Source organism: Ruditapes philippinarum, unplaced genomic scaffold (genome assembly GCF_026571515.1).
Source record: "Ruditapes philippinarum isolate M1 unplaced genomic scaffold, ASM2657151v2 ctg3386_1_1_1_1, whole genome shotgun sequence".
In the NCBI taxonomy this organism is placed as follows: domain Eukaryota; kingdom Metazoa; phylum Mollusca; class Bivalvia; order Venerida; family Veneridae; genus Ruditapes; species Ruditapes philippinarum.
This window is the reverse complement of record NW_026854809.1, coordinates 17,135-89,223: the sequence shown is the minus strand read 5'-3', so window position 1 is coordinate 89,223 and position 72,089 is coordinate 17,135. Positions and strand designations below refer to the sequence as shown.

The window sequence follows — 72,089 nt, the reverse complement described above, 5'->3', positions numbered from 1 at the left end:
CTAACATTTAGTTAGAAAGAAACGCGGATTAAATCTATTTCCGAAATTACTTTTGTTGAAAATACTTATTTAACCGTTTATTCAGAAAGAAATAAGGATTTCGCTGAATGTATACTTCGATAAATACAAAAAGTAATTAGAAAACATTCTATATATGGGTTAAGGGCATTTATTCCAGTTTTTAAATGAACAATGTCTTGCATGAATAAGGCATGAAAACGAAATGTCATGATATTCTCTGAAAAGGAAAATTGGTTAAATGCAAGTACGTTGAGTAAAACATTCTAAAAGCGTTTTGTCTAAAGTATAGACAAAAGTTGAAGATAATTTTGTCGTCAATAATTTTAAACACAACTCTCCTACCAATTCAAAAGACTTTTCAAAACTCTTTTTAAAAGATCAAAATAATAGTCGAAACCAAATTATCTTTACAAATATATTGTTGTTGTTTTTACCCAGTAACGCCGTTTAAACGTATTTACTTTTAGTATAAATGTTAAAGAATTACATTACATAGTTCACATGCTACTTAACTACATTCGAAATAACTCTTCCCGCGTACTTCTTGCCGAAAATGTTCTTTTTATGCTGGTATTCCGTTTTCTAATAAGTCTTTCAAATTCAAAACGGAACCGTTTTCCAGACAAAACATAAATGAAAAAGTTTAATGCATAATTTAATAGCGATATTGCAGCACAAACGTCAATATATGGAGTTAGTGCAAGGTACACGTATCTTTTTGTTTCCATATTTCCAAATTTTATTGTTAAATCCATGACAAGACTGAGTGTAAACAATGGCAGAAGTGTCAAGATATAGGTGAAGGTCAATATATGAATTAAAAAGTCTGCGACAATTAAGGTATCGCTGATACATATGGAATTCTATAAAGTAAATGAATTTGTTTATCTTCGTGACAATCATCCAGTACAAATTTAAAAAGAGAATGCAATGTTTGCTCCTGCTGCTGTCTTTTTAGTATTTTCTTATATTCATAATTATATACATACTTCCTAACCTACACCTATAACATTTCGACAGAATCAATGAATTTAAATCCAAGTTATTGTCATTTACTTGAAATTTACGTTCTCTGTTCAAAGAATAATACATCAATAATCATTACCCTGTATAACATGAGAATCCAAAAGTTTCATCATATATACAATAAACAAGAACTTACCAGAAAGGAATGGCTTAAATAGAGTACATAATGTTTGAGACTTGTAATATATGTATGCGTTTTATAATCAAATTAATGTGTACAATGTTGGCCGGATAAAAATGGTTATGATCAGTATCATTTTCTTATACGTGTGGGTACATATGTATTCATTGTTTCAATAATATGAATTATTATATTTATATAACCCATTCAGGACGGTTAAGACATAAAATAAAACAAAAAAAAAACCAAGCAAATAAGCAAATAGTTATTTACTTTTTAAGTAATGTTATCAAGATATTGACAATATATTACATGTACTCCTTCGTTTATAATTTGAAAGTCTTTATATCACGGACGTTATCAAACATAATTACAAGAAAAATTAATATTATTTAATTTTCACCTATTAATATCTTTCAACATAATGAATTCAAATAAATATTAATGTGCAAGTTTGAATTATATTTATGACTATGCCTGGGGTTAAATGGTAATGGGTAAAATTATTTTCATTCATTTTTTGTAAAACTCTGTATATAAATCATATTGTAAAAGAGTTATTTTTATTTCACATTACCTGTTCTTTTTAAGTTTTACTTACACAATAAAAGGGACAACTCCAAATCTATATCAATGATTCATTACGTTTGATTTTTTTTCTTTTTCTTTTTTTTAACACAAAATGGTTTGGTTATGTTTTCAATAATGGCGGAAATAGGCGGGACGACTTATTATTGGTTATGGTGCGTACAAAGTAAGAAGAATTCAACAAAGATGTTTGTTCTGAAATATTTTCATCACTTATGCCAGTTCAAACATGCATAGCAAACGTATACGCATGAATAATGGAAATGACGTTTTTGAAATTTCTTCCATAATGCAACTGTCATTTTAGTAACATTTTTGCTGCACTGCAATCATAATAACTTTCCTTCCTTACATTAAAATGTGTTTGACGTCGAATAATTCCGATTCACTTTTTATCCTAAGTTTAGTAGGATAGTTGATTATTTTTTCAACTATTGCTATTTCTAAACACATTTTGATGCACATGAAAGATATGTTACATCTAGATAACTGAAGCGAGTGAGAAAAGACATGTTACATCTAAGGTACTGAAGCGAGTGAGAAATGTAGTCTAAGTGAATTAAAGAATTCGAAGTTTTGTTGAGTGTTAGACTAATAAGTTAACAATAATTTAATACTTAATTTATTGATTAACTAAATATATTTTAACAATTTTAACATAATAACATATCGGTTTTTCTAAAAGACGGAAATCTAATTTCGAAAAATATCTTTGTAATCTATATAATTTTTATTAAGATATATGTTTTATGTACAGATCTAAGGTCATTCGGATCGAGCAAACATCAGATAATCCATTTGATCATTGCTGAAATAATATTACAGTAGCAATCAACTTCATAAAGTAAAGTAGTGTTTTCATTTATCAGGTAAATTGATCTCATTATAATTCATATCAAATTTAATGTTGATCTACTATTTTTCAAGTAAATGACCTGAATGGCAATAAATCTATGATCGAAAGACAATTACATTGTTTTGTTACCTTGAAAATAAAATGAAAACAAAAATATGTCCTATTGACATATTCTTTGCAAAAATTATATTTTTTATAACCACAAAATGCTACAAACGAATTTGATAATATATAGTTCTGTGTCCGGGATATATAATGTGGTATCGACTGCATTTGAATTGTGTTACTTCTAGCAAATATCCTTTGATTTCATGAAATTCAATGTGCTTTAGAAATGACAACATTATTTCAAAATGTAATCTGTACAAGGGCAAGGTATTTTAATTATCATAAATAATCATTAATTGTATAATTTACTGCTAAGAACGGAAAAAATACTGATATATTCTTAAAGGTCATTTGAGGTACAACGTCAATAAATAAATTTCAGTCGATGTTTTGTTTTCAAATGAACGGTTAGCACACCAGAATGATCGAAATAAGATGGTGTTTGCAGGGTAATGTAAGATATTTATATTTAATTTAGATAAAGTAAGTTTTAAACTGCAAACCAGACATAATTTTGTTATTTAACGGTAATACTACATTTTATATTAACATCAATAGTCACGGATTGATAAATGCATGCATTCCAATGGTAAAACATTTGTTTTGCTTGAATGTATTTAATAGTTTCAGGAACATTAATGATTTCTTGGCAATAATATATTGCATATTATCTGAAATCTCCTCTTATAACAGAAAGTAAAGGATTTGTTTCTATGTCTCCTGATTTCTTAATGTATAAATATAGCATGCGGTTAGAAAATACCAACGTTCTACAAACATCTCTTCTTAATTAATTAACCTTTTATCAATCTTCGATATGTTTAAGTTTATTAAGTTTAGTTTTACATCAAAGAGATTTCTTTGAGTCTAGTCTATCAGGGGTAAATTCGTAGTTGTGTTTAATGTGAAAGCCGACATATATCTATTTAGAGATTTCAAAGAAAATAACGTATTTAAATCTGCACATACAAAGGAAATTGGCTTGAATTATTGAAGGACTATCGCCATCCTTTTAGCGTGTTTGCATGAGTCTGTGTTTTACAGAGGTATAAAAGTGTAATAAAATCATGGATTTGTGCTTCTGCAGATGTCAATGCACGAAAGATATATTTACAAACCACTTTTAATATGACATTATAAATATTACGTTGTAAACCTTGTAATTTATATACTTTTATCCGTGAAATTAATGTCTTTTTATTGATAAATTGATAGCAACACACATTTTGTAACCAACATTAATCACCCTTAAACGGAAGAATTAGAAAAGATTATCATAATTAAATATTTGAGTAGTGTAATAACATATCTCCTGTTAACAATAATTAAGCACACATAGGGCTTACATTATATATCAAACGTGCATACTGTACTAAACAACAATATCTAAGCTATTAATTTGTCAAATATCTTGCGATTTATCTAAATTACAAACAATATGTACATTGAAGTCACTTTGTAGAGAAAATATTGAATTCAGAATAAGCTGGTACATGGAACCAGATGATGAGAGGGTTGAAAATAGCTTCCATGAATTATTTATGTCTATAAACAGACTCAATGAAACTGGCAAGAGTTTAAATCATGTACGCGAAGGACAACCTTACCAGTTTATGATTTGAATAAACAATTCTAAAATAAATGTAATATAGAATGGAAAATAAAAAATAATAAAATCCCTAAAAAGGTCCAACACGGCGAAATTGAAATTGTTACAAACTCGGTTTGATTGAGCTACTTCATGAATGGATGTGTCATCTTCATTTTCAATACAGACAGTACCATTGCCAAACTGGCAGTCTGTACATATATTTTTTGATTCTATATTGTTTTGTTTTTTTATTTAGATATTGCATTCCATACTCGAACTCGTAATCAACAATGATAATGCAATTTTAGATATAATTTACACGAAGTTTAAAGATCAAATTAAGCCAACAAGCGACAACAATTTACCCTATATACATTTACACAACTGAATTATAAAGTAAGTGTTAAAAGTTAACACTTATACTACTTACCATTCTATGTTCTTTTTTCTGAGAAAAGATGTTTTTCTTTCAATTTTGTAAACGTTTTTTTGGAACGAAACATCATAAAGTACATTTATTTATTATATTTCTATTACATTTATAAAGTAAAACAATCTTTGCAAATTTATAGAGAAAAGGATTACTATAATTGATATTTTCCAAAAACAAATTGGCTAGTACAACTGAAATATAATGTAGAATTTACGTACATTTGAATAAATATTCTGTCGGATATTGCTTGAATATATGGATGGGTTCCAGATAAAAGACGTTTATACCCTGTACCATTACAAATAATTTTAAATAGAAAATGCACCTATTGCGTAATATACCAAATGACTTCCACAATTTAATAGGTTACTAATTTAATATGCTTTCCTGCGAGAAAACTGTTTTTTTATGACAATAATTGTCATAATTATAGATTTAAATCATTGAGTTTATTCTTAAACGAATGTCTATTTTGTCATTTTAAACAACAAAGACAATAACCGGTGTAAATAAACCAATGAAGACCGTTTTCATACGACGGACTACATGCAAATGTTTATATTTTGTTATACATAATTATGCACTTTTTCTATTTTTTTAACATATCTAAACTGAATCAAAATCTATAAAGCACATTTATATTCCATCTCTATTTTCCTTTTATATATTGCGCCAAAATACATGTCATACACACGAACCCGTTTTGAATTAAACTTTACATCTTTCGGCCAATATTATGTATTATATCATGCGTTTACCTTTTGTAGATCTCGAGAGCCTTTATTTAGGAGGATGATAACACAAATTATTTTTTTCTAACACCTTTACCTTTTTTCTGAAAAGGAATCCTTCTAACACCCATGTTTTTATTCAGAATAGTATGCGGATATTAAAGTTTAAAACTGTACAGTAAACATTTTGAATACAACTGCCGTTTAAGGAATGCTAGTCCTCTATAGTTTTCAATTGTCCAGTTCTTTAAAAGTACCAGGTGTTTCTTTTGTTATTATGGGTATTATACCATAAATGTCGTACCTGTGTTTTCCTAACATTTCAAAAGGATAGTCATCAGCCTATACGCAGTTGTTCTACCTCTTCTCAAAGCTTACACATGTAACAATGTTTCTAAATATACTCTTAATTTTACTTCAAAACATTACACCATCCTATTGGATTTACATGACGTTTTTGGAGGTTGAGTTTCATTTAAAGTCTGAAATCAGTCTTAAAGTTTACTTTTCAAAACAAATGTCCCAACTTATCACATAAGAGATGTCCGTGAAGTACGCGGGCTAACGGGCTAGCAGTCTAGCGGGCTAACAGTATGAACGGAGCGGGCTAGCAGTCTAGCGGGCTAACAGTGTGAACTGGGCGGGCTAGCAGCCTAGCGGGTTAACAGTGTGAACTGGGCGGGCTAGCAGTCTAGCGGGCTAGCAGTGTGAACTGGGCGGGCTGGCGGGCCAGCGGGCTATAATCTAAAACTTTATTGATTGAACATAAAAACGTTATGATACAATACCTGGCAGTGTGTGAAGTGGGCGGCTAGCAGTGTAGCGGGCTAAGCAGTGTGAACTGGGCGGGCTGGCGGGCCAGCGGGGTAAAATCTAAAACTTCATTAATGAACATAAAAAATGTTATGATACATTACCTGGCAGTGTGAAGTGGGCGGGCTAACAGTGTAGCGGGCTAGCAGTGTGAACTGGGTGGGCTGGCGGGGCCAGCGGGTTAAAATCTAAAAACTTTATTGATTGAACATAAAAAACGTTATAATACATTACCTGGCAGTGTGAAGTGGGCGGGCTAGCAGTGTAGCGGGCTAGCAGTGTGAACTGGGCGGGCTGGCGGGCCAGCGGGCTAAAATCTAAAACTTTATTGATTCAACATTAAAACCTTATGACACATTTCCTTGCAGTGTGAAGTGGGCGGGCTAGCAGTGTAGCGGGCTAGCAGTGTGAACTGGGCGGGCTGGCGGGCCAGCGGGCTAAAATCTAAAACTTTATTTGATTGAACATAAAAATGTTATGATACATTACCTGGCAGTGTGAAGTGGGCGGGCTAACAGTGTAGCGGGCTAGCAGTGTGAACTGGGCGGGCTGGCGGGCCAGCGGGCTAAAATCTAAAACTTTATTGATTCAACATTAAAACCTTATGATACATTTCCTAGCAGTGTGAATTGTACGGGCTGACAGTGTAGCGGGCTAGCAGTGTGAACTGGGCGGGCTGGCGGGCCAGCGGGCTAAAATCTAAAACTTTATTGATTGAACATAAAAATGTTATGATACATTACCTGGCAGTGTGAAGTGGGCGGGCTTACAGTGTAGCGGGCTAGCAGTGTGAACTGGGCGGGCTGGCGGGCCAGCGGGCTAAATCTTACACTTTATTGATTGAACATAAAAATGTTATGATATATTACCTAGCAGTGTGAAGTGGGCGGGCTAGCAGTGTAGCGGGCTAGCAGTGTGAACTGGGCGGGCTGGCGGGCCAGCTGCTAAAATCTAAAACTTTATTGATTGAACATATAAAACGTTATAATACATTACCTGGCAGTGTGAAGTTGGCGGGCTAGCAGTGTAGCGGGCTAGCAGTGTGAACTGGGCGGGCTGGCGGGCCAGCGGGCTAAAATCTAAAAACTTTATTGATTGAACATAAAAATGTTATGATACATTACCTGGCAGTGTGAAGTGGGCGGGCTAACAGTGTAGCGGGCTAGCAGTGTGAACTGGGCGGGCTGGCGGGCCAGCCGGCTAAAATCTAAAACTTTATTGATTCAACATTAAAACCTTATGATACATTTCTAGCAGTGTGAATTAGACGGGCTGACAGTGTAGCGGGCTAGCAGTGTGAACTGGGCGGGCTGGCGGGCTAACGGGCTAAAATCTAAAACTTTATTGATTCAACATAAAAACGTTATAATGATACATTACCTGGCAGTGTGAAGTGGGCGGGCTAGCAGTGTAGCGGACTAGCAGTGTGAACTGGGCGGGCTGGCGGGCCAGCGGGCTAAACTTTAATATTTCTTAGAAGTGTGACAATATGAAAACCTCATGATACATTTCTAAGAAGTGTGAAGTGGGAGGGCTGGCGTGTTCATGATTCATTAACTGAAGCCGGCGCGTTTTTTCATCATGGCAAAGAAACAGGCACAGTTATGGACATACAAAAGGATTAAAACCAAAACCTTTGTACTCGAGCCAACTTGTGGCGAACTGGTTAATATACCGGACTCTCAGTCCAGGGGCAGAGATTTTTCTGGGGTCACTCCTGTCAAAATATTTCGTATTCAATTTAAACATGGTCTCAACCAACCAGGGATGATTATGGAACTGGCATCTTTTGTTTTAATAGCAAAATCTAGACATTTTTAAAACTCCTTATCCCGGCAGGCTGAAACAAACTACGGACATTAACAACTTAATTTAAGTGCTTTGACCGAGTATACTCAGCCTTTGCGAACATCGAAGATCCACATCAGTCGGTGCGCATTCGCGCCGTCTGCCAAGAATCTACACTGTTTACTGCCCAACCACTGAGTATGATTCTAGTGTCCAGGCACCGAAATTGTGGAACCTGATCAACCGGCTATTGTTGGCGCCTATTGATATAACTCAAAAACGAGAACGGTGACCCCAAATTCTTTTTTGCTTAAAATGTTTCTGTTATCATATTTTAACAACATGCCAAGTTTAAAAAAATTCTATTGAACAGTTTTAATTTTGCCTATATGCTTATATGAAAACTCCCGAAAACGTCATTAAGGGTTAAAAATAAAATATCAACTATAAGAGTTTTTGTCGTCTTTTTATTAATAAAAACTTTCTGCGCCGATGGCAACAGTTGCTTCTCTGTGATCAAAATTCTGATTTCATTTTTTCAATACGGGCGTTGACAAGAAAATACAAGAAAATGCGATTATATTTTCAATTTGATAGAACTTATGCTGCGCTTCGCGTGGCTTGCAATAAGTTCCATAAAATTAAAAAAATAAATCGCATTTTCTTCTATTTTCTTGTCAACGCCCGTATTGAAAAAATGAAATCAGAATTTTGATCACAGAGAAGCAACTGTTGCCATCGGCGCAGAAAGTTTTTATTAATAAAAAGACGACAAAAACTCTTACAGTTGATATTTTATTTTTAACCCTTAATGACGTTTTCGGGAGTTTTCATATAAGCATATAGGCAAAATTAAAACTGTTCAATAGAATTTTTTTAAACTTGGCATGTTGTTAAAATATGATAACAGAAACATTTTAAGCAAAAAAGAATTTGGGGTCACCGTTCTCGTTTTTGAGTTATATCAATAGGCGCCAACAATAGCCGGTTGATCAGGTTCCACAATGTTCGGTGCCTGGACACTAGAATCATACTCAGTGGTTGGGCAGTAAACAGTGTAGATTCTTGGCAGACGGCGCGAATGCGCACCGACTGATGTGGATCTTCGATGTTCGCAAAGGCTGAGTATACTCGGTCAAAGCACTTAAATTAAGTGTTAATGTCCGTAGTTTGTTTCAGCCTGCCGGGATAAGGAGTTTTAAAAATGTCTAGATTTTGCTATTAAAACAAAAGATGCCAGTTCCATAACCATCCCTGGTTGGTTGAGACCATGGTTTAAATTGAATACGAAATATTTGACAGGAGTGACCCCAGAAAAATCTCTGCCCCTGGACTGAGAGTCCGGTATATTAACCAGTTCGCCACAAGTTGGCTCGAGTACAAAGGTTTTGGTTTTAATCCTTTTGTATGTCCATAACTGTGCCTGTTTCTTTGCCATGATGAAAAAACGCCGACTTCAGTTAATGAATCATGAACACGCCAGCCCTCCCACTTCACACTTCTTAGAAATGTATCATGAGGTTTTCATATTGTCACACTTCTAAGAAATATTAAAGTTTAGCCCGCTGGCCCGCCAGCCCGCCCAGTTCACACTGCTAGTCCGCTACACTGCTAGCCCGCCCACTTCACACTGCATGTAATGTATCATTATAACGTTTTTATGTTGAATCAATAAAGTTTTAGATTTTAACCCGTTGGCCCGCAGCCCGCCCAGTTCACACTGCTAGCCCGCTACACTGTCAGCCCGTCTAATTCACACTGCTAGGAAATGTATCATAAGGTTTTAATGTTGAATCAATAAAGTTTTAGATTTTAGCCCGCTGGCCCGCAAGCCCGCCCAGTTCACACTGCTAGCCCGCTACACTGTTAGCCCGCCCACTTCACACTGCCAGGTAATGTATCATAACATTTTTATGTTCAATCAATAAAGTTTTAGATTTTAGCCCGCTGGCCCGCCAGCCCGCCCAGTTCACACTGCTAGCCCGCTACACTGCTAGCCCGCCAACTTCACACTGCCAGGTAATGTATCATAACGTTTTTATGTTCAATCAATAAAGTTTTAGATTTTAGCTCGCTGGCCCGCCAGCCCGCCCAGTTCACACTGCTAGCCCGCTACACTGCTAGCCCGCCCACTTCACACTGCTAGGTAATATATCATAACATTTTTATGTTCAATCAATAAAGTTTTAGATTTTAGCCCGCTGGCCCGCCAGCCCGCCCAGTTCACACTGCTAGCCCGCTACACTGTTAGCCCGCCCACTTCACACTGCCAGGTAATGTATCATAACATTTTTATGTTCAATCAATAAAGTTTTAGATTTTAGCCCGCTGGCCCGCTGGACCGCCAGCCCGCCCAGTTCACACTGCTAGCCCGCTACACTGTCAGCCCGTACAATTCACACTGCCAGGTAATGTATCATAACATTTTTATGTTCAATCAATAAAGTTTTAGATTTTAGCCCGCTGGCCCGCCAGCCCGCCCAGTTCACACTGCTAGCCCGCTACACTGCTAGCCCGCCAACTTCACACTGCCAGGTAATGTATCATAACGTTTTTATGTTCAATCAATAAAGTTTTAGATTTTAGCCCGCTGGCCCGCCAGCCCGCCCAGTTCACACTGCTAGCCCGCTACACTGCTAGCCCGCCCACTTCACACTGCTAGGTAATATATCATAACATTTTTATGTTCAATCAATAAAGTTTTAGATTTTAGCCCGCTGGCCCGCCAGCCCGCCCAGTTCACACTGCTAGCCCGCTACACTGTTAGCCCGCCCACTTCACACTGCCAGGTAATGTATCATAACATTTTTATGTTCAATCAATAAAGTTTTAGATTTTAGCCCGCTGGCCCGCCAGCCCGCCCAGTTCACACTGCTAGCCCGCTACACTGTCAGCCCGTCCAATTCACACTGCTAGGAAATGTATCATAAGGTTTTAATGTTGAATCAATAAAGTTTTAGATTTTAGCCCGCTGGCCCGCCAGCCCGCCAAGTTCACACTGCTAGCCCGCTACACTGCTAGCCCGCCAACTTCACACTGCCAGGTAATGTATCATAACGTTTTTATGTTCAATCAATAAAGTTTTAGATTTTAGCCCGCTGGCCCGTTAGCCCGCCAAGTTCACACTGCTAGCCCGCTACACTGCTAGCCCGCCCACTTCACACTGCCAGGTAATGTATCATAACGTTTTTATGTTCAATCAATAAAGTTTTAGATTTTAGCCCGCTGGCCCGCCAGCCCGCCCAGTTCACACTGCTAGCCCGCTACACTGCTAGCCCGCCAACTTCACACTGCCAGGTAATGTATCATAACGTTTTTATGTTCAATCAATAAAGTTTTAGATTTTAGCCCGCTGGCCCGCCAGCCCGCCCAGTTCACACTGCTAGCCCGCTACACTGCTAGCCCGCCCACTTCACACTGCCAGGTAATGTATCATAAAATTTTTATGTTCATTAATAAAGTTTTAGATTTTAGCCCGCTGGCCCGCCAGCCCGCCCAGTTCACACTGCTAGCCCGCTACACTGCTAGCCCGCCCACTTCACACTGCCAGGTATTGTATCATAACGTTTTTATGTTCAATCAATAAAGTTTTAGATTTTAGCCCGCTGGCCCGCCAGCCCGCCCAGTTCACACTGCTAGCCCGCTGGACTTCTAGCCCGCCCAGTTCACACTGTTAACCCGCTAGGCTGCTAGCCCGCCCAGTTCACACTGTTAGCCCGCTAGACTGCTAGCCCGCTCAGTTCATACTGTTAGCCCGCTAGACTGCTAGCCCGTTAGCCCGCGTACTTCACGGACATCTTATGTTAAGACTCCTTTAATGATTAAGTAGCATATGAAATGAGCATTATCATAATATCATTGCAGTTTAAAGCATGCGTATTAGATATGATAGTATTTTATCAGAAAATTGAATTTGATTAATTTCTGACTAAAGATAAAGTGTTAAAATAAAGGGGCTTAACTTAGTTCTAAAGTTGGTCTTACGTCCTAGGACTTAGGATTAACTTACTAAGTTACTAAAAAGGCTAGGATATGAACGGTTTTTGATGAATTTAAATATAGGATTCCATCTTCAAGTATGACAAGAGTTTTTTAATAAACAAATGATGTTAAGTATTTAACCTAGCGCCCTCATTCAAGGACATAAAAATATGTAAAAATAATTTGCTAAAATTTTGAAGAATCAATACAAACTACGCATCTGCTATCTGCAATGCCCGTGAAGGAAGTCTTTTAAATAATAGAAATAAATATTGTCATTATTATTATTATCATTATCATTATTATGATTATTATACTATTATTATCATTATTATTATGATTATTATTATTATTTACAGAGTTATCAATCTGAAGTCGGAATCACCTTTACTTTTAGTTTCCGCTCAATAACTTGAGTAAGCTTTGGCATATTTACACCGCACATGATGTGTTAGTAGCTTATATCAAGAGGCAGCTGCTTTTGATTGCTACCCAGGTGTCTGTGATCAAGGTCAAGGTCAATGTTGCAGAAAACAAATTCAGCTTCTGCTCAATAACTTAAGGACCGCTTCCGTGGTCGAGGGGTTAGAGTCGTTGACTTCTAATCCAGTTACCTCTCTGGCATGGATTCGATCTCCGGGTCCGGGAGATGCTTTGGTAGTTTAGCACGGAATAAGGTAGTCTAGTACTGGTGTTACTCTCCAGGAATGATGGTTAGGAAACTACCCGCCTTTACACCTGAAATACTGTTGGGAAAAGGCGTAAAATGAAACAAACAAACAAACAATAACTTAGGTTTGATTTGGGCTATTGACACCAAAGATTGTGTATGGGTAGTTTATATCAAGATGCAGCTTGGAATTGCTACCAAGATATAAGTTAAAATGCTACCGTGCTCTTTTTCAGATCAGGGTCTTTCAAATTGTCTAAGAATAAATATATTCTAATTGAAACACCCTGTCGAGATGTACAGATATGTTATGGGGATTTAAATATCAAACAATAATAAAATTAAACTACCATCAGATGGTATACTTAATATACCGTGTCTGGGGTTTTCACATTTTGCAAGTTGTCTCCATTACTTTCGAGGAATATTCCCTTCTCCAGATTGTTTTAAATGTTTGTTGATATAATATATATACATGTATATAATAAACTTGGTTCAAACATATTCATTTCAGCTCAATTTAGCGAAACAAGACTTGTTCTTGCAACTTAAATTAATCACTTGCGAAACCAAACAGAACTGGTGTCATATATAAAGAAACATGGTCGTGTTCGATTACGGCTCGAACCCATGATCCCCCGGTTGAGAGGCAGATACCTTAACCACTAGGCCCCTTCATATATAATTAAGTTTACACCGCTGTGTCTTCTCTGCGACGTGCACGCACCGCTGTGTCTTCTCTACAACGTGCACGCACCGCTGTGTCTTCTCTACGACGTGCACGGACCGCTGCGCCTTCTGTACGACGTGCACGCACCGCTGTGTCTTCTCTACGACGTGCATGCACCGCTGTTTCTTTTCTACGACGTGCACGCACCGCTGTGCCTTCTCTACGACGTGCACGTACCGCTGTGTCTTCTCTACGACTTGCGCGCACCGCTGTGTCTTCTCTACGACGTGCACGCACCGCTGTGTCTTCTCTACGACGTGCACGCACCGCTGTGTCTTCTCTACGACGTACATGCACCGCTGTGCCTTCTCTACCACGTGCACGCACCGAGGGTTTTGAGAAATAAAATAAAATGGGCATTTAAACGCAACAAATACTTTATAACATCCCGCGCCTTTGATTCTATTAATTATTACACATTCCGTAAATACTATGAATCTTACCTGTTTTATTTAAATATCCCTTGTAAAATACTTTATAATTGTGGTAAAATCAAAAACTAATTCAATAATGTCAGTTATATATCAGCCCTTAAGGGATGAACGTGTGGTCTAATAAACCTACTAGCATCAGTGAGTACTTAAAATGCTCAACTGAGCATCTATAAAATAATCTTAATCGTATTTTTGTTCAATAGGATAACAGTTTTTCAAGGTCAGACTCCTGTATTAATTTTCCCATAGAATCAATTAATGATAAGATATGACCACTAAACCTACCTTAAAATTAAGTATTCATGCTTAAGATGTCCTTTTTTCTTGAAGAATGACATATGCCTGACATTTTACAAAAGTTTCCGTAAAATGCCCACAATTAAAGATGATAACCCCCATATTCAGATTACAGGACTGACATACCTTTTTAATTATGAAAATATTTTAAAAAAAAGATATTATCCAAAATACTTATGACTTAAGAAAACAATGCAGTGTTATTTCACAAATAATGTGTATACTTAAACATTACATTTTCATCCAATCACCTGCTGTCCCATTGAATCTTACGGTTTTCCCCAACCGCTGGCTATGTTACAATACAGTAATCTGACCTAAATTCGTTTCTAGCTCTATCTTTTAGTAAAACGCGATTGACTGATGTTATAGTTATATAAAATAGTTTCATTTTTAAGAATTTACCAACCGAAATTGATCGAACAAATTGTAAATGAATGCTTCTGGACAGTTGCCTGTGCACAAGAGATATTTACCTGTAAGATAAACACTCATGCAGTTGGCTACGCCTCTGCAAAACTGAAAGTTTGATACATACAGCTACTAACAAATTATCAAATTAACTTATATCTTCATCGGGAAAGATATAAATGTTTACCATGTGCAAAAGCATGTCATTTTATTGATTTAATGTGTCAAGGTCATTTTCACGCATACTGGTTACTTCAATTGACACCGTTTTCCGGTACGTTACGGATTTATCTCTGGGGAATTAAACCGAATGAAGTACATAACACAGTTACATGATATTTCTATTTTTCTATCATTATTTTATCGTTTAAGGTGAAAAAAATTTGTTTTTGAAAATTATCAATATTCCTTTAATATTTTTTGTAAATTTTTCAAAAAATAAATTGTTTATAATGAAAATCAATAAAATTAAAACAGACGTATCTCAGATTATAGAATCTTCCATGATAATAAATAAGGTTATTTTCTATTTTCTTTATTTTTTGTATGGAATTATTCATATGAAATGATATTTAATTATTTTCTTATAAAGAAATAACTGTTTTATTTCAATTTAATTTTAAAAAAAGGCCGAAAACATCGAGTTCGCTATTACACTCCATTAGGTGAATTCCCCAGAGCTGTGTACAGAAAGTACCGGAAAACGGCGTTTAGCTAGGTTTTCAAATTCGTGATTGTTGGATGTATACTCCACAGGTAAACGTTGCGTGGCCATGACTTACACTATACCCCCGTTCCCCCTCTACAACCCAAAACCCTAAAAAAAAATTATGAAAAAAAAAAATAAATTTTATGACTAAAATATTATAAAGGTATTTTACTCTACTTTCATTTTGCATAGAAATATCACTAGCATCTCAATTATCAGCGCATATATTCATCAATTTTTCACCAATCTTAATAATCTTGGTCTCAAAACTTAGATAAATAAATACTCTTTAAGAAAACAACACTGGCACCTTCGCTGATTATACGTAGCAAGAAATATCCAAGCCCAAACTGTCAACAAATGAAACTCGGAAGAGATCTGATTGCACCGTTTCGGTAAAACTCTCACGAGTAAAACACACTAAATTCACCGTGAAAGAATATTTCTTTGTATTGCGTATTTAAATATGATAAAATTAAGTTATTATTTATAATAATTGTTCAATCAAAGCATCTTATGAAACTATAACGCACCTTTTTTCCTATATGTCAAATTCTCATTCCAAAATGAAAGTAAAATGGGCCTGCAGATTGTTTTCACATGGAGTATTTTCATTGGTCACAGGAAAACCTCGGACCAATGAAAATACTTAAAGGGAAACAACTCTGCTGTGCCAATTTACTTTCATTTTGGATTGAGAATTTGACATATAGGAAAAAAGGTGCGTTATAGTTTCATATGATGCTTTGATTGAACAATTATTACAAATAATAACTTAATTTTATCATATTTAAATACGCAATACAAAGAAATATTCTTTCACGGTGAATTTAGTGTGTTTTACTCGTGAGAGTTTTACCGAAACGGTGCAATCAGATCTCTTCCGAGTTTCATTTGTTGACAGTTTGGGCTTGGATATTTCTTGCTACGTATAATCAGCGAAGGTGCCAGTGTTGTTTTCTTAAAGAGTATTTATTTATCTAAGATTTGAGACCAAGATTGTTAAGATTGGTGAAAAATTGATGAATATATGCGCTGATAATTGAGATGCTAGTGATATTTCTATGCAAAATGAAAGTAGAGTAAAATACCTTTATAATATTTTAGTCATAAAAACAATTTTTTTTTTTCATAATTTTTTTTTAGGGTTTGGGTTGTAGAAGGGGAACGGGGGTATAGTGTAAGTCATGGCCACGCAACGTTTACCTGTGGTATACTCATGCATAGAGTTTAAAAAATAAAACATACATGTTAATGATGAGATAAATTTTCTGTGATACAACCCAGCATTAACGGGATAATAGCTGTATCAAGGTGTTGAAGAAAAACGTTAAAAGGTTATAGTTATAGTAATAATACTGTATGGAATATGCGCTGCGTATATAAGTATACTGTATGGAATATGCGCTGCGTGTTTTGCTTTTTCAACGGAACTTGAAGTACTGTTGTGGTGTATGAACGTACCTTAATTATTATACATGAAGATACTCAATTGTTTTGTTTCAATTCAGATGTACAACACCAGGGCCTGTTTGTCGTTAATTGTGTTACTGATTCAGTTTTTGGTCGTGAATGGTAAGTCCAAAATCTATGAAGTAGTATTTCCAAAAAAGTTAAACTTAAAGTATTCTTCGATTTTCAGTCTCAAACGGTATAGAAAATATTGTATGTATACAATAATAAAATGTAAAATATAGATTAAAAAATATTAAAATATTAATAAATGGACTGATTTTATCAATGCTTAATGAAAATTATTTCGCACAATTATTGAAATTTTAAACTGATAAAGCATGATCGGTTTTATTAACGGGGAGATTTGTTATCATTAAGTGTTTTTGTTTTTGTTTTGTTTTGCCTGTTGGTCATTTATCATAATTTAGCGAGTTCTCAGAAAATTGGAAAACCAAGCTCTAAAGAATATATATAAATTCCATTCAACATTTTTACGTGTAGATTTTTTCTGAAGATATTTCTGCTATGTAAACATGTATATTTAATTTTGTTTAAAACAGTTTATCCTCAACACTATAATATCAATTTTTGTTAATTTGAAATATCATTCTAGAATAATTACTAAAGTAGCGTGACATTGTTTTTTTAAATTTGTTTTAATTCATTGTAAATTAGTATCTAAGTATATGTTAGTGTTCATCCGTGCTGTTCTACAGAAATTAGAAACTTCGACGGGAGCGATAGCGACAAAAAAATGTTTCTAATTATGTAGAACAGCACGGATGAATACTTACATATTTAGTGTCAAGCTTTATTTGGCCTCATTATCGTTTACTTTACTACGTCACTATGCGGTTTTATGAAGTACTATGAAAAATAGAAGTCGACTATGGACTGAATTCGATATAGTATCGACTTTTGTACTTCTATGAAAATTAACATACACAATTTTTAAGAAATACAGCGTTTTCATTGGATGACAAATAAAGTTGGACACTAAAATGTAGTAGAACAGCTCGGATAAACACTAACATATACTTGTTTATGCATTTCTTGCAATGTATTATCACACTATGTATAATTATGATTATGTACTATGTACAACTCAAAATAAAATAATGTTCCCTTCTGTTCTGAAAAAAAATAAGATTTTGGTAAAAAAAAAGAAGTTTTGGCTTTCATCAGGCATTGTTAATCAATTTATTAATCATTTTTTGCTCACTGGGAATTCACATATTATTTGAAACTGCATTAAGTATTGTAAAACATTCAATTCTACATATATTTCTTTAAAAAAGGATGCTTGATTAAGGCACATTATGCCTCAAAATTGCTGTCATTTTTATTTTCTCATTTTATTAATTGGTTTAATTTTAGCGAATTAGTATTTTGTATTGAAGTCAAAATACTACTTTGTTTACATTTTGCTTCCTTTATGATACATTATTATTACACGTTAAGCGCAACTTCCTTTAGTTATGTTATTGCTCTAAATCCCAACACTTGTTTGACATTTCGTTAGATTCCAATATGAGTAAACATATGAATTTTTGAGGCATAATGTGCCTTTAATAAAATAAAGAACTGTACAATAATAATCAGTGTTAGATCTACATTTTATAAGTATGTATTATGTTGTTTACAGAATTTTTGTTTAACTGTTCGGTAGGAAACGCACCATCATATTTAATAGAGCTTTTGTCTCATCAAGTGTCAAAACGAACCTTAAGATCATCTGAATCCTCAGTTGGTTGTTATGTTGTTCCTTTTAATAAGAAGAGGACTTTTTCTGACAGAGCTTTTAGCACGATAGGACCAAAATTGTGGAATGAACTACCTATTAATATGAGAAAATGTGAATCTGTTGAAATTTTCAAAAGACAACTGAAATCATTTTACTTCAAGGACTTTTTTGCACTTTTTTAAGTGACGCTGAAGGCATTGTCTGTTCCTAATTGTTTTGTGCATGTTTGTATATTTCTAGTGTTTTTATTATTTTCATTGTATAATAATATAATAAAGTCTAGCCCATGTGTTATCATGTGCAGGGGTACAGGGGTGTAGATTGTTACATGTTGGTGGGGATTGACCCAATCACTGTGACCGTCGCACTGCTGGGAGTATTGTGTATGGTAGCACTGGGAGTAGCACATATAAGGTATATAGCTGTACAACGCCATTGAATATGTATTTTATATGTAGAAATAGGCGTTAAATCAAGTTTTCAAGTTTCAAGTTTCAAGAATTTTTGTTTATAAAATCAGGGAATATTTTAGATACTCTTATTTACTCGGTAACTTTGTAGTTGAACTAATTTGAAATTTTCTTTCTATATATGAGCCGTGTCATGACAAAACCAACATAATGGGTTTGCGACCAGATTGGATCCAGACCAGCCTGTGCATCCGCGCAGTCTGATCAGGATCCATGCTGTTCGCTTACAGACCCTATAACAAGTATAGAAATTGATAGCGTATGAAAAACAAAGTTTACATAGTGTCAAAATATCGTTCTAAATACACGTAACCTTTAACCATTTCTAAATTAAGGCGGAAGTTTGCCGTGGCCGGATTTCGAGAGCGGATGGTTACCAATTAAAAATGGCCTTGAACATGTTGCTCGGCTCAATATTGACCATGGTCTAGGCGAAATACCAGTTCTTGTAGACGTCTCTGTGAAAATAAAAGAACGTATATTCCCAGCGTCAGGTAATATATATGGTTAATTTATCTAATTTATTTGTTGTTGTTTTTTTTTTAGTTGACGAGGGACTGTGAATATTATTACTCTTTATTTCACACCTTTTAGAAATATAACTGTTTCGTTTTCAGCGTTTATACCGATGAAGTTAATAGGAATCATTGTTTCATCCAATGTTATCAATTTTGCCTCGTCTCCAACAAATCCATCTTAAATTATTATCGTAAACGATATAGCCTCGTTTTCATTTGAATAGTAAAAAATCTGTCAAAAAATGTCAAAATGTCAAAAAATGGCGGTGTGAAGTAAGAGCCCATTATACGTTGTTGAGAACAATACTTATTTCATTGGGCTCGTACACAGCGCAACATCTATATCAGACTCGGCTAGTGCCTCGTCCAATATTAGTTTGACAGCTCGTCCAATTATTCAATATTGTACTCAACAATGTATTACATCTCACATTATTATGTATACACAGTTATTTGTTAAACGTCAGGTCCACGCAGTATCGAATACTTCCATTGATCATTTATGAGACGAACGCAACAGATAATTGTTCAGGGTCACATAACGAGACCAAAAGCATTGGAAAATATATCAATTTTGTAACTTTTACTTTTAACCTTTCCAATATTTACACGTGACAGAACTTCTGATAATTATCAAAATTATCTTCTGCAAATTATGGTATCAAATTTTCTTATATTTTTCTCATGCAAGCGATTTTGTTTTGTTTTGTTGTTTTAGAAGCGTTAGATTGAATTATGTGGGAAAGGGGTTCAGGTTGGGATGTACAAAGAATAAAATATTTCAACTTGTAAATAAACTGAAGTTTATTGAACTAGACATATTAGTTTTTCCCCTTCTCTATGTGATTAAGAATGCCATGATGAAATTAGTTATATATTATTGGAACTTCTATTTTATTTTATATATCTAGGTTTTCGGCCTGACCACCCAAAGGAGCGTTCAGGACCAGTGGTATATATTTATGACGCCATGTATGTAAATGTGTCGACATCTCCAGTTGAAGATCCACTGTATAGACTAATTCCGAAAAGTAAGTGATATATCATATTCTATCATATACACCGTGTTTCATGATAAAATATGTGCTTAAAATAGATGTACGTGAGTACGTATAAAGTTTGTTAACAGACGATAGCCATAATGTAAAATAGAGATAATTTAATATTGCCATCTATTTGGCTTAAATTTATCGCCATGTTTTAGCCAAGATATAATTTTTGCGATAAAATTTGCAAAGGCACATGGTTCTTTTGTTGATACTAAAGATTGATCTATGTTTTCTGGAAATTATTGGCATGGCAGATATCTAGCTTCATTACAAAATATATCGAATTTGTTGAATATAAAAATAGGCCTACTTAATATTCACTTGTTCACTGAATTCAAATTGACTGAATATTAAATCTACATTCATTCAATATTCACTATTTCTTTCCAGTTAACAGACGATATGCAGGTGATTACGTAAACATATATGGAGATGCGCAAGTGCGCGTGCGAGCTTGGAAACAATCGTCACTTCCGGTGGCAAACTTTCACCAATCAGGGATAAAAATGAAAGCGAACACTTCAAAAGGTAAAGCAGTAAGTCACAGATGACACAACAAATAAAACACAAGTTTATAAAGTAATGTCTAACTATTCTTGGGCGGTTTTGAAGCAACTCCACAATAGTTTAAACTGCTCAATAACGGAACAAGGAAGTGGAAAGATTCTGGTTGACCTTAAAAGTGTTCCTCTTACTCCAAACTGTCTGAATACATAAAATTGGAAATTCTTGATTGGTCATGTGATGCACTTAAAATTGAAAACCCTGCTAAAATAGTAAACAAAGTTATCACATAAACCGCGGCGCAGGAGTGTAATAAAGCCATTCAATAAAAACGATATTACACTAGTTTAATAACACTTTGACGTGACGTCATTTGCGCTATATATAGAGAATAACATGCTACTGTCTTTTGATATCAATTTTATCAGGCGATGCTGATATGGGCTAGAAAGGGCGAGGCTTGCCTGATAAAATTGATATCAAAAGACAGTAGCATGTTTTTCTATTTATCATGTAACACATAATAACTGTCAAAATAACAAAATAATCTACTTTTAAATAGCGAATTTCGTTAAAAAAGGGGAATTTTTGTTCAAAGAAATAATTCTTGAAAACAAATTCCTCCGCCCCTGACACTTAGAATTTGTAATTGGCGGCCATTTTTTCTTTCGACTCGGATAAAAGATACAACAGAATGTAGGCCTAATACGATAACATTCTTACCTTTAATTTAAACATCGATCCAAAAATCCGCTTAGAATCACATAAACTAAACTTTACTGCAATTTTTGTCTTGAATTGTCAAATTCAAAAGTTCACGATAATTTCAATCAAAGAAAAGTCAAATCGGCAATCAAACACAAGCTACACAAACATGCGTCTTATTTTTTAAACGAAACAATTTGTTCACTTATTAAATAATAATCCGGCGAAATAAAGTAAACATTTACAAGTTCTCAAAGAAAATCGTCAGCCTGTTTGTTATGATTACATGTATAGTATGACGTGAACATCGATGATGTCATTTGCAATATAAATTATGACGTCACTTCATTTAGTTGGTGCTAAAACTATTCGCTATCTAATTTATTCGTAATTGAAATCGAAATAATAAATAAATAAATTTCGCATATATTCAAGACTTGTAAGGGTATGAGATTACATTGTAGAATTCACATGCTGATGAAAAAGCTCGAATATAAGCAATTGAATAAAGTCCGTTAAAATGGGCGGGGCTAATTTTTGATATCAGGTTACTGACGTGATATCAAAAATAATTATCAGGCAAGTGTTATCGGGCAGTTACCATAGCAGTTGCATGATAAATAGAGAATAACATGCTACTGTCTTTTGATATCAATTTTATCAGGCGAGGTTGATATGGGCTAGAAAGGGCGAGGCTTGCCGAGCCCTTTCTGCCCATATCAGCCGAGCCTGATAAAATTGATATCAAAAGACAGTAGCATGTTTTTCTATTTATCATGTAACACATTATAACTGTCAAAATAACAAAATAATCTACTTTTAAATAGCGAATTTCGTTAAAAAGGGGTATTTTTGTTCAAAGAAATAATTCTTAAAAACAAATTCCTCCGCCCCTGAAACTTAGAATTTGTAATTGGCGGCCATTTTTTCTTTCGACTCGGATAAAAGATACAACAGAATGCAGGCCTAATTCGATAACATTCTTACCTTTAATTTAAACATCGATCCAAAAATCCGCTGAGAATCACATAAACTAAACTTTACAGCAATTTTTGTCTTGAATTGTCAAATTCAAAAGTTCACGATAATTTCAATCAAAGAAAAGTCTTGAATCGGCAATCAAACACAAGCTACACAAACATGCGTCTTATTTTTTAAACGAAACAATTTGTTCACGTATTAAATAATAATCATGCGGAATAAAGTAAACATTTACAAGTTCTCAAAGAAAATCGTCTAGCCTGTTTGTTATGATTACATGTATAGTATGACGTGAACATCGATGATGTCATTTGCAATATAAATTATGACGTCACTTCATTTAGTTGGTGCTAAAACTATTCGCTATCTAATTTATTCGTAACTGAAATCGAAATAATAAATAAATAAATATCGCATCTTGATTCAAGACTTGTAAGGGTATGAGATGAGATTACATTGTAGAATTCACATGCTAATAAAAAAATGAGAATATAAGCAATTGAAAAAAAGTCCGTTAAAATGGGCGGGGCTTATTTTTGATATCAGGTTACTGACCTGATATCAAAAATAATTATCAGGCAAGTGTTATCGGGCAGTTACCATAGCAGTTGCATGATAAAGAAACATATCGTTAAAGCGCGCTAATGTTAGCGTTACACTATAGGCGCGTCATTGAAAAAATACTTATTTTTAACAGTTTACTGTTCTTGTTTTATATATGTGATCAATAGAATATTATATTCGTGTAGATTCAATACTAAATTTATTGAACTCGTTGAATAAAACAATATCAGTCAACTCGTTCAATAAATTAAGTATGAAACTACACTCATTCAATATCCTCTATATACTGAGAATAACTAGAAAATCAATTTGTTTTGCACGATTTGAAGCCCGGTTTGAGTAAAAGGATATACAACGCTTTTTTTAAAAAAGGTCACTTGTGGGCTAATTGTTCTAGGAAACGGAGTTAGGAAATTATTTAGTATTTTGTACAGAAATTATAAGTCCAGACATACATTCAATAGTACACAAGTGTCGATAAGATAATTCCTGTTTCTTCATGTCAAAAACAAACAAACTCTGTTGAGTCCCTTTAAGATTTAAGATACTGTTTTGACTGTAATTGTCCTTTTACTGTCACACAGTTTTTACTGCCCGCGAATAATACAATCAGCATTTGTATTAAATTTGCATTATCATTTTTATTACCAATACATATTTTATTATCATAACAATCAGGACGTGATTGGAATACGTTACAGAAATTTTCATCGATAAATGGTTCTAAAACTAAATTTAGTGCATATTTTAGGTACAAACGTAAAACATTTTTCCAACCATCTTTTCAATTCCTACGCCGAAGTGAGTCTTAATCTTGGTGAAATGCCATGCCTTGTTATAGTTAGTATCAAAATGCATCATGGAAACAACTTGATAATGGCTGACGGCTTTGGTAAGTCACATTACTTGTCTATTTATAGTTTCAGATTCCTACGCCGAAGTGAGTCATAATATTGGTGAAATGCCATGTCTTGTTATAGTTCGTATCAAAATGCATTATAGAAACAACTTGATTATGGCTGACGGCGTTGGTAAGTAACGTATATATCTTTAGTTTCAAAGATGCATATAAAACATTATAATACTGCGCGTTTGTAACGTTTATATAGCTTTATATACACGACTGTTGTCAGTTTACTAAGAAATCACATTTTTCCCCTGAAAAGAAAGTTTGCTGTATTATTAATTCGCCATAAAGATTCCTGACATGCTATATGGCCGTATATTAACAGTCGTTTGCAATATAACCCGAGCCGCCTGTGTGTGTGTTTTGGTTTGTTTACCCACGCCATCTGAAAGAAACCATATGGGTGAGCAATACAAACTGTTTATATAGGGTCATATAACCTGTAACTAATTATACAAACGTCACAAATATCCAATTAAAAGCGACGTTACAAACGTGCAGTATGCTGAATGCTCAGATGCGTGTTTTGACACACAAAAAAGGAAAAAAAAAGACGAAAGATCCGGATTTATAATGAGAGTTTTTGTTACGTGACCGATAGTACTAAATCGACAATTGAAGTACTTAAGATCCAGTTCAATAACGCAAATGATAAAAAATGTGTGTAATTAGCATCATAAACAAGAAAAATATTACAAACATTCGTATATGATATAGGTACGATTGCATACTAACTCCTGTGACGACTTTATATGGTTCCTGCATGAAAGGTGTTATATAAAATGAACAAACATGTCATCAGGTATTTTATTTTTTAAAAGTTTTCATGGAATGTAATAAATGTATCATAATATTAAAGTTTCATGCCTTCTGATGAGGAAAGTGATTTCAATAAAAGAACAATGCATGACCAATTTACTGCTTTAAAACATTTACACAAAATTACACATCTTCCACCAAACAGACCATATAAAAATCTTGCAAACCCACAGAAAAAGAAATATAAACAATAAAACCCCGTTTTTCCCCGCGTATTTCTTTGTTTTCTGAACTCTAAACTCTGGTCACGGGTTTATTGAAAACATACCTAACACGGACACGATCTTTTTTCTTTCTTTCTTTTTTTTACATAGCATTAAAAACCATTCAAATATATTATTTAACGGGATAGGATTTCATTGAAAATCATAGTCATAGATTTTAGAAATTATTATTTATTTACGCAAAAAAACATCATTATTTGTTACCGATTGATCCAATAAAACCCAAAAAGATACGGTTTGTAAATATCTATAATTACATATAAATATAAAAAGGTATTTCATATCATATGCGACGCGCCCAGGTTAACTATATTTATAATTCCCGCGTTAAGTCGCGATGGTGCTTGGGATAATCACGTGATACTGAAACGGCAGCCATCATACGATACGAAATTGCCTGGCCCTCCTCGGACAGATTTTTCTGCCGAAAATATAATATGAAATTAATACTTGCAATTCAAAGTTTGTTTGCTACATAAAGATTATCATATACTAATTGCAAACGTTTTCTCTGTCCGACTATGTTAATGTTTTGTCATTGGCTGAAACCAATACACAATTTAATTTTCATTAAAAATTATGCCGTTTATAGGACATACATGTATAACAATTGTATGTACAAATAAATTAATAACACAATCTCAGAAGTTTTTAAAATAATAAAAAATCATTGGAAAAAAATGAATGCATATAATTGTAAATTTGCGTATGACAACTCACCCCTAAACAAAACATAATAGACTCAACCAAAACAAGCGTCTGCTTCTTTACCTAATTTTGTAGTTGCAAGATCATGATCAACAAACCAAATTTAAGAGCAAATTTATTGTAAAAATAATACTATGACCACAGCAGATTTCGTACAGAAAAAAAAGTTGCTTATTATGAAATTTCATATACATGTTTAAGAAATTATTTTATATTGCTTTTATCATTTTCAGGATCCAGTATGCAGGTATACGCGGATGTATCTGGCAGAACAAACGCCTACCTTGTATATGGTTATAGTAACAACACCGTGAGAATGTGGGTAGACTCTTCAAACCTTGGTGGTATGTTACATTAAAATAAAATAATCCGACATTTTGAGATATGTTTCCATTATAAATGCTCAGTTAGTTATTTAGAAGGCGTGTTTGGTAATTTAAGAACTGTATTAACTTTACAGTAATATATGATGTTCATTTACGAAAAACATGAGTTTCACATATTGAAAAAAAAAGTTCAAGCAATAATGCCATGAATCTTACTTAATAAGGAGTCATAATACAATCTTTACAATGATTATTCTTTTATCTTTTTATAGCAAAGTGTGCGGCCACTATATTCTTTGATAATTTTCATGATAAAGGGGTCCTCTTAGTACATATGGTGGCATGATTAATTTTATAGGAACCAATTTCATTCTTGAAGTTTTATATGTCATTTAAAGCTCATATAAAATCATAAAAGGCTATGTTACAATTTTAGTACTCAATTAATTGTGAACTTAGAATGTTTTAATTTGATTTTATCCACTTTTTAAAGCGGATTTGGGTGGGGGTTTGTTTTAGTTTTAGTACTTATATTGTTATTTATAGAATATGTTTCGTTATATGCGCTGAATTCATTATTCGGATTGAAGGCATAATAAGTCAATTAAAAAAATGCAACATTCAAGATCACAATTTCATTTTTGTTGTTTTAGATCCATAAGATTTTAGCACGATAATTTGCTATATATATGTGGTAGTTTAAAATGATATGAGCCGCGTCACGACAAAACCAACATTATGGGTTTGCGACCAGCATGGATCCAGACCAGCCTGCGCCTCCGCGCAGTCTGATCAGGATCCATGCTGTTCGCTATCAGTTTCTCTACTTGTAATAGGGTTTGTAAGCGAACAGCATGGATCCTGATCAGACTGCGCGGATACGCAGGCTGGTCTGGATCCATGCTGGTCGCAAACCCATTATGTTGGATTTTTCATGACGCGGCTCTTATGACATTATCAGAAAATTCAACATAACCAACTGTGGGCATAAATAAAATTAAATCGTTCGTGGGATGACTTGTAGAAACATATGTATCTGTTACTTCTATGGAAATAAAAACTTTCATTTCAATTAAAACCAAGACATACTGACATATTTTTTCTATTTTTCTATTTTTCTAATCTTATATGTATACATTTTATATAAACTGTTTCTAGCAATATTTGATGGAAGAAAACACACATGGTTTGATATAGTGATGTCTGAAGGTGAGGCGGAGATTTTTGCCTGGAAATGTTCTACCATTACACCGTTACACAACGCACGTGTTGTTACTGAAAATACTATGGACAGGTTGCCCAAATACTGGAATTTAGATGTTGACTACGAACTAGAAAATTCACTGATTCGTGTTTCTGTAAATATTTTTCTTTTGTCTTTGTTACTGTATTTTATTTTTATCTATTTTATTATTTGATGGTTAGGACAAATCAGTTGATTAATCGGAATAAAATACCTTAATGCGTTTTTTTAGTTGCAATGTCGACACACGGCAATGAAGGGACGTCACGTAAATGTGATTTGACAATAGATAATGCGAAACGCCACAATATAATTCGACAGTAAGGTAAATCGTAAATGTTCGAATAATACGACATATTATTGACCGTAAATTTGACTTTTCGCGCTTTCCGCAGTGTTCCTACATCATTTCTGATTATAGCAGTTACTCTGCGTTGTCGTGAGCCAACATTTTAGCGCGACAGAGACAACGTTGCGGTTGACCCTATCAGGACACCGTACTTTTGATTTTAAATGGGAGATACAACCATACTACTGATTTTTATCGTGCTTTTCTAGGTGATTGTTGACCTGCATTCCAAAAAAAAACACTTTACGTACATGCTTGATCTTCTTTATCCTTGTAAATGTAGATGATAAGTTTGTTTTGAATTTAGCAATGATAGTCTTTAAATAAAGAATGTCAAATTAAACTTATTAGAATTATGTTTAACAATTAAAAAATATTACAGGTACTTGCCGAAACACAAGAGAAACCGAATTCCGGTTTTCGATTCCCGGGCGGAATGTATCTTGGGTACCCAGAACCACCGGAAACCGGAAATACTGTCAGCCCCGTATCAGTTGGTGGCCTCTCTTATGCGTATGAATTGAGATACAAATTCAATTTCTGGCAGCCAAAATTTTCCGAGAATTTTTCTGCAATATTTATAGCAGAATCATTTGGCGATGGAAAGAACACAGAAGTATCTCATAGTGAATCGGTTTACATATTAAGTTGGATATATGAAGGTTAGTTTGATGAAGAAAACTATCAAATCACAAAGGCCTCCAATATTTCCATGCATATACTTTAAACTGTAAGTTAGAATAGAATCTTTTGTTCCGTCTGATAACAAAAAACAATGAAACGATATTGAAAGCCTGGAAAATTTAGCAAAGTAAATGTATTCTTAATGTTTGTACCAGCTGTAAAGCAGTTAATTTTGCTTGTCAGTAATTTCTAGGTCTTACGCCTCGGTCACGAATACTTCATACTTAGTTTTTCTAGTATCTACAGTAACAGTAAAGTATTATATTTTGTTGATTATAAAAGAATAATTTTCACCTTCCTTTAAATGATTTTATCAAAATGGTTAATTTCCAATCAATATACGATTATTAACAGAGAACGCTGGCTGCCCAGAGCCGGTCATTCCGAATGGATTTGCCAACACGTCATTGAATGGAACGTCAACGGGATCGCACGCGATAGTAAGTTGTGATGAGGGGTACGATATAAAGCAGAAAAAGAAATATTACGGTTACGACTATGAGCGGTATAATATCACGTGTCATAAATTTGGATACTGGGAGAATATGCCAAGCTGTATACCAAAGGGTACGACTAAATATTCTTTAGCATGTAATGAAATCATATGTTTTTTGTTTGTTTCGCTTTTTTTTAAAATTGAAATTACCTTGAAAGCAGCATCAGAGAGAGGTATTTGTCGAAAAGGTTAAACATAAGGTAACATTTTCAAACCTAAAACAAATGAATTAATTTACACGAAACTCTTACGCTTGTGTGATGATAAGTAAGTCGTGTATTTACAGCAAAGCTCATTTGCACAACATTGTGCTTTACGTGGAGACTAAATGCAAAATTTAGCGCGAACGAGGTATTGCAATGCAACATGTCTTTGTATTTAAAAAATGTACTTATTGCTATGTTGTTTTAATGCAATAAAATATTGTAACAGTGAAACAGAAGCATACAATTTACAGTTACATAAACAAGGGGCAGGACGTGAAGTGGTTGCACACTTGGTTCAAGCGAGCGAATTGGTTGCAAACTTGACAAAATGGCGAAAACGGCGTGATTTTTTGAAACGGGTGAACGAATTTTTGCCAGGCAAGTGGGTTTCTTTGTTATTTTGAAGTTCATTAGTATGTCTATTCCATAATGCAATATATATGCCACACTCGGTTAAAGGTTTCAGCATCCTAGATTCTGTTTTGATGAAGTTATTGAAGATATAAAATGATCATGTAGATATTTTGAAATTTGACATCTGACTGTTCTGGCCGGTTTTTCTCCTAATTTATTCGAATTTGGAAGTTTTGAACTGCATTTAACAATAACAAAATATGTTTCTGTCAATGCTGTACAAATGGTTTAGTTCGCAAGTCCAAAGAAAACGTTCAATACACAAAAATATCTTGTTCAAGCACATTTTGGTTGCAGACTTACACTTCACGCATTTTTGGTTGCAAACTTATTCTTATTCTATTGAAATCCATAGTAAAACTTTGCAAAAGGAGTGTAGAAGGTTATATCTATTAACCTATTTGCAATGGCAATTATTGACATTTATGTTCTGTTACTTCTTTTTGTTATAAATGTTATTTATACTTTCTTCTTTCACAACAATTATGCACTTTATGTTTCAAATTACATGGTTCTCAGTTCAATACTTTAATCATCAGTAAAAGCATGCAAACAAAATAATAGCATATAGAAAAATATATATTGATACTTCAATTCTAAAATATGTCATCATATGTAAAATGCAAATGAAAACTACATACAAAACAAACGTATGTGAAAGTTGTATGTAAGTGATTTTTTCATCATAAACATAAGGACATGTGCACACATACGATGTTATTCGGCAAAATTTCCAAAGTTTATCAAAACCACAAGAAATTTTAATTTGTTTGTTTCGTATGTAAAAATCAGCAGTTGCTTTAGACATAAAGTATGTAAATGTACTTAAAATATTTTTACAAACCAAAAGTTAAAATGACGTACATGCTTGTTTTCAATATTTCGGATTTGGTATTCTAAAGATGATTTTGATTACATTGTATTAGATCATAATATAAATGATATACGATTGGTTATTTACATTATCGTGGGCAAACCAGTTCTCAAACCTCTAAGCATTCAAGAGGTCTTTTAGTATAAATAAGATTAAATCTTATCAAAATTCTTTACATATGTACCCTTTAATCTTTATGTAATATTTCTGTAAAATTTGACTGAAATTCAACAATTAAAAAAGCTCTTTTTCTATCTTTGAAAAGCACAACCCTCTCTTATAAAATTAACATGGCCTCTTAAAAGAAATAACCTAATCTCAAACCCCTTCAAGTATCTCTGAAATTTTACTGTTTAGTTTAGTCAATGAAGTGATTATCATATGAATATCAAATGACAATGAAGTACCCTACAGGATGCAGGTACCTGCTTGAAGATACGTTTGTCTCTATCATTTTTACAAAAAGTTAATGGTGTATTTACAGGACTTACAAAAGTAATAGCAATTTGTATGAAATTATGCTAAGTAATAAGATATTTAATGTAAATTTTCCTAACAATATACTGTTTTAATTAAACAGCAGCTGAAATGTCTGTCAGAAACTAATCTTTAATGCACACAAGTTGAGGACATCATAGTCACTTCTAGTAAATAAATAACAGCTCATGAATGAAAGGTTTGAGAATAGGTTGGGTGTGAGATTAGGTACTTATACGATACATTGAAACGTGACAAAACTACTTAAAGTCATTGTTCGAGTTAGCGTATTTGGAAAATGTTTCGATTGGTCAATAATAAGGAACAATTTAAAGAAACATGTGAATAATGCCCTTGTGTCAATGTTAATATAGTTTTTATCTATATATAATCAAATTTATTTTAAATCTCAAAAAAGAACAATAATGAAAGCTGTTTGTTGGTATTTTTTTCTACTTTTCCTACAGTTAGTCATGCCAAGATATAAAAAAGTCCTAAGACTTTGTAAAAAGAAAAGGAGTATATCGAGGAGAAAAAATGATGAAGATAAACACAACTGAACTTCAATTTAGCATATTGTGTTATATATCTATTTGAAAGACCCTGTGTTAGGATATATCTGCACGCATGCACAATTTGTATATATATTTCCTATTAGATGAAGTGGTATAATTGCCTTAATATTGCTAATTATTTAAAAAAAAAAAAGATAAGTTATTCCTCGCTAAAAATATGCATGCTACATTATTGACACAAAAGTTTGCAACCAAAAATGCTTGAAGTATAAGTCTGCAACCAAAATGTGCTTGAACAAGATATTTTTGTGTATTGAACGTTATCTTCGGACTTGCAAACTAAACCATTTGTACAACATTTACAGAAACATATTTTGTTATTGTTAAATGCAGTTCAAAACTTCCAAATTCGAATAAATTAGGAGAAAAACCGGCCAGAACAGTTAGATGTCAAATTTCTAAATATCTACATGATCATTTTATATCTTCAATAACTTCGTCAAAACAGAATCTAGGATGCTGAAACCTTTAACCGAGTGTGGCATATATATTGCATTATGGAATAGACATACTAATGAACTTCAAAATAACAAAGAAACCCACTTGCCTGGCAAAAATTCGTTCACCCGTTTCAAAAAATCACGCCGTTTTCGCCATTTTGTCAAGTTTGCAACCAATTCGCTCGCTTGAACCAAGTGTGCAACCACTTCACGTCCTGCCCCTTGATAAACGAATGCATTGAGTCTTAATTTTGTGACGGTAGTTTTTATTTAAAAAAAAAACAATGTCAGGAGTATGACAAGTAAGACAGAATAAAAAAATGTATATTTGTAAATTTATTTAATAACGACAAGGTAAGGGATCCAGCATTTAGCATTATTCGTCAAAATAATTTTTCATGTTAATCAGTCTTGATCTTTTTCTGTGGTCGCTTTATGTGTATACATGTTAAAATTTCTCATATAAATGCCATCAATGTTAATTAATATATTTTTAATCAGGGCCGATCGCTAATGTTGTAAAAACTTGAGCCCAACCCTTTTGCTATTTGTTACTTCGAAATCAATTTGTTTCTCTGTATATTTACATTTATATATTAGAAATAAAATATGATTAGACTAAATTCAAAAATTAGAGGTATAGTTTTAACCAGATTGGTTAGCGGAGCGTTGGCTTAGCGGTTAAGGTGTCTGCGTAAGGGGAGCGGTGGCCTAGTGGTAAAGTGTCTACCACTCAAACAAGAGATCATGGGGTTCAAGCCCAACTTGGGTCACGACCATGTTTCTTCATATTATGACACTAGTACTAAGATAAAAATGTTCGAGCCAAACAGATTGGTATAGTTTAAGCGTGTTTAACATTTTTCTTGTTACATTTTCAGTTTTTCAGAAAGATGTAATTATGATCGCATGAATAGTTTCCATTTATGTTAAAAATATTTTTAAAGGCACAGTGTGCCTCAGAAATCCATATATATATATTAATTTTTTTGAAAAATAATGTTAAGAAAGAAAAAGTAGCACTGAGCATGCAGTGATGTGTCGTAAAGGTAGCAAAACATAAACAAAAGTTAATTTGACTACGATCACTAAAATTAAACCAATGGCCAACATAACAAGGTCAGCGGAAGATAGTTTATGTATATGGCAAATGAGTGTTTTGTTTTGTCTTTTTAAAAATTGTCTCCTGATAAAAGTGGCGACATGGCCGAGTGGTTAATGATCGCTAGCCGCATGGGTTCAAACCTCGTCACGGGCAAGTCGTTGTTTCCTTAGGCAAGACACTTTACACTCATTGCTCAGTACAGGTTGGTTCCAGGAACTGATTCGAAAATGTGTCTATAAGCTTATAGCTTCCTACACAATCGAACTAAAATAATTTCTGTATTAAAAGATAATGTTTTTGAGAAATCAAACTGATATCATTGGGCCTTTAAAAGCTGAAAAAAGTGATTATAATCTAGTATTTTATTATTTTTTTTATTCTTTCAAGAAATTTGTTCAACTCATACCAGTGACACTTATAAAGTGCAAATGACGCTATTATGCACATTCAATTTACATTTAATATTACAAACAACAAATTCTAGTTATGTTGACGATGCCATTATGACGTCGTTTCGAGGGATTTTTTCCAAACGTAATACTTGCAAAATACCGCTACACTGAAACTGTAGACGTTGCTAAATAATTATATTTTTTTTATTTTGTTTAAGAGAATAGTTCTAATCATATTTAAGAAAAAGCAGTAGGCTCAGATTGCAACCCTGCCGTGGATAGATGCCGGGATCAACACGCGACTTGTACTTTGACCCCGGATAGACAAAGATATAGGTGCACATGTAACGATGGTTACAAGAATAAAATTGGGCGGTGCAAAGGTATAGTTATTTATTCATTTGTGTAAATAAATCAATCAAATCATTTTTCATAAATGTGAAACCATACTTTTAAGAATAGCTATGAAAATAATTACTCACGGTTACTGGTTCAAATACCCCATAAGCAGTAACCGTGATCCCTACTACATCTCATCTTATGGTTACTATAGTGTATATTTCTGTTCATTTGAGCTCATTAATTCAAATCTTTTAATCCTACATTAATGAATAGCGCGCAAGGCGGTGCTAGGGAGGGTTGGTTATAAATGTTGATGTCTATCTAAATGTATAAATAAATATACATACAGATTTATTTTCATTCAACCTGGTACGAGGAACATGAACGATTGTACCGAGGACACCGAGGGACATTATCTGAACTGGATAACCTTTATATTTGTATACATTCATATTTAGGTCAATAACATGTACCATCAAAGTGAAGACTAAAAAAGAAGGTCGTGATCTTGCAAAAATAATTAAACATCCAAAATTGTGTATATAACTATTAATATACGAGGGACGGTCCGAAAATATCCGGACTTTTAACCTTGGAAGAGGTAGCCAACAAGTTTAGCATCGGTAAGGCATCGGCACACATATTTTCCACGAACACCTAGGCATGAGCAAGGTAAGTGCCAGGTGGGTGCCTAGACAGCTGTCCGCAGATCAAAATGCAACCAAAGTAACCAATGCAAAAGAACATTAAAGTCGTTTTTATCGTGAAGGAGATAAGTTTTTGAACCGCATTATCACTGGAGATGAGATGTGGGCTCATTATTCCGAACCTGAGACAAAAGCTCAGTCAAAGCAGTGGAAACGAGCTGGTTCCCCACCTCCTAAAAAGTTTAAGCTGTCTCCTTCGGCTGGCAAAGTCATGCTTGTTGCCTTTTGGGATTCACGAGGAATGATACTTACTCATGTCACGGCTGTCACTGCCAAGTACTATTCTGAAGTAATTCTGAAAATTTTCAGAGAAAAGCTGAATCAAATGTGTCCCAGGTTGGCACAGAAAAATGTCCTCCTTCTTCACGATAACGCCCCCTCCCATACAGCCGCTGCTTCAGTGGAAGTTATCAACTCTTACAAATAGCAATTATTGTCTCACCCTCCTTATAGATCAGACCTCGCCCCCTGTGACTTTTATTTGTTACCAGAACTGAAAAAAATGCTTGCTGGAAAGAAATATAAGACCAGGGCGGCTTTGATATCTGCTGTTACACAGTACCTAAAACATAGGTCTACGTCATGATTCACAGCGGGAATACAAAAGCTCCCATGAAGATGGCAAAAGTGCGTAGACGTAGGTGGAGAATATTTTGAAAAAGAGTAGAAAGATTTTTTTTAATGTTGAATGGTTTTCGAGAACGAGTCAAAAGTCTGGATATTTTATGACTTCCCCTCGTATATACAATTTTATCCACATTTTTCAGAGTGAAATAAGTCATTAGGGAAACTCTCTACAAGAAATATACTTTTATACAGATTTTACTTTTTCCTTTTTTGTGTTTAAAAAATCTTCATTTATCACCAGTCTTATTTCATTCTTTACAGCCAAAGGAATCTATTTACCAACAGCTGATTATGATAGTGACTGGACAATACTTTATAGGACCGGTTCTAAGTGGCACCTCGAGTTCGAACATGGCCTGGGGACAGTACCGGTGATAGTTGATGTACAAGTTGAAGTTGATAACTTAATATTCCATGCTGTTGGTAAGCAACAATATATTCTGATAGTATAAATTCCACGTGTTTATTGTACTAGCTAGGCTCAAAAACTTTAAATTGTTGTCTTCATACTCGTGCTGTCCATCTGTACCCACCCGGTGACGCCAGTTTATCAAAACGTCACTTAGAATATCATATGACTTTGGAAACAACGTATTTCTTTAAGTAATCGTTTGAATTTTAAAGTTTTAATTACAATATAAACATTGTATCGTAAATTCATTCCGTGGACTGGTAAAGATGCAGACATTTTACATTGATAATAGTAATTTGGCTTTGATAGAATATATATTTTCTTTAATTGTTCATCTTATATTTTTCATTCATCTTTAAGGTCACAGATTTCTCAGTCGGTGTTAACCATAGTTATAATAAATCGATTTGCACCCTAACAACAGTTTACGATATTGTTCATTTAAGCTTATTTATGAACAATTTTGCAAAGCCCGGTCCTTAATATGGTTTTTTAATTATATGTGCCTTGATTGCCAATTTTAGACTTAATTTTTTATCAAGGTGTCTCACCTGCAATACTTCACCGAGGTTTTGACTATGAGAGTACAGTTGTATATATCTATGATGAAAATTTTGTCAATGTATCGGCCTACAGACCTACTGGAGATTGGAGTAAGGACGGCCTTTTCACAAGAAGTAAGATTAAAAACACTCTCCTATACGTGTGCTGTTCAATCCAATTTCTAGACGGTATTGTTCCATCTTAACCATTTTGTCTTCTTTCCATATTTGTATTTTGTCATTTTTCGACCGGAGGCCTTCTTAAAACAGATTGACTTCCTGTAAAATGTACATAATAGAACTGAATACTAGTAAAAGAGTAAACGGAGTTTTCATTAGTAATTTTCAAATTACAGACTACTATCTGGTAATAAAAAAGATTTCTTGTCAATTTAAAACAAAGTTTTAAGGATAGTTCTTATTTAAAAAAAATGTAAAGGATAGTTCCCTTCATTATAAAATATAATGCAAAAGATAGTTATTAAATAAAATGTACAGGATAGTTCTTTAAAGATATATTATGCTCACGATTGAGTAAAATATCTTAATCACAGAAATTTATTAAAATCTATGAAATTCGTGTTGAATAATGTCTAATAAATGTCTAAATAGAATAATAAATTAACTATGTATGGGAAGCTGCGTTGGTCCTTTTCAAAAAAAAAACCGTCAGGTTTTTTTTATTTTTTGTATGCTAACGTTATATATTCTTTTGGTGACCACCAATGCTGTGAATAATTTTAAACCTAACGTACCTACTTTGTGTCAATTCAAAACATGTTTATTTCAAGTTTACAAACGGACTGTGTAGCAGTTATCAATATTTTCTAATATCAAATTGGAGTGTTGTATATCCTTAACTTTCTGCATGTATTAGTGTCCAACATTTTGTCATCCAATGAAAACGCTGTATTTTTTAAAAATCCTGTGCGTTAATTTTCATAGAAGAACAAAGGTCGATACTATATCGAATACCGTTCATAGTCGACTTCTATTTTTCATAGGTTTGTAAAATAAGTCATTTGCATAAATTTGCGCATGCGCATTCGTTGGCTGCTTTTGAATATTAAGTAAAAATGGCGTCAAAAAGTCAACCTACATTTTGCTTTTATTGATTAAGGATACTAAGTAAAGATCTACATGCAGTTCAGATTTAAATCCACGTCTTTGTGAAAAAGATACTGCACGTGTAATAGTAAGACCCAATACAAAATGTCAATTTATATTTGTTGTTACGAATGTAGAAAAGGTCTTAATTAATTTGTAACTAAGTCACGTGTGTCTATCCGCTTTCTTTTTTTCGGTAGACAGAAAGTGAATGTAGATATTATGCTTTTGTAAAATACGTGTCTTGACCTCGTGTTAACATATGACATTTAGTGTATAAATCATATCTGATGTATCGACTCATCAAAAAAAATTGTCGAAAATAAATGTTTCAATATCGAGCAAATGAAAACTCGCATCAGCCATATTATTCTGGTACATACGTTGTGATGCAAATCATGCATATTTAAAAGGTCATATTTAGACCCACCATTCAGGTAATTGTTTAATAAATAAACTTTGTAAAAGAGTTTTATGCAATAAATTTATGTTATGTTAATAAAGCGGACTGGTAGTGACGTAATAAAGTGAATATTAATGTGGCCAAATTAAGTTGTACACTTAATAATATGTTAGTATCATTCGTAGCTGTTTTACAGAAATTAGAAGCATTCTCCTGTCGCTATCGCTTCCGTCGAAGTTTTTAATTTCTATAGAACAGCACGGATGAACACTAACATATACGTAAAATTGATCAGATATTTCAGTTTTGTTCAGCACAAAATATTTTACACTGCGTTTAGAACATTACATTTTCTAGTGAGCAGTTCACAGAAAGAGTGATAAAGTTTGTCAAAAATAACCTGCTAACCAATAAAGTTTACAATCCTGTCAGTGTACTCATGCACATGAATATATTACACACAAAAAACAACACACAAACAAAAAACCCAAAGACACACACACACATACAAAATCCAAACTTATCAGGTATCCTTAAGTATAATATGTAATAAGATCTTTTATATGTTTGATTGATACTATGTAGATCTATTATGTTTATAAATTAAATATTCATATTATTTTGCACAATCAAGGTAACTACAAGTGGCATGGTTATGCCGATAACTGGGGAAACTTTGGATATGTCCGAGTTCGGGCATGGAAAGCCGCATCACTTCCGGAACCAGATATATTTGACAGCACGAAAACATTGAGGGCTAACACTTCTAAAGGTGATTTCCATTCAATCATATCTTTTACATTACAGTGCATGCAGTATGTTGTTTTGGGAAATACATATCAATGAGTGATATCAAATTTGATTGCATTTTTGTAGAATGACGGTTCGGGATGATAATCACGAGGGCCAGTAATTACGAATCATCTGAATGGCAAACTGTGCATTATTATACTATCGTGCACGAAAAATTATTATCTATTTATATTCTTACATGCTAATAAAAAGAGGAATTGATAAAACTATGTTTATCTATTATATTAAACGTTGAAGTATTTTTATGACGTCAATTTGTTTATTGACGTCATATTTGACGTCATATTGTAAGCAGTTATCTAATAATCTACTTGATAGCTGTCCTATCTGTTTAATTGGGGAATAGAAGTGTGTTAGATTTAATATCAAATTTTAATGCGGGTGGAATTTCCTTGTATTGATGATTAAATGAGCCGCGTCACGACAAAACCAACATATTGCGTTTGCGACCAGCATGGATCCAGACCAGCATGCGCATCTGCGCAGTCTGATCAGGATCCATGCTGTTCGCCTACCAACTCTATTACAAGTAGACAAACTGAAAGCGAACAGCATGGACCCTGATCAGACTGCGCGGATGCGCAAGCTGGTCTGGATCCATCCTGGTCGCAAACGCACTATGTTGGTTTTGTCGTGGCGCGGCTCAAATCAAACAGTTTGTTTTAAGCATATGGTATACATCTCGTCCAAATTAGAAAAATCTGTCTTTTTTTAACAAATATCATTCTTATATTACATCATAACATATCTTTGTGATATATACAATATTTTGGTGAGTCACGAATTCTGGTTACCTAGAGACTTTAATAATACGACTTGAATAGATCTTGTAGATCTGTTTAAATACTCCTTTTGTTTGATTTCAGCCAGCGACTCGTTTCATGAACTGGATCATAGTCTAGGAGAATACCCTGGTATAGTTGTTGTTCGAGCTAAAATGGAGTATAATGGTACAACTTTCTACGCAGATGGAATTGGTATGTTGTTTTGAAAATAAAATAAAAAAGCACAACATGTTGTTTTAAATAAAAAATGAAAAAGCACAGCATAAAATTGATTTTATCTAACCAATAGCCTTTTTCTCTACAAGTTATTTGAAAGTGCATGTAATATTTCAAAACGAATTGATAAAATAGTTCTTCACTCAAATTGTAATAATTATGAGGTAAATCCAGAAATATTTTGTAAGACGTTGCATTACCCACAGTCCATTGCTCTATATTAAGTGAAATGCTTTTATTTTTAATATAAATGTATTTTGAATTACGTTCTTTTATTAATTTAAAGGATCAGCACTTAATGTATTTTACGACAATGAAAACGAGACAAACTCCGGTTTGGTTTACGGTTACAGTGACTCAAAGATTCGCGCATGGGTGGACTCCTCAACGAAGGGAGGTAAAAAGATATATACATGTATATATTTATATAACAATTATGTTTGTTTCCTAATGATTTTTTTTCTTAAGCAGTGTGAAATAATTTAAGGTAGTCTTACTGTAATGCTTTCCCCGCCAAAACAATTCTGACATTGCCCATTATCGTAGCAAATCGGTTATTGCCAGAACAGTATCCTTTCAAAATCTTGGGCATTAGATTGTTAGCAATCACACATCCTTCATCGCTTTCCACAAATTTCCGGTTATAAACGATTAAAAATTATTGAATACCGTAAATAGTGAAAAATAACGTTCCGGAAATGACCGATATATTACGTTAATGGCCGAAGATGATACGCAAAGAAAGACACCAGTTTGAATTATTGATCCTTGCAATCCTAATGCAGATTTATCAGAAATAATTGCAACTGCCGTCTTCTTTGGTATCTTTTTTCAGTTCCTTTTTTTGGAATTCAATAAAGAATAAGGAACTGGTTCCTTATTCGACTTAAACAGTTTTTCAAAATAGTTTTATATAGATAATTTATTCAACGATTTTTGATGTTTTATTCTTGCAGCTCTAATGCAAATTTATCAGGAATAAATGCAAATGCATTCTTTCTTCGCGTATCGTCTTCTGTTCTTCATTATGAGTTGAATAAGGAATAGGGAAATGGTACCCTGTTTGACTTGAACATTTTTTGCAAAATATTTTTATGCAGATGCTTTATGCAATGATTTTCATGATTGATCCTTGCAATTCTTATGCAAATATAATAGAAATATTTGCAACTGCTGTCTATAATTGCGTGTCTTCTTCTGTTACTTATTTGGAGTAGAATAAGGAAAATCATTTTTTTATGCAGATGCGTTATGCAATGGTTTTAATGATTGATCCTTGCAATTCTTATGCAGATACATCTCAAATAATTGCAAGTGCTGTCTTTCTTTGTCTATCGTCTTCGAAATTAAAATGAGTAATTAAAAACTGTATCTTTATCCTTATAACTTGTTCGACTGGAACATTGTTTCAAAATATTTAGATACAGGTTCTGTATGTAATGATTTTGTTTGATTTTTGCAGTTCTAGTATAGATTGATGAAAAAAACAACAACAAAAGTGCACTTGCTGTATCTTCAGTTCTTTTTCAGTGTAACCTTGTGGTTCTAGTTAACTTTGCTGATCAACCATAAATATTTTTATATAAATGTTCTGCTCTTCCATATTTAGATTTGAATAAGGAATCAGGAACTAGTTCCCTATTCCTTATTCGAAAAGGAATAAGCAATAGGAACTTACTTTATATTCATAATTTCTTGATCGGTTATAGTTAAGTCAGCAATATTTGATCTGTTATGGTCATTTCAACGAAATAAATCGGTTATGGTTATTCAAACAACATTTATTTTTGCACTATTTGATAGGTTATGGTCAATTCAGCAATATTTGATTGTTTTTTGTTATTTCAGCATTATATAATAATTGGTTGTGGTCATTTCAGCAATATTTGATCAGTTACGTTCTTTTTAGCAATATTTGATCAATTCAGCAATATTTGATTGGTTATATTTTTTAGCAATATTTGATTGGTTATGTTTATTTCAGCAATATTTGAATGGTTATGTTTATTTCAGCAATGTTTGATCAGTTTCGTTTTTTAGCAATATTTGATCAATTCAGCAATATTTGATTGGTTATATTTTTTTAGCAATATTTGAACGGTTATGTTTATTTCAGCAATCAGCAATATTTGAATGGTTATGTTTATTTCAGCAATATTTGATTGATTATGTTTATTTTAGCAATATTTGAATGGTTATTTTTATTTCAGCAATATTTGATGGCAGAAAAGACACATATTTCGACATGATTGTGTCAGAAGCTGTACTTGAAATTTATGCATGGAAAATATCAACAATCACTCCTTTCTTCACGTACATATTCCCGCTGGATGAGGACCGAATACCGTATGCTACCGAGTTCTTAATGAACTTTGAACTTGGTGACGGACTTACCTTGACTACGGTGAAAAAAAAAAAGATTTTTACATAGAAAAGTTGGATAAATAATAAGACTAAAAGTGTATATTCCGTATTGTATACAAAGGACCAATATTTACAACTGTGGAAAGAATAACCTGCATACATGTATCACTATGAAAGATGTTCAAGGTCGAAATTGAAATTTGCCGACGATAAAATAAATAAAAAAGAAACCCCCTGATACTTTAAATTTACCGGTCCGGTCTCCATATTAGAATTAATTTAATGAAGGGAACGAGCTGTTTCTTGATCTATTTTTAGAAACGAACGTCATTGACGAGCTATAAATAGCTCTCGAGACACTGCTTTGAAGAAGTCTTCACAATATGATGCACTTTTCTAAGATGAAATTATTCACATACTTAGTTTGAAACAACACAAATTTGTTGTCGTTTGCTTGCTTGTTTGTTGTTTGTTTGATTGTTTTTTCAACAGAAACAGGGGGACTGCTTGAACCAGTAGAATGTGAGAAAAGTCCAATATACAATACATAATAGTTGATCTTTTATCAAAGTCCTTAAAAAATGTTCTAAATTGCGGCGTTTATAATGTATCCTTTACTAATTAACAGGCACAGATTATGGACACTTCAAGTCAAAACAAAGACTTCCGTTTCCCATCGTCAGCGTTCCTTGCGGACAGATATGGTTACGACGTTTTCAACAACAAAACTGCGCCAAAATGCATATTTGGTGGTTTTACGGCCGCTTATGAAAAAGGAAGTTTGTTTCGGATGACTGAGGAAATTAAACTAATCCTGTATAAACCCAAGGACTACAAAACGCCATATGAAGATTTTGGTAAATTTGCGATTGATTATCTGCGTGAAACAGAGTTGTTTCATTTTTCATAGTTTGTACAAATTACAACCAATCAGTAATATGTTTCTTGTATATACATTTTTTTCGTGTTCTTCAATCTGATTAAAAACCAGTCCCCTTAATTTGCTAAACTGAACGTGTGTGAAAGAGATATAAGTGAATTTAAGTGAGATTGTTATTGCAATTAGGAATTAGTCCACAATAAAAAAATCTGTAATATCATGAAAAATTATGTTGACAGTATTTTTTTTTCAAAATTAATTATTTTATATTTAGGAGCTTTGTTATGTATACCTGACACATATGGGGGAGGAACATATGCCGATGCAGCCCATAATGGCATTGGAATCCTTCACAGCTGGATAAATGGAGGTCAGTAATCGACTACCCTTAAAATCCCCCCTGCTGGCTGTTGCAATACAAAATGTAATCGGATTTTCCCGCTGTTGCATTACAAAATGAATCGGATTTTCCCGCTGTTGCATTTAATTTACAAAATGAATCGGATTTTCCCTTGTTGCAATACAAAATAAATCGGATTTTCCCGCTGTTGCATTAAAAATCAATCGGATTTTTTTTGCTGTTTGCAATACAAAATTGATCGTATTTTCCCACTGTTGCAATACAAAATGAATCGGATTTACCCGCTGTTGCAATAAAAAATTAATCGGATTTTCCCTTGTTGCAATACAAAATGAATCGGATTCTCTCGCTGTTGCAATACAAAATGAATCGAATTTTCCCGCTGTTATATTGCAAAATGAATCGAATTTTCCCTTGTTGCAATACAAAATTAATCGGATTTTCCCGCTGTTGCATTTAAAATCAATCGGATTTTTCTGCTGTTTGCAATACAAAATTAATCGGATTTTCCCGCTTTTGCATTACAAAATGAATCGGTTTTTTGGCTGTTGCAATACAAAATCAATCGGATTTACCTGCTGTTGCATTACAAAATGAATCGGATTTACCCACTTTTGCATTACAAAATGAATCGGATTTTCCCTTGTTGCAATACAAAATAATCGGATTTTCCCTTCTTGCAATACAAAATTAATCGGATTTTTCCTTGTTGCAATACAAAATAAATCGGATTAACCCGCCTTTGCATTACAAAATTAATCAGATTTTCCTGCTGTTGCAATACAAATTGAATTGGATTAACCCGCTATTGCATTAAATATCAATCGGATTTTTCTGCTGTTTGCAATACAAAATTAATCGGACTTCCCCCTGTTGCATTACAAAAAGAATCGTTTTTTTCCGCTGTTGCAATACAAAATGAATCGGATTTATCCGCTAATACATTACAAAATTAATCGGATTTTCCCTTGTTGCAATACAAAATGAATCGGATTTTTCCTTGTTGCAATACAAAATGAATCTTATTTACCCGCTGTTGCATTACAAACTGAATCAGATTTTACCTCTGTTGCATCACGAAATGAATCGGATTTCCCCACAATTTTGCGTATAAATTAATGTAAATTCACCTTAAAATTGCCAAGTTTATATTGCTATCTATTTTAAATATGGATGTTATTTCAAGCTTGTACTATTTATTTATTTATTTATTTATTTCAGCGGTAAACATGGTAAATTTTGATCTGATGTACATATAATGGTACTATAATGTTATTAAGTGCATAAGCTTTAACAATATCAATTTTCGGCATATTCACGAGATACTTTGCATTTTAAGTAATTACAGCATGTATTAACTCTGCTTTGGTAATTAATTTCTTTTTTGTTTCTTCTTAAGACTGTGGTGATCCTCCAGAATATTCAAATGGATATTTGAATACAACAGAAAATGGTAAGAATTGGCCCCTTTGCCAATTGGAGTTTTTTGATGGGTACGGGGTTTCCCAAATTTTAAAGTACAGCTCTTTTTGTAATGACGGGGGGGAAAGGGGCAGCCTATGGCCAGTGCAAGCCAAATGGTGTGTAAAATTCTTCTTCACTTTTAACATTACACCGCTTTACTTTGCGTCACTAACATATTACACTGCTTTACTTTATCTCATTTAAAATCATTATAAGCTTTACTTTGTCCTTAATTTTATACATTATACCGATTTACTTCCCGTCACTTATACATTACACCGCTTCACTTTGGCTTTAATTAAATACATTTCACCGCTTTACTTTGACTTACTTTAATACATTACACCGCTTTACTTTGTTCTTACTTTAATACATTACACCGCTTTACTTTGTTCTTACTTTAATACATTACACCGCTTTATTTTAATACATTGCACTGCTATACTTCACATCACTAACACATTATACCGCTTAACTTCGCGTCACTAACACATTACAATCTTTACTTTTCCTTAACTAATACATACACTGCTTTACTTTGTCTTTAATGTTATACATTATACCGCTTTTCTTCGCGTCACTTATACGTAACACCGCTTTACTTGGTCTTTACATTAAACATTACACCGCTTTACTTCGCTTCACTTATACAAACACCGTTTTACTTTGTCTTTACTTTATACATTACGCCGCTTTACTTTGTCTTTACTTGATACATTACACAGCTTAACATCGCGTGTGAAAGCAGCTGAATATTTTCTTAACTATATATGATGTGAAAATAGTTATGATGTGGTGTAACGACATGAGACCTTTTTTTTCCAATCTTATTTTCATAGCGTCCGAAGGCTATTTTCATAGCGTCCGAAGGCTACCATTTTTTCAGATTTAAATTACAATTGACCTAAGTAAAATAATGTTGTACTTTATGTCACCTCTATATGTGCATTTATTTAATAATCTGTTCAAAGTGCTTTACAAAACTTGAGAACATGTGATTGTGTTTTTTAATTAAAATCAACATAACTGTTTTACCAATTAATCGAGTTTTAGTACTCAATTTTCGCACGTTTTATGCTGCTTAACTTTTAATTTGAATTGAACCTATGATAAAATGCGCTACCACTTTCTTCATTTTTTGGTCATTTTTACGTTATTTTTGATGATCGTTAGTTAACTCTTTGACAAACACAAATGTGTGCTTTTTTGTAGTTTTCATTAATGTTTAACAGAATGTGTGGAGGTTGAAGCACCAACAAATGGTACAATGATTGTAAGTGGTTTTACATTTGGAAATAACGTAACATTCCAATGTGAGGAAGGCTTTAAAATAATTGGTTCAGATATGATTAAATGTATGTCAACCGGAAATTGGTCCGCAAGCGTTCCGACTTGCAGTGAAGGTAGGTAGATTTATTGGTTAGCTTTGCCGATCTGTATACTATCAAAAATAAGACGTAACATTTTAACATTTGTTCTGTGAAAGAAGGCCTGTGATGACATTCCAGGCGTTACTAAAGGTCCAGAATGACACCTTGAGTAGAAAACCGGCCTTCAAATGAAAACAATCTAATATTAAAGTCTCTGGTGGAATTCAAACACACAGTGGCAGAAGCCAAGTAATTTGACCATTCGACCATGGGCGCCCAAATTCATTCATATTTGAATAGATAAGAACTATCATCAGCATAAGTGAATGACGTCACTATGTTACATATGCAGCTCAAATTGAATAAAAGATATGACATTAATAAATTGTTAACAGTCTAATTGAAGGAAAAAGAATTGAGCAATTTGATATGACGTCATTTAACTTAAAGTATACTTTGGTTTAATTTCAGACGATAACAAGGACAAAGTTTCAAGAAGTAACAGAGAAAGTGGGAGTATCATACATGTATTAATGGCAATCACTATGATACCCATGTTGCTGTCGATTTAACTTCATGAAACAACATGTTAAATAATACGAATAGTTAGAAGATTTTCCATAATTTAACGTTTATTCAGGCATAAATAGGGCAGTGATAAACTAATATTCCAATTGTGTTTGGTCTTGACGAAACTTCTCAATGGATTGAGAAAGAGTAAAAGGCTTTTTTAGCGTTGGTTACACGTTACCTTACAATCGACCTGAGGCCATTTTAAGCCTGTCAACTGTCCAAAATTCTCTTGGCGATATGAGGAGCTACCGCCCCCTTCAAACCCTCAACACAGAAGGGGGCACATCCCCCTTCTGACGACCCAATGATGTACCTTTTCTGAAAGGGGGCGGCGCCTAAAAAGTGATCACTTTTTTTATCAACATTTATCAAACGAAAAAAAGTGTTTGTGTCCTAAATAAGGCATTATTTTACTGTTGGAGGCCTCAAAACGGGAGGAGGGGTGTTGGGCGAAAAGCCGTCAAAGCACGTCTATATAAGTAATATCATCTATCACACAGTTACCCAGATGTGTATTTTATTTGATTTTACTGGACTGCTCATCTTTGATCTAATCAAAGCTGATATATGACTATGTAAAATACTTTCTGTGCTAGGTTTTATCATTAATGTCTGAAATGTGGCGATTATTTTAATGTAGAGTTACTAATCTGATCTTACCTTTTAGATGTAGACCGTATATTGTGATACTGGTAACATGTTTGTAAGAACATACATATGAGCCGCGCCATGACAAAATCAACATAATGGGTTTGCGACCAGCATGGATCCAGACCAGCCTGCGCAACCGCATGTATTTTAAGATTTATTGAATGTATAGTTGTATTTTATGTACATGTATTGGATTAGACTTTAAATAAACTAATAAAATAATGATTATTTGCAATTCTTATCTGATCCTGCTGAATTTGTAAAATGCGCGTTTCAAGCTCCCTTTTCCAGGACTCTATAAATCTAGGAAAATTAAGATTGATGTTTCTTAATTTATTCAGCCATAAGTACAAAGCCGGTTCAGTCTGCAAGAATGGCTTTCATGAATCTCCATACTGAAAAATTTATTTCGGTTCCAGCAGTATAGAGGTACAATGTTGTTAACAGTTGCCACATTTACATGATTGCTTTAAATTAACTTAAAAGGTCATTCAAAGTTTGTAACACAATTTATCATACCGTTTTTCAATCTTCATTTAAGTTATATTTGCTCGAGATGGAAAAGTTATCAGTTCCATAGGTGCACCGAAGAAAACCTTTGTATCGTAATTTTAAATCAAAAGAAGTCCAACAAAATAATGCCACATTACACATGTTTCACTTTCATGGAAATAAAAAGAATAACACTATGTCTATAAACTCAACAGTGAGTGACATAAAAATACATACGTAGGATTTCTTTTTCAGTTGATAGCTTAATTTATTTCTCGAAGCGAATCTCAATTTTGGTCACAAATATGCTTTTTGATGCACCTTTCGCATTAACATCATAAAAAATAATACAAATGATGACAAGAAAAGCATTGATGCAAAGCATCAAAGGCGACACCAAAAAAAATGATCAAGTTTTGCACCTAAATACTTAACAAAAGATGTGTTCTTTATAGCAGTACCATTACATGTGACCTGGAGGTTAGGACCCTGTTTAAGTTGAAAGTTGAACCCAAAAGAATAGACTCTGTCTTGCCAAGATGCAAAGACAATGTATAGTCAATTAACCAATCTTATAAGACTCATGTCATCAGAGAGAATATCTTCAGATTTATTTTACCAGATTCAAGGATACCTGAGTCTTCAGCATATAATAAAATCTTTTTGCTTAGGGTTGCAGACATGTCATTGACATATATTAGACATAAAGGAGGACCTAAAATGGACATCAAGGGGACAGTTATAAACCACAACATATTTACCACTAGTTTGATTTGTGTCCTTAAACTTCTGATGTGTACAGAGCATAGTGAATTAAACTCAGAAATATTATAAGTCTCATCATATCAATATACTAAGATATACATGTTTGCACATAACATTAATGGTTCCCAGTTTCTATTAAATAAATATGAAATCCTAACATTAACATTAACATTGGTACTAATGGATGGAATTCAAAATCTAGAAGAAAGAAAACTATAATGTATAAACTCTATTATAGATACTATTTTTAGCCAGTTAACACTGGGTATAAACACCTTTAACCTGTAGACCAATCAATAATACATGTATTATCATTTATAAATTTAAATGCAAGTCTCATCCATCATAACTGTTGGTCTTTAAATACAGAAATACACATTATATCCATATACTAAGATACACATGTATGCCCAATAAATAAATAATTCCCAGTTAACATTAAAAATAAATATAACATCCTATTAACATTAATACTTGGATGGAATTCATAATCTTGTAGAAAGAAAACTATAATGTATAGTATAAAAGTAAAAAAAAATCTCAAAAACAAACTGTAGTCTATATCATATAATAAAGGTTGACTTATGTGAGTGTCTAAACATTAAATGCATATCTCTTACAGTAAAAAAGACTGTCCCTCTTTTAACATTCCATAAGTTTTTACTATATAACTAACTGCATATATATCAAGTGTTTAGAATTGATAACTTCAGGATGTTATCCCTTCTCTGTTTTAATATATGGACATGAGCACCTATATGCATAGCTTTAATTTTCTACCTTTCATTTTACCAAAGGTTATTTTATTAACAATTTATATACACACACATAGAAAATAATAATTAGTTTCACACAGTGATTTGTAGTTTCCTGTAGCAGAATACTTGCAGGTATGTACTCACTGAACAAACTAGAAAAATCCCATCTAAAGTGAAAATTGCACGAAACTGAAATCTGACTGGCAAAATAAAACATATGGAAAATAACCTGAACTACAGGTAGTACCGAGATGTTCCGATTGTGTTTAACCTCTCTTCACAATGCATGTATGTTACTTTAAAAAATCATTCAGACCATATAATTATTAGTCTATTTCATATGACAAATGAGACATAAGTGTTTTAAAGTTAAATTCTTTATGACATTTAACGAAATATACGAAGTTTCCCCCCCCCCTTTCCTTTCTCCTCCCCCTTTGCCTTTCTCATTTCCACCCACGATAGTTTTGTTTTTCGATAAAAGTCTGGCGACAGATTCGCGTGCCGTGATCCCATTTTGTTACTTAAAGGATGATAAATAAGAATGAGGATACACAGGGGGAATGTGTTTATTAATAAAATACTATTTCAAAATTATATATTTCAACCAATAGAAATGAAAAATATATATAGAGGATATTTGTTTGTTTGTGTGTAAGATGAAATTTTATTTCATCGAGTGGGCTTTAAAAACAGTATTCTCACGAGTGGCGAAGCCACGAGTGAGAATACTGTTTTTAAAGTTCACGAGATGAAATAAAATTACATCTTACACAACAAACAGACAAATTTTCTTTTTATTTTATGCTTAAAAACAAGTTAAAACGAAATTTCCATAATTTTAACGTTAATATTAAAACTGTTTGCCCCATTGAGAGCCCCATTTATTCGGAATTTCTCATTAAAAAAAAGAAGTCTTGAGCTGAAAAATAAGTCCGCCAATCAACATTAAATGACGGTGATATTTATTAATTTTATTAAAAAATATGAATGATCGCTTGTTTTGATAATAAAACCAAACAATTCTTGTAGGAGAAAAGTCCAACCATCCATCCATATTTCTGTTACTTAGTGCGAATTTTATATTAGACCTGGCTTTGTAAATTGTAAGCGGCAGCCATTTTTTAAAGTTGTGTATTTCATGGAGGAAAATAATTGTGTAAGATTCAGAGGGATATAATTTGGATTTGTTAGTCATACACATTTTTAAAAGAAAGAAAACTTATTTGAGGATTGTAACAGACAAAAAATAAGTGTTGACAGATGTGAAAACATTCAGAAAAGGAGCTAGGAAAATGGAAAACTTGGAAACCTGCTCAAGAACGCTGGGTTGATTTAACTTATTCTTCGAGTTTTGACTGTCAATGCTTTCAATTTTTCATAAAGCATACGGCAGTTATTGCTCGTAGGATACTTTAATATGCCCAAATGTCATCAAGAGCAGTTTTGCATGGGGAAGGAATATATTTTTGAGACTGTCAAAATGAAACAAAAAACGAAATTTGGTGATTGGAATTTCATGAATTTGAATGAATAGAAGTAAGTTTTCTTCTTTTTATTACTTTTGACATTTAAGTTATTTATCAATTTCAGTTTTGCTTTTTCTTTAAACAGCCTGACATTGTCAGAATTGTCAGCAAAAATAAAATTGAGGTACCACATGGGGAAAATCTTAAAAAAGTAGTTTCGTCATTGAAAAGAGTGAAATTATATTTTGATAATTTTCACTGTGAAATTACCAAATATAATTTTCACGGATAAATCAGTAATCCACTAAAAAGCATAAAATAAACAGTTTATATCAATGTTTACCACGTACAAGTATGTTGCATACTTGGTTATCGACTAAATCGAACGTTTACATTAAACAAATACATGTATTAGACGAATGTCAAGGTTCTTTAAACGCATGACGGTAACTCATTAACGGAAGGATTCATGCCTAGACAAAACAACAATTGTGACTAGACAGAGTTACTTAAATAAAAAAAAAACTTATTTTTTCTCCTTTAATTTTCTTTTTGAAGTTTTGTTTGAACCGTTGTTTTTCAGTTGTTTTTGACTTTAGAAAAAGTTAAAAAAAAAAGTAAAGTGTTGCATTTGCCTGGTGATGGCTCTTTTTACATATAAATATTTGTGTATGTTAAGGTTTACCATGGTAATAGGCACCATAAGGAACTGTAAAATTGACAACATAGGACAGTTATATGTCTTCAAGGTTACCTGTATGCAAAATTTAAATGAAATTTACCGTGTGGTTTATGAGTTATGTTTAGCAGGGCTTATCTTCAGAAATGATGAAACACTAAATAATCTGTAATATCATCATTATAAAAAATGTTTTTCTATTGCTCATTGTTGAGAAAAAAATAATAACATTCAGGTAACAAATTACACAAGCAAAATGTTTGTTTCTAAACAAATGTTCTTAATATAAATAAAAATGTTACCCTACCCCATCCACTTTAAACAATAATTTTACCATTTCCCTATCTAATATGCCTTATTCAAAATATCCCTAAAATTTACCATAATGTGGTGCTGTTTTCAAAGCCCAAGTTTTCTTAAAGATATATTGGTTGATCATGCAAAACATAAAATACTTTTACCGTGTAGTTTTTATTTTATTAATCTTTGAAAATATCTGGTATCATATTTGCTATATCATATTTGCATTATTTAGCAAAAATAATTATATAATTTAAATCAAACCCTTTTTTCTTCCATAAGGGATCAGGGAGATACATAAATAATGATAAAAAGAAAAAAAGAAAGAAAAAAAGTTGCCCCTTCTGGGGTTTGAACCCACGCCCCTTAATTTCAATGTAGTTGGCAAGTGTTTCTAGCCTATTTGAATACTCTTCAAAGTGGAGGTAATGCATAATCCATGGTCTACCTTAGTACATGTAGTAGATAAAACAACGATTGAATTAAAATCTTCTTATTATCACGATGCCATGTGTCTTTGGTTAAATTGTACTGCATTGTACAAGAAAAATTTCACAATTCAAAGTCTCAAACAAAAGCTGATCGGGTCGAATATGTATTGTTTATCGTTGTTATCGCCAACTGAAACATCTTTAAATCTAAACATTTACAGACACAGTGACTATTTTCTTACAAAAAACACAGATATGTCAAATATATAATTGTTTTTTATTAATAATACCAGCCCCAAGGACACAAACATTTCCGTTAAATCATAACTTTGATAATCTTTTACAAAGCTAAATACCGATCAAAATAATATGATAAACAAGATCAACAAGGAAAGGCGGAGTTCAATGAACGCAACCCCCATATGACCCAGCAACAAGAACCAATGGCAAGGAGCCTAGGCTGACCCCAAACAAAAACAGGACAGGGCAAAGACAGAGCACGGACAGGTTAATCATTAAATGATAAATAATTTGTAACTGATTAGGAATTCAAAGAAAAGAATAATAGGCCCACAAAGGGGAAGGGGACGACAGGAGACCGGGGGAAAGGGGGGGGGTTATCAAAGAAATAAAAACTAGAGGCAATGGGGAAGATACTGACCGTAGACAAAAAACAACAAGGGACACAAGCAAAGTGTCACCAAAACAGTATGAAACAACATAGACATACATCTGAGGAACACAGTGGGGCGCCGCCTTGGAACGGTCAGCAGCATAATAATGAGTGCTTGGGAGTTTAAACCGGTTAATGGTGCACCAAACCTCGCTTTGAGCCCCACCATGTTCCTATAATCCTATAAACGAGACAGTGTAAATAAAATGAATCCCCGCCAAGTGAAATTCTAACTGTTGTCATGGTTACAAAAGGTTAAATAAGTAAAACACTAAAATGATCATGTAGAAACATATAAAAGTAAACCCAGTGACCATAACAAAAGTACTCAATGTCCTAATGGAAGACAGAGCAACAAGAAAATCACCTACAAAGGCCCGACGAAGCAAGGCAAAAGACGAACATTAAGACAATTCAGTCCCAAAGGGCTTTACGAACTATCCATCATAGAGTCTCCAACTTGGTCCGTCAGATGCAATTAAAAGAGGAAAGCGTAGTGTCCAACTGTAAAAGGGTTGAACACTAAACATGCAGTATGTCTTAAAATAGTAGGGTCATAACTTCTTTTAATATACGCTTTTAATGATTTTAGTAAAAACGGCAGAAAAATTACCATTATCAAGCCGGTGCTAGGGGCGTGAGGGATGTTTCACTTTTTCATTATCCCTCATGTACAGACTCAATCGAACCGAGTTTGCAATTCTTATGTTATTTTGTTGTGATGAATGCTTCCGAGGGATCACTTTGTTTCCAGACTTTAGTATCTAAAATGGACATTCCATCTTTAAATTTGGACAAAACTATTCATCATTTATAGGGAATATTTTGAAATAAAACGTACTGACTAATAGCGAAAAGTTTAGACCATGTTCAGACGGCATTAGCGGTTGATCTTGGTGTGTATTGTCGGATTGGTAAAGCCAGCAACATGATGTAGTCATTATGCATAAACCAACGATACTGAGGAAACAGTTTTAGTCATCCATCATGTCAAATGTAGAAATGTCATTATGTAAAAACGTTCAAAACTTACAACAAAAATAAAAATTATCATTCACACCGCCCCAACTGCTGTAGATACCAATTATGAAAGGGGATTTTCTCCATTTATTAAAATCTGGAAAATAAAGTGATCCTTCGGAGTAATAAATCACAACAAAATTACAAGATTTATTTTAACTGTACTTGCGGAATAATGAGGAGAGCGATATCCATAAGGTCCCTATCACCGGCTTCAGTGGTTCACCATTTTCAACGCTTACAAACACAGGAAGCATTTATCCTAAAAGCCCTAAAATATATAATAACACGATAGTGAAGTACGGGGCATTATTTTACAGCTGCAAGACGGCATTTAACAACTGTTGATGTGAAGTAAAGAAAACTGAACGAAAAGTGATCCCTCTGAAGCATTAATCACACAAAATTAAAATTGAAAATTGCAGACTCGTTTTGAGTAAGATTGTCCATCAGGGACAATGAAAAAGTGAAACATGCCTCAAAAGTGCCGAAACCAATGACCCCGAAGGAGCAGTAAGATTAGATATCCTTAGTGTCGGTATAAGACAGCAAGAAGAAACAAAAAACAATGACAACAACTCTAATTTAATAAAAATAAATGTCTAGATTGAAGTTTCTTTATAATTTATCAGATGGCCTCGAAGGTCTGCAATTCATCAAATAACGAGTGACTTAAATCATTACAACCGTTGTCAATAATGTTTATTCGTCACTGTTGTCTCGCAAGTAGTTCAAAGCGAAATCTTTAACTGAATCAAAATATTTTTGGACGGCATTTTAACATTTACAAGAGTTAATCAAGATTAGAGAGGTAACGAGAACACGTCTGGTATCTAGATTGCAAATATTTTATAAAAGGAAAGAACATTTAGGAGAAGAAGAAGATTTTCATCTCGAATAAATTTACCGAATACGACCCTCCCCCAGAAAGGGATAACAAATAAAAACAACAACAAAAAATCTAAATAAAAACATGTTACGTAAATAAAATTAAAAACATGCTGAATCGGCCTTAAATTGTTTTTTTTTTTAATTTACAATATTTTAAATATTATTTATCTTATCAATCTGTATCTCTAATCAATATGGTATAAACTAAAGGCGTATATGTGTTTTTTTTATATAGTTGTACATATATGTTAGTCTATTAAGATTTTAATCTGCGTTGAAGTAGTCATGGCAATTCTAGTAGAAGGAACGACTCGACACAATCAACAAAACTACATCTCGTTTGCTTCTCCATTATTATCTTACACATGCAACATGTTCAATTATTGTCTTAATTATACCCTATTGTGGGGATTGATAATTTAGGTTTCAATTAATATATTTCATTGATTTTTTTTTCGCAAGAACATATCACGTGTCTTACTTTATATGTACATATAAAATGTAATTGTATACAATTTTTTCATTTAAAGAATGTTTATAAAAGACTATGGCAATACAAAAGCTGTGATTAGCTGTGCTTGGAAACGTTTTCAGTCGTTACAGTTTAAACAGAGAAACTGTTACAATAAACGATGTGTGTATCTTTATTTTTGTTTATTGGTCCCTTATTTTCATCAAGTTAATTCACCAATGTAATAATTATCTTGTTTAGTGTAAATATGGTTAATTTGTGTAAAGTAAATGTAATACCGGTCTTTTTTGATTCATTTGTCTTTCTGAAAAATTATATTTCTAAGTTATGATTAGAGAATTCGTTGAATGTATGACTCCACCAGCTGACCCAAAACATTTCAAGAAAAAATAAATAGTTCAAATTAGTGAAAAATGTAGATTTTGCTGAAAGAAAAAAAAACAAATCAAATATTTATTTACAGTTTACAGGCATGAATGATTTCGCAGCATTTTTCGCCTTATCTATACTGCGTGACTTGTATTTGGAAATTTACGTGGATTAAAAGTCCCGTTTTCAATGTGTGAATCACTTTCTTTGTTCAATTTGAGATACTTTCTTTTATAAAATATATATAGTTTTCATGAAATTATCATGAATCTGGGGGTACGCTGCTGCAACGTGATTTCTTAGCTATCACAATATCTTAATTCTAAACATTTTGAACCACTTTTCGTGAGTAAATTCAACAGCAATGTAAGTGATGATTATAATTATACTGGATCTTATAAAGTATTTCCTATACTTGTTTTTGAAAACGCATCACACTCTGTATTCTTTGTGTTATGGTCTTAAGCAGTACCCAACTCATTTCTCAGACTTAAGAAGAATGGCAGCCAAAGTCGAAGTATCTTATTTATGATTAAATCAAAACATTAATTGATTACTTTTGAAAGAAGCAAAATATTTCTTGTCAAATTGATGCAACATTTTGTTTGATTATCATTTATAGTTTGTTTAATAGATTACATTTTCAAGGTTATTTCTTACAGTATTGAGTAATCTTATCACAATAAAACTATTTCATTTAAAACAATATAAAGGGAATTGGTAATATTGGGTAACTTTTGACGAGAAATAGTGAGTTCTAATAAATGAAGCAACCTCTCTTATAGGCTTGTGCTGAATTTAATTCTCAACAGTAAGCGTTTAGGAACAGTTTTACAATTTCCAAAATATATTTAACTAAGCTGTAGGCAATTCAGTTTCAGTTTCAGTTTATTTCTAGTAATATAGGCCTCAGGCCCAAAATACAAAGTACAACAATACAATCAAACAGTAGAGTGATAAATTGAAAATACATTTGTAACTAAATGTAATGAATTGAATTTGTAAATAATTATACAGTATTTAGCTCTTCCTTTCTTACATTCATGGCATAATATATATATTTAGCAATAGATATTACTTCATTTATTATTGTTGATGACATGAGAGAATAAAATAAATGGTGGGAATGATGATGTAACCATGTATCTTTAAAATAGACAGCTCTGATATTGTTATATAGTGAACATTCAAAGAAAAAATGATATTCATCCTCAATAACATAAATGTTTGTCTTTAGGCAATGAAAGCAATATCTTAAATCTCTATCTATTCCAATATGTCTACCTTTCTCTATCATAAGATTATGACATGAACAGCGAAAATTAGAAAAAGCTCTTCTATACTTATATGCTAAATCTAAACTTAAATATCGTTCAACATTAAGTAAAGTCTTAAAGTACTTGTAATGTAATGCTTTAGGAGAAGAATCAACAGCATTATGCCAGTTTTGAATAACAATCAAATAAGCGTTGCTTAAACATATTAATGAAATTTAAGTCATCACCGACATCATGAGAGATCCATACGTATCCAAAACCAAATTGAAAAAGCATTTCTTTAATGTTGCCAGCCCATGTTTTCCGTCCAGATTCGTGTAGTCGTTTTAACATCAAATAACAATGTTTTGGGTACCTATGATCTCCCATACGTGTCAGTTTTAACCAGTATTTAACACAATTTGTCATATAGATAGTACAGAGAGGTAATCTTCCACATTCACCAAGAGCAAAATAGCTTGTTGTATTTTGTGACAAGTTACAATATTGTTTACAGAATTTAACTTGTACAGATTCAATCTTATCAACATAATTATGACCCCAGATTTCTGACGCATAACACAGTATAGGTTTTACCATTGAATCAAAAATTTTGAACATATCAATAGGATCAATGTGACCAAATTGTCTTTGAAAATTGAATATACAAGCAGAAGCTTTTAGTCCTTGTAGTGCAAGCATCTCTTGTGTTTTGGACCATACTAACTTTGGTGTGAAAAATACACCTAAATATTTGTAAAATGGAACAACTTCAATAGGTTCATTATTAAACAACCATTTTTCAGTTTGTTTCAAAACACCGCCATTTCAGGCTTTTTTTTGCCTTGTTGATCTTTATTTGTGTTTTTTTTTTACTTGCATCTGAATAGAGTATGTATCTGTATCTTGTTTTCTTAGTTTAAAAGACATCACTCTTTACATAAAGAAGACAAGAAAATATCTGTCTCGGAAAAGATATAGTACCGTATGTTTTGCTCTCACGTCACGGAATATTGAATTTGTTGAAGGCAAATTTATCGACAGGGTTTCTTACAATATGAGTGCTTTGGTTAACCCTTTTTTAATCGGAATTTGAACATGTACACAATATTGATAAGCTAATTATAAAACTTTTGGATTGGCAACATACCTAAAAGATCAGCCAACAATAGTACCAATGTGAAGTGATATGTTACTAGTATGTAAGATTTTTGGCAAATACTCACGGTTAACATATAACTTTGAATTTTAAATAACCCGCGTCTTCAGTGCAGTAGATGTTCATCTTATATCTTATTTAGTATCCATTTTTTTGTCATTCAAATTCAAACCAAAACGTTTGCCAGACAAAACAAACTCTCTGGAAGAGGCGTCAGAAAAGCAGGACCCGTTTAATTCTGCGTTATTGAGAAGCGACTAAATGGGTTCGAATTATCGGAGTGCATGCATCTCTTAGTGGTTTTGACTCCTGGTGTTGCTCTTATTTTGTACATTTGGCTAAAATCGTAGATCCTTATTCGGCGCCATATGACCTAAAGACTGTGTTAGACAGATGCTTTAGCATTTTTGAGATTTAGATGAATAGATTTTTAGAAAAAATACCCCCCCCCTCCAACACACACACACAAGGGCAACCTCATAGCTGTTGAAGTTGGTCATTGTGCCAAAGTGTAAGTGCTGATGCCTAGTGGTATATTGTTGTACACCATTTTATGTTGTTGTTCTGATTTCTTATTTTGCAATTTCTCGTGACATGAAATTATCTGGTTTCTTTTTTCATAAAAATAAACAAAAACCAACTACTAGTATTTACTGCCAAAAAATAGATTCTTTAATTTAAAATTCGATCGATTTCATATTCCATTCACTTGAAAATGTTTGTTACTACCGGGTAAAAACATTTATTATTTTTTATTAAGTTTTAAACCTGTACAAATTAAGTTTTATACATAATCTTATGATTGATTCTCAAAAGTCATAGTACTACAGGTACCTGAAATATATCTTCGTACACGTAAAATAAGGAGCACATTTGTTTGAAAAAAAAGCTATTTTGTAAACTATTTATCTTTGAATTATTTTGATTACGCAATCTAGATTTAAACCAACAAACTTCAATGAATTGTAGATAAAAATCTGATCTGATCAACATCTGATAAACATCTAATCTGTCTAGTTTGCAGACGCCGATAACTTGCAACAACTCTATATGATCACTATAAAAATATGCTTGACGTATGCTATTGAGAAAGACCTGGGTTTAATCCTCCACAACAAACTTAGCATATCATCATTTACATCAATTCTTTTCAAACAACTGATTGATGCTCTGTTCCTTTGAAATGCCATTTAGCAATTTTAATTAAATCGCAACAGTGAATTTATTAAATAGCTTAAAACATTACGCAGATGTATTTCCTTATCTTATTTCTCAAAAGTTATCAATATGACTTCAAATTAATTTTGCTTTTTTCATCTAGCGGAAACAATTTTTGATTCGTATGTTAAACAACAGTTATCTAATGTTGAATATTAAGTACATTAGATTTGTTTCAGAAGATTTATAACGAAAGTTTTTTCATTGACAAATCACTGAAGCACTGAAATCATACAAGGGACAGATAGCATTTAAGCCATTGTAAGTGTATGATATTTGAACAAATGATATTTGAACAAACTCGTTAAAGATATTTAAAAAAGTAGTGGTATTGTTTAGTTTTTACTATTAACATTAAACGATGCTAATTTCAAGAAATAATTGAATATATACCAATGTATTAATAAGACAATATTAAGCGTCTTGATGGGCATGTGCCCCACTGAATATTGTTAGCTAGATAATATAAATACCATTGTTAATTTAAATAAAAGTAATAACAAACTTTATACAATGCTTTAACTTAAATGGTTTCTGTTTGAGTTATATGCATTTCGGCCAGACTCTATCAAGCAAAGTCTTTGCATTTATTTATTTATTTTTTGTTTGTTTTGGGTTTTACGTCACATCGACACAGTATAGGTCATATCGCAACGTTCCAGCTTTACTGGTGGAGGAAGACCTCAGGTGCCCTTCCGTGCATTATTTCAGGCACGAACGGGTACCTGAGTAGAACCACCGACGTTCCGTAAGCTAGCTGGATAGCTTCCTCACATGAAAGAATCCAAAGTCCCTGTCGGGATTCGAACTCACAGAGGTGAGGGGCAAGTGGTTTGAAGTCAACGCCCTTAACCACTCGGCCACGGACGCCCCATTTATTTATTTATATATTTGTTGTTATTATAAGTTATTGTTTCAGCTGCTTACGAGCAATCCTTCTTATGGTTTCATGTTTTCAAAAGTACTATACAGGTTTAATTTGAACGTTTCATCATATTTACGCTTCCATCAAGTTATTTTTTGCCGCCAATAAATGTCTGATTTCTTACTTTTGTTGATTGTTCAGTGCATGCACCTGTGCTAAGTGAACGTGAAAAATCTCTCGTAAGCACTTTTAGGTTTAAGAAGATCCTTTGTTTTCCTTTTTTCCTTTTTTAAAATAATCACAATTTCCAGAATATACCCGTAAAAGTATATCTTCCAATAATGTGATTTTATAAACTTGTACCAACTTTAAACAATCAACCTTTTAGGAACCCTTATTTCTACGAATTGTGAAGATTTTACATAATCGTCCAGTGTCATATTCATTCAATTTATACATGTAATAGACTTAAGCGTGATCTTCGATTATGACGGATGTTTTCTTATGAAGTAGACATAAACCATAATTTATTTTCAGTCCGTTTTTTTAAAGTTTAGAAATAAACCATTCGGAAATTCCTAAAATAATTATTATCCTAATAGATTGCATCAAATGATTGTCCAGACAAGCAAAACTGAAGTCGCAAAGAAGTAGAACAATATTTCAGACTTAGGTCAATATCCGCGTTCACGATTGCCATCATTAAAATTGACTATAATATCTGGTTACGTGTATCAACATCACCGAATGAGCGAATAGGTAAGGTTGTTAAAGTTTTCCCCTCACTGCAGGACAACTTATATCATTTCATTCTAGCAGCTAGCACACGGAACGTCGCTGATTCCATGAACAAAAAAGCAAGAAATGGACCTGAAGATATCCGTCCACCAGTAAAGTTGCAGTGTTGGTGTTGTTTTAAATCATGCATAACATATAAAGGTTTGAGTATCATGTGGAATAAAGCAAAAGAAAACAAAATATTATATCATCTGAAAAGAAAATAGTTCTTAAATGTTTGAAAAAGTAAGAAAGATCAAACAAGGCAAATGTAACGTACACAGCATGAAACCCCCGACATATCCAAAGCCACATCTTCAAAATTCCAAGTAGGGCACCAAACTTAAATGAACCAAAAGGGTGAACGAGGACATGATTAAGTGAAGGATGAACCAGTCATTGTACAAAATGACAAAGCAATAAGGGTAATTACGAATAATTAGATTTGCAGCATTGAATTGTGTTTTCAGGAATTTATAGAACAAGAAAGAAGAAAAAGGTACAGGGAGAGAAGGATTTATGTGGCAAGGGTTGCATTATAATAATTATTTTGAATCGAAATAATTCCCTTTTGTGCTAAACCATTTTGTAAGTCGTAAATTAATTGAAAGTTAAATTCAGCGATCAGTGAATGTCTGACGGCAAAGTGAATTAAGTGAAAGATACAACGTAACAAGAAGCCTACTATTTCGCAAAATGTAAGAGCTGTGTTTTTTTAATATAAATTGTGTTTTATTCTCGTCCAAGTTTGAAGGAAAGTAAAATGTTTATCCTAACTTTTATGTGTCCCTTATTTTCAGGAAACACACTTTGATCACGTCAGATCTTCTATTCCTTTTGGAACACCTAAGAATGATTGTTTTACGTATTCACAATACCCAAAGGTCTGTAATAATGTGTAGAATATGATAAGGAAAGGCGGCGTTCAATGAACGCACCCCAACACCACACATTAAAGGTCATTTAATTTTTATCTGTATTTATACGGAGAAGAGCCCAGACCAATGAAATAAACATTGTTTAAAACGTCATTATATTTTTGGAAAAAAAAACATATATTTAAAAGGCAATGTTTTGGGAAAAGTTTATTTTCAACATGTGATAGATATGTCACTTACTTGTTGATTAGATAACTAGAAAAATAAAATTCCCTGTATATAAACACACCACGAAATATTATTCACTACATAAGTATTCAGTGTATATTTTAACTGCTATATTTTCCTAAAAAGGTCCTAGTTAGAAATATAAATGTTTTCAACAAAGAATTTAAACTAGTTCGTCTAATATTCCATGTTTTTAACCTTTGCCCAACTCATTAGTTGCTAATTCTTAAGATCATAATTTCCTAAATATTCTTCATGCAAATATGTTTTGATTTCTGATTCGTTTGATGAAAATTGTTGTTTTAATTAGTCCTTATTATATATCTAATGACTATTCCGTAGATGGTTCTAGTAAAGGTGAAACACAAATATCATAAATAAATAGCCAAACTGATCAGCAGCTATGTTGTCATGTTTTGCCACACATAGGTTGAACCGTCGACGTTAAAATAGCTTTATCAAATATACTCTGAATAGTTCGTGATTGATGTAGTCCCGTTAGTTTTCATGTTTTATCTATTTACAAATCACCAGTTGGAAAATGCTCATCTTTCCTGTAAGATGTATAGTTTTTATGAAAGAAGTAAAATATGTTCAATATAAATGGATTATCCAAATAAATTGACCAATTGATTTAAATATTTCTTCTGATCTTCATTTCAGTTTCCTTTAGAGAGTAATAATGTCCCCAGCATGTGTACCAATTTATGCCTAGACCAAACTCAGTATCCGCTCCGTCTAGGTATAATCCATTTAGATTCGACCTATGGCATGCTTTGTGCCACCAAGCTCCACCATATGTTACTGCACAGTTTGTGTTATAATTGTCGTTATCACTGTCTATAGTTGTAAACTGGCAATCGTTCTGATGCGACATTGAGTCACCACAGGAGCCGTTATACCCTGCGACTATCAATCGGTATTTATCATTTTCGTCATTAATTCTGAAGGTCGAATATTCAGCAAAAGCAGACACTGGATCAACATTGTCATTCATAAATGTCTCAAGGTATATATGTAGTGAACTACTGCTTCTTGTTAGATAGTAAATACTTTCTAAGCCAAGCCAATATTCGCCAGTTCTGTTTCCGAATCCACGTTTGTATTCTTCCCAATTTCTATAGAAATCTTCAGATCCGTCTTGTCGACGTTGTATAACCGTCCAGCCACCATTGGTCATATCACACCATGCATCAGTGATATTAGAACTTACATCTGGCTTGATCACATACAACCCGTTTTCGGTATATCCTTGTTGAAAAAGAGCTAGGCAGTCAATCGGCTCTGGTTGTTTGTGTATTCCTTTTACTTTTTGACCGCCTTCCTGTAAAAAGGCATTGAAATATAATATATTCAAGATATATTCGCATCAAATGTTAAAATAACATTAATTGATATATTTTTACCACATCATCAAATTGTGTTTTTCGTTCGTTATTTTTGCATCATCTAAATAGGAATATTTTCATATTTTACAGTACATTGATGATATAAGAAGAATTAAACAGATTTATATTCACCTAAATGTATATTTTTTCATCAATCATAATTAGCTGAATATGAGTTTTGGATTATAAAATCAACTGATGTCATAGATGTTGCTAGATGAAGTTAATTTAATTTTTTCCTTATCACGTGGAGCAACGAAATTAAAGAAACGTTAGGTGCAATTACTGATTTCTTACAAAAATGTTAAATAGGACTAAACGATTTCATTTACTTATTCTCAACATTATTGAGTTATATTTTATCTTCTCTTCTATTGTGTTTTGTTTTAATAATAAACTCCGTTAAGCGCAAATCATATAACCTTGATACACTGTAACGATAAATGGAGTAACGTGACCTATAGTAGGTTAACATACCCACTGTCCACATTTAATATTGCTACAAACTTGTAGTCAACAATAGTATGGTTCTTTACTAGCAAAAAGTCATAAATTACTCATAGAAGAGACACAGAAAGAAGTGAATAAAACTTTAAACATATATAATAGTACATTTTATACACGAAAACATGACATTTCTTTATAAGAATTCCTGTAAAAGTTAAATATCAACAATGTTACACTAATAAATTCAAATAAAAACATTTTATCTTTAGAAAGAATCAGATGATCCTAACCTACAAAGTTATTAAAAATGTGCATAGCAATAAAATTTATTCAGAATCTTTCCTAAAAATAGAATACATAAAGACTACTAATAAGCATGAAACTTGCAGTGTCTGCAGTATCTAACAGTGCTTTCCTGGACAACATAATCTAATATAAGGGTATCAACATAAAAGCGAAGAGACTGCACAGAATCATCCGTGGAAGGCGATAAAGCACATACCGAGATTCAAGTGAACTACAGCTGCACTCATACTTTTTTAACGGAATCATTTCTTAATTTTAATCCAAAACTTAATTTGAAATGGTTTGACGTTAGGTTTATATTAGGTTTTCAACTTATTTGTTTTTGTAATTAGTAATTTGGTGTTGGTAGTTTACGTTCCGGAACACGATAGTTATGTACATTTAATTAACCATAACACAATTTAGCCACCGCACCGTTCCTGGGTAGTCTGTCAAGCAGTTTTCAAAGTGGTTTGTTTTTCAAGAAACTGATTACTTCTGTACGTGCTAGAGCAGAGGTAAAAGGCGAATGATCGAAAAGGAATTCATGACCGATTACAAAGATAGGGACCTGCATTATTCGGGGAAAAAACCCGGGTTGCCTGATTCACAACGCTCTAAACCTTGAGCTGACCGGACGGCGTTTCATTATTTCTATTAGTCCTACTTGCACTCATAGCATTGTCTGTACATATAATATATATCAACATTTTGTTAAAAAGTTTTACTTACACCAATGCAATTGAAGCTTGGATTAAATAATCAACAAATGAATGGCCACCACTATCAACCTTTACCAAAATGTTTAAAATATGGATCTTTGTTACTTTTTTATTTTATTTTAAAATAAAATGACTAATATAAATTTAGGAAACAATGTGAAAGATATGTGCATAATATATTAAGGTAGACCATGGGTAATGCATTACCTCCACTTTGAAGAGTATTCAAATAGGCTAGAATCGCTTGTAAACTACATTGAAATTGAGGGGCGTGGGTTCAATCCCCAGAAGGGGCAATTTTTTTTCTTTCTTTTTTTCTTTTTAACATTATTTATGTATCTCTCTGATCCCTTATGGAAGAAAAAAGTTTGATTTAAATTATATAATTATTTTAGGTATTTTTTTTGCTAAATAATGCCAAAATTTATAGCAAATATGATACCAGATATTTTCAAAGTTCGATAAAATAAAAACTACACGGTAAAAGTATTTTATATTTCGCATGATCAACTAATATACCTTTGTGAAAATTTAGGCAAACTTTGAAAACAGACCCTCATTTCGATAAATTTTAGGGATATTTTGAATAAGGCATTTTAGATAGGGAAATGGTAAAATTAGTGTTAAAAGTGGGTGGGGTAGGGTAACATTATTATACGTATTAAGAACATTTTGTTTAGAAACAAACATTTTGCTTGTGTAATGTGTTACCTGAATGTTGTTATTTGTTTCTTAACAATGAGCAATAGAGAAACATTTTTTATAATGATGATATTACAGATTATTTACAGTTTCCTCATTTCTGAAAATAAGCCCTTCTAATGGCAAAGTCTTAGTTCAGAAATATATCCATAACTCATAAACCACACGGTAAATTTTATTTAAATTTTGCATACAGGTGACAATGAAGACATATAACTGTCCTATGTTGTCAATTTTACAGTTCCTTATGGTGCCCATTACCCATGGTCTACCTTAAAGTAGAAACACTTATAAGGTTAAATGCAGAAAGTTTTAGATTTATTGTAGCTATAAGAACTTGATCAGATATAACCTTCTGACCGGTCATCTGGCAGTAATAGTTTTTGTGTGCTTTTTAGATAAAAATGACTGTTTCTAACATTACTTTCTAAGAAATCACACTTTTTGTATATTCGTTAATTATCTAGGCATAATATGTTTGAAGGATTTGCCAATATACCTGTATTATAATAACAAGAAACATAGCTACAATCTTCACTCTGATATACACTGATGTAACTACAAAAAGGATTTACCTTGTGTAACCTATTTTGTACACGTTATTTTATGTCCTGACTATATTGTCAATAAGATGCTTCATGTTCATTTTTATAGGCAAATTAAATCTTATAAAGCCTTTATTTTTTTCTCTTCTTTTACTTTTATAATTTAACCCACATTTTTTCCCAAAAAAGAAGAAAAAAAAACAACACAATAAACAACAATAAAACAACTGTCGATATAATGGCTATTAACACTTAATATAATAAGCCATAACTGTTACAGTAGATTAAATTGCATTTACAATATAAGGATAATTTCAACATGGCAATATAATGGTAATGTTATCTTACACTCGGGCTTATCAGTAAGTAATGTGGTCAAGGTTAGTGTATTCCTGCATTCTCTACAGTAAATTGTAGTATTTTCAACTGAAAACAGTATGTTTGTTTAACCATAATAGTCACGTGATTGACTTGTCGAAACAATGTATAGCCTCACAAACATATATAGACACATTTAGTTTAAAAACTTGAATTGTCATTCTTAGACTAGTACAAAACGTAACTTATGAGGAATTTATTCTCTAAGTTACTGAAAAAAACATGAACCGATAACTCCAAATCGAAATTCCATTGGGAAATTATGCGTAATCCTATAAACAGATCAATTCCACATTATTACTCAATGATAATCAAAATAGTGAATTTGAATAACCTTTTTATCCATTTAACCAAATGTCGGGTATATAGATATCAAGTCAAAAAAGTGATAAATTGTATTATATTTATCTGATGTGTATGTGTGTGCGAGCGCGTGTGTGCTATATGTTTTGAAAGCATATTACTAAATTGAAATAGAAAATAATATGCAAAGTATACTAGAAAACAATTGTATATACCCAGACCTCAACAAAGTGGTGGTTATAGTAAATTCTCATTACTGTTCTTCTATGTGCTTAATAGTTTTTCTACTATGAGACATAATCTATACAATTAAATTACATTGTAATATAAATTATTCAATTGTATTAAATAATTGTTAAATTAGTATAAATAAGTTGAAATGCTAATAAAATATTATATTACTGTCATTTATTTAAAATGTGAATATATTATGATGAAACCACGTAATAAGAAAATGACATGTAAGTAAAACTTGGAATGATTTTTTATAAGATATTTTTTTTATTTAAGACCCCTTTTTTTTAAAATTATTGACCGTCTCCTACAAAACTAGATTAAGTTGACAGTTATACATTTTTCAGATAAAATTGTTAAGTATGCTTACTTGTATATATGATGTCGACACCTTTTGTGTGCTTATTCCATGGACAATTCCAGCGTTGTCATTTTTGTCAATGTTATTATCAACCCCAGAGCTACAAAAGCAAGTTGAATTACTCTCAATGAAGAAGAACGATAACATTGCAAGCTGATGACAATGATAACTGCACGAAATCAATGACTGTTTATTTTGGATAATTGTTGTTACACTTTCTTGAGGAATCAAAGATACTTTTTCTATCTCGAATGAAGATGTTACATATTGTTCCAAAGTAAGCACTCCTGAAAAGCAGTAATTAATCGCAAGAAAAATGAGAATCATACTTGATTTAAAACAAACACGTATCTGTTCCTCAAAGGTAGACAAACACTATTTGATGCTCGTAACCGCCAGACACCAAATTATGTATTCGCTTATTATATAATCAATCCCTCCCAACCGTAAATTGCATAATTTTAATGGTAATTTAAAAATAAATAAAGAGTGTTTGAATGTATATACACTATCATTTCCATTTTTCTTTGTTAAAATGCCGTTTTAGTTTTTTAATATATTTTCTATAGTAGACAGATCAAATAATGTTTGTTTTAATGACTTGCAGCAAATGAATATGTTTAGTGAAAAGCAATATAATAAATCAATAACTATAGAAACGTATCTACTAAATGTTAATTATTAATGTGTTTTATGTAATGTAAATTCGAATAAACATGAATTCAACTTGTCTCTTTCTTTACAGTTTGGGAGTGTATTGATAACGTTGTCAAACAATTTGCAATTTGACAAAGGTATATTTTTTCCATGCGAATCAATTGAATAGTCTATTATTCCATTAATCAAGTTTCAAAACTCACATTGAAAACAACTATTTAATGTCAATATTTACTTTCTCGTCGCTTTAAAAGCGCGTAGGTATTGAATTATTATTTTAATTAAGGCTAAAGTATTATCAAATTCCCTTTTTATGAACTAATTGATCGTAAAGATCAATGATGATGAATCAGCAAGGAATAATATTAAAAAAGACACTGTAGATTCATTGTGTCATTTACTTGTTAGAGTTAATTGCTCTACCATGGGCGCCTTTTTATAATACTGTTTTTATTCCAAATATTGATGAGCTCCGTACAAATCTATAATTCGGATATTCTTATAACAATATTGCTTGAAAAATATTGATTAATTTGTAAAATGTTTAGTATGGACATTTTTAAGAATAGTCATAACATTTTGTTCAAACACAAGTTACTACATGCTAAATAAAGGTGATAATATACATTTATACTCAGCCAGTGGCTTGTTATAACGCATAGAAAAAAAACTTTGAAAATCTTTTTTTTACAGACCCGCTATGGACAAGTTCACTTTAACAATGAACAACCCGTTATCTGAACAATAATTGAAAATGAATTGAATTTGGATTGCTGTGTACACATCAATGTAATCTAATTTAGGTTTTTAATAGATGTTTTACAAATGATAGTTAAAATGGGTTAACTTTAATAAAAAAAATAAACCATTTTTATAGGTGTTGTCCTATTTGAACCAAAATTAGTAAATTTGAAATTTCATCATCTATCAGGAAAAAGCTAAAAACAGTGTCAATAACTTATACATTATCTTTTTTTTTCAGTTAAGGGATGTTCTCTTTATCAGACTTGTTTTCAAATTTGTCTTTCTTTTTTAGTTTTACCGAATGCATAGCTTCTAATAGACCAACAAAATATTTCAAGAACATGAAAACATAAAAAAATATTTATTTGATTACAATCAATTTATAAAACACCTTGAACGTTTAATGTACTATGTAATTACTAAACACCAAAACTAACTCTGAAAATTCAGAGCGAATGGAGTATTCCGGAAGCAATCCCAACCGCTATCAATCCCTGATTCAAACTCTCAAAAATATTTCATGAAGAACATAATCAAACGTAAGAATGTGTGTGCTTATATAAATATCGTATCGAACTAACAAGTAAATTCATTTTTTTGAATAATTTTCATCGGTAACGGATAATGTGTTGTTAACCAATTCAGTACTGTTTGATCGATTACTTTGATTACATTTTTATAAAAGTATCTAAAGTGAAAGCTGTCTTATAGTTTGAAATACAAAATATAAGTGAAGTATTTTTGGAAACAATATGAAAAGAATTATGTACAAGGGAAAGCAAAATAAACTAGACGCAGCCCCTCGCTCCTGCCACCAACACAGAACCATTGGGTATTTATACAGCAGGACAGACAACGAACAGAAAGGAATTTCAAAGTAAATCGGCGTACAATGAGAGAGGAAAATAAGAAAAAAGACCACAAACATGGATGGGTGTACAATGAACGAAGTGTTAAAGTAGCACGGCTCGAGATTAATGTCAATTTTCATGAACATTTTAGAAATGTATTTAAAAGTAAAATATTGTGAGGTGAACAAATAAAGTAATTTACATATTACAATCCGGCACTTATAATCCAAGACAATTACCAAAATGTGGTCAACATTTGAAAAACAGCCCTTATTGCGTTAGTAACGGAGTAGAAATATGGTCATAAAATACCGCAATATCAGTTTTAAACCGCACATTACATGAACAATTTAACTTGGATCTTGAATATTATTACCTTTCCTAAAATGGTAGTACATTTTTCTCAATATTGATTTTCTTAAAATATTTTGGCTCATCTAGAGAAGTGCAACTTTAAAATGTTGGCATTTAATTGAAGTTTTGTGTTCCTCACTTTTTATTCGTCCCAGACTCATTAAAAGAGATATAAGTAATGCTATTCGTTTTCCGAGGTTTAAAGTCATGTGTACTTCCTTAACAATGTCCAATCATATTATAGTGCAAGCTGCTTGTTGAGAAAGAAATGATTTCTTTGTTCTATGATCTAAAGAATAGCAAAACATAAAAGAAAATAATGAATTTTTTAAGAAAGGATTTTTAAAATTCCACGAGCGATTTCAGTAATGCATGCTATCTTAATATTTAACACTATCCTAGTTGGTTATGCCTTTCAATGAGCAAAGTCATGAAAACATATCTTAATTGTCCAAGAGATTCTTACATGAACCGTGCAGTAATTAATAAACACAATAGACCTGGTACAAAAAGAAAAAATAGTTTTTAATTTAATAACAAAACGTTCATTCAATGTCAAAATCCGATCTCGAAGATAGTTCCAGGGTATCGTCAGCCAACACATGAAAATTTAAATACGCTTTTATCTTAAAATATACTTCCTTTTGAAAATCATTAAAATTATTCATTTTTATAGGGCAACATATTTGATGTGACAACTTCGCCTCTGCACTCCTGAATGTGAATTGTGCATGTCGCTTATAAATAACTGATTTTTGAATTTCCTTACTAAATGGATATGTGCAGCCTATAAATATGTCAAACATGTCTAATTTGAACAATTACCAGACTCCGATGAATACCTTTTATACCCCTCCGCCACATCAACCCCAGACATACTACAATAACCCAACAAATGTACTACAATCAACACAAAATTCACCACAAAATCAGCACCCATCCCAGACGGGTTTTCAGTCCAATGAAGGTTTCCAGCAGTTTGTGGTAGATCGGCTCACATCAATGGATAATCGCTTAAGCAAACTGGATTCAATCGAACAGCAAATATCTGTCATAACCAGTAAAATGACTTCATTGGATACAAGAGTTACTTTCCTTGAAGCAACGGCCCGTGAGTCGGATTCCAAAATGAATGATATAGAAAAAAGCAAAGCCTTTGACTCACAAATTTGTGATGAACTGCAGAAAAAAAATTCTGAGCTCGAGAAAGCTTTAAAGGAAGAAAGGTCGAGGATAGCCTCACTGAATAAGGATCTTAGCGCCTTAAAATCTGTATCTGAGGATGTCACAGATCTACAATCCAGATCGATGAGAGATAATCTGTTATTTTTTGGGTTTGAGGAGGGCAAAACACCAGACGATAGAAGAACTGAAAATTGTACAAAACTCATATTGGACTTCCTTTCAAACTCTCTTAAGATTCCAGAAGCCCATGTGGCTATCAAAATTGAACGCGCTCATCGCCTCGGATATAAATACGAAATAGGCAAAAGTCGTCCGATTGTGGTGAAATTTAATCATTACCCGGATAAATTACTCGTAAAACAATTGTCACATGAATTTAACCAATCATTTGGAAAAGGAAAATCTGACGAAAATTCCACGGGAGAGAATAATAGTACAAATAACAGTTATCATGTTCAACGTCCGAAAATCCGAGTTAGCGAGCAGTATCCGAAAATCATTCAAGATCGACGAAAAATGCTTATTCCAACATTAATCAAAGCTAAAGAAGATGGGAAAAAGGCATACTTGTCATATGACAAACTTTACATCAATAACAAAATGTTTACTACAGAGAACGTATCAAGTGCAGGTTACAATTAGGGGCGTGACGTCACACAGTTATCCTTTTTGCTATGGAATGTCCAAGGCATCAAATCCAAATTACGAGAGAATGAATTTATAAACTTTATTTCAAATTATGATATCCTATTGTTCAGTGAAACCTGGAACTCTAACATGACAAATATAGATATAAATGGCTACGAATATTTTAATTGTCCTCGTCCAAAGTTTAATAAAAATGCAAAGAGACATAGCGGAGGTGTAATTATTTATTTTTCGAGTTTCGCTAGATAATAAGGGAATTATTTGGTTTAAGTTATCGAAAGATATGTCATGTTCATCTAAAGACTCCTATTTTTGTTTGTGTTATATACCGCCGGAAGATTCAAATGTATACAGAAATATTAATTCTTCCCTACATGACTTTGATTTTTTTGAGAAATTGAACTCGAACATACGGAAATACAGAGACTTCG

At 32.8% G+C, this 72,089-nt stretch overlaps 3 protein-coding genes and 1 long non-coding RNA gene across 4 annotated transcripts; 3 read left to right on the top strand and 1 right to left on the bottom strand.

Moving 5' to 3' along the window:
- The first annotated feature begins 16,518 nt into the window (after nt 1-16,518).
- Nucleotides 16,519-44,631, top strand: LOC132741128 (uncharacterized). The gene is made up of 21 exons (XM_060729221.1): nt 16,519-16,645; nt 16,820-16,883; nt 19,313-19,471; nt 20,407-20,526; nt 20,935-21,072; nt 24,219-24,329; nt 26,190-26,300; nt 27,441-27,640; nt 28,257-28,536; nt 28,913-29,125; nt 33,780-33,920; nt 35,475-35,636; nt 36,168-36,302; nt 38,312-38,449; nt 39,357-39,467; nt 39,778-39,888; nt 41,702-41,895; nt 42,484-42,712; nt 43,010-43,105; nt 44,496-44,549; nt 44,615-44,631. Exons 2-21 carry the CDS (start codon nt 16,820-16,822, stop codon nt 44,629-44,631), a joined length of 2,784 nt encoding a protein of 927 aa, XP_060585204.1. The 5' UTR covers nt 16,519-16,645.
- Nucleotides 44,632-44,638: 7 nt separating this feature from the next.
- On the top strand, nt 44,639-47,288 carry LOC132741126 (uncharacterized). The gene is made up of 3 exons (XR_009627246.1): nt 44,639-44,676; nt 45,793-45,963; nt 46,402-47,288. It is a non-coding gene; the product is annotated as an uncharacterized LOC132741126 (long non-coding RNA).
- Nucleotides 47,289-62,129: 14,841 nt separating this feature from the next.
- LOC132741125 (microfibril-associated glycoprotein 4-like) lies at nt 62,130-67,732 on the bottom strand. The gene is made up of 2 exons (XM_060729218.1): nt 67,229-67,732; nt 62,130-63,178 (listed from the first exon to the last, which is right to left on the bottom strand). The coding sequence occupies exons 1-2, from the start codon at nt 67,544-67,546 to the stop codon at nt 62,489-62,491; spliced, it is 1,008 nt and encodes a 335-aa protein (XP_060585201.1). The 5' UTR covers nt 67,547-67,732; the 3' UTR covers nt 62,130-62,488.
- Nucleotides 67,733-70,629: 2,897 nt separating this feature from the next.
- LOC132741129 (uncharacterized) lies at nt 70,630-71,652 on the top strand. The gene has a single exon (XM_060729222.1). The coding sequence runs from the start codon at nt 70,630-70,632 to the stop codon at nt 71,650-71,652; it is 1,023 nt and encodes a 340-aa protein (XP_060585205.1).
- The last annotated feature ends 437 nt before the right edge of the window (nt 71,653-72,089 follow it).

Coding starts and splice junctions, on each gene's coding strand:
- LOC132741128 (XM_060729221.1), top strand. CDS start 16,820: ATGTACAACACCAGGGCCTGTTTGTCGTTAATTGTGTTACTGATTCAG. Junction 27,641..28,256: donor ATTCACTGATTCGTGTTTCT/GTAAATATTTTT, acceptor AAAATATTACAG/GTACTTGCCGAAACACAAGA. Junction 38,450..39,356: donor GAGGGCTAACACTTCTAAAG/GTGATTTCCATT, acceptor GTTTGATTTCAG/CCAGCGACTCGTTTCATGAA.
- LOC132741125 (XM_060729218.1), bottom strand. CDS start 67,546: ATGATTCTCATTTTTCTTGCGATTAATTACTGCTTTTCAGGAGTGCTT. Junction 63,179..67,228: donor TGTCGACATCATATATACAA/GTAAGCATACTT, acceptor GCCTTTTTACAG/GAAGGCGGTCAAAAAGTAAA.
- LOC132741129 (XM_060729222.1), top strand. CDS start 70,630: ATGTCTAATTTGAACAATTACCAGACTCCGATGAATACCTTTTATACC.